The 68,340-nt window shown below is 46.7% G+C and overlaps 10 protein-coding genes across 16 annotated transcripts in view; 5 read left to right on the top strand and 5 right to left on the bottom strand.

The window, feature by feature from the left end:
- Positions 1-3,220: 3,220 nt before the first annotated feature.
- Positions 3,221-7,847, bottom strand: LOC100838949 (aspartyl protease family protein 1). Its single transcript, XM_003578498.4, has 10 exons — positions 7,075-7,847; positions 6,726-6,858; positions 5,935-6,170; positions 5,633-5,857; positions 5,414-5,549; positions 5,258-5,331; positions 5,064-5,166; positions 4,918-4,975; positions 3,896-3,967; positions 3,221-3,798 (listed from the first exon to the last, which is right to left on the bottom strand). Exons 1-10 carry the CDS (start codon positions 7,362-7,364, stop codon positions 3,533-3,535), a joined length of 1,593 nt encoding a protein of 530 aa, XP_003578546.1. The 5' UTR covers positions 7,365-7,847; the 3' UTR covers positions 3,221-3,532.
- Positions 7,848-11,313: 3,466 nt separating this feature from the next.
- On the bottom strand, positions 11,314-14,504 carry LOC100839255. Of its 2 annotated transcripts, XM_014901828.2 has the most exons (5): positions 14,137-14,504; positions 14,050-14,075; positions 13,234-13,336; positions 11,827-11,985; positions 11,314-11,708 (listed from the first exon to the last, which is right to left on the bottom strand). In XM_014901828.2, exons 1-5 carry the CDS (start codon positions 14,401-14,403, stop codon positions 11,547-11,549), a joined length of 717 nt encoding a protein of 238 aa, XP_014757314.1. In that variant the 5' UTR covers positions 14,404-14,504; the 3' UTR covers positions 11,314-11,546. The 2 variants fall into 2 exon arrangements, with proteins under 2 accessions (XP_014757314.1, XP_003578547.1); XM_003578499.4 differs by lacking the exon at positions 14,050-14,075 and having other exon boundaries at positions 14,111-14,503.
- A 1,464-nt stretch (positions 14,505-15,968) lies between these two features.
- On the top strand, positions 15,969-21,148 carry LOC100839561 (putative pentatricopeptide repeat-containing protein At4g17915). 6 transcript variants are annotated; one of them, XM_024455285.1, is made up of 5 exons: positions 15,969-18,056; positions 18,152-18,219; positions 18,961-19,775; positions 20,270-20,330; positions 20,440-21,148. In XM_024455285.1, the coding sequence occupies exon 1, from the start codon at positions 16,197-16,199 to the stop codon at positions 17,577-17,579; it is 1,383 nt and encodes a 460-aa protein (XP_024311053.1). In that variant the 5' UTR covers positions 15,969-16,196; the 3' UTR covers positions 17,580-18,056; positions 18,152-18,219; positions 18,961-19,775; positions 20,270-20,330; positions 20,440-21,148. The 6 variants fall into 6 exon arrangements, with proteins under 6 accessions (XP_024311053.1, XP_024311052.1, XP_014757480.1 ...); XM_024455284.1 differs by having other exon boundaries at positions 20,270-21,148; XM_014901994.2 differs by lacking the exon at positions 18,961-19,775.
- An 8,166-nt stretch (positions 21,149-29,314) lies between these two features.
- LOC100844006 (nitrate regulatory gene2 protein) lies at positions 29,315-33,301 on the top strand. The gene is made up of 4 exons (XM_003576736.4): positions 29,315-30,548; positions 31,233-31,468; positions 31,885-32,108; positions 32,199-33,301. The coding sequence occupies exons 1-4, from the start codon at positions 29,672-29,674 to the stop codon at positions 33,064-33,066; spliced, it is 2,205 nt and encodes a 734-aa protein (XP_003576784.1). The 5' UTR covers positions 29,315-29,671; the 3' UTR covers positions 33,067-33,301.
- Positions 33,302-33,883: 582 nt separating this feature from the next.
- LOC100844304 (NEP1-interacting protein 2) lies at positions 33,884-35,366 on the bottom strand. The gene is made up of 3 exons (XM_003576737.4): positions 34,864-35,366; positions 34,492-34,761; positions 33,884-34,376 (listed from the first exon to the last, which is right to left on the bottom strand). The coding sequence occupies exons 1-3, from the start codon at positions 35,113-35,115 to the stop codon at positions 34,251-34,253; spliced, it is 648 nt and encodes a 215-aa protein (XP_003576785.1). The 5' UTR covers positions 35,116-35,366; the 3' UTR covers positions 33,884-34,250.
- A 1,039-nt stretch (positions 35,367-36,405) lies between these two features.
- On the top strand, positions 36,406-40,193 carry LOC100840165 (tetratricopeptide repeat protein 1). Its single transcript, XM_003578502.4, has 5 exons — positions 36,406-36,700; positions 37,769-37,948; positions 38,483-38,609; positions 38,736-38,849; positions 39,796-40,193. Exons 1-5 carry the CDS (start codon positions 36,548-36,550, stop codon positions 39,909-39,911), a joined length of 690 nt encoding a protein of 229 aa, XP_003578550.1. The 5' UTR covers positions 36,406-36,547; the 3' UTR covers positions 39,912-40,193.
- Positions 40,194-40,546: 353 nt separating this feature from the next.
- Positions 40,547-43,551, bottom strand: LOC100844608 (serine/threonine protein phosphatase 2A 57 kDa regulatory subunit B' alpha isoform). The gene is made up of 2 exons (XM_003576738.4): positions 42,056-43,551; positions 40,547-41,180 (listed from the first exon to the last, which is right to left on the bottom strand). Exons 1-2 carry the CDS (start codon positions 43,175-43,177, stop codon positions 40,854-40,856), a joined length of 1,449 nt encoding a protein of 482 aa, XP_003576786.1. The 5' UTR covers positions 43,178-43,551; the 3' UTR covers positions 40,547-40,853.
- Positions 43,552-53,154: 9,603 nt separating this feature from the next.
- On the bottom strand, positions 53,155-55,045 carry LOC100840473 (pentatricopeptide repeat-containing protein At1g20300, mitochondrial). The gene has a single exon (XM_003578503.4). The coding sequence runs from the start codon at positions 54,955-54,957 to the stop codon at positions 53,353-53,355; it is 1,605 nt and encodes a 534-aa protein (XP_003578551.1). The 5' UTR covers positions 54,958-55,045; the 3' UTR covers positions 53,155-53,352.
- A 9,188-nt stretch (positions 55,046-64,233) lies between these two features.
- LOC100841279 (uncharacterized protein At1g76070) lies at positions 64,234-65,621 on the top strand. The gene has a single exon (XM_003578506.4). The coding sequence runs from the start codon at positions 64,570-64,572 to the stop codon at positions 65,377-65,379; it is 810 nt and encodes a 269-aa protein (XP_003578554.1). The 5' UTR covers positions 64,234-64,569; the 3' UTR covers positions 65,380-65,621.
- Positions 65,622-67,060: 1,439 nt separating this feature from the next.
- Positions 67,061-68,340, top strand: part of LOC100844917 — a 1,933-nt gene continuing 653 nt past the window's right edge. The window contains exon 1 of the mRNA XM_003576739.2: positions 67,061-68,281. Coding sequence (XP_003576787.1) covers positions 67,061-68,281 — 1,221 coding nt within the window. The remainder of the gene's footprint in view (positions 68,282-68,340) is intronic.

Raw genomic sequence — 68,340 nt, forward strand, 5'->3', positions numbered from 1 at the left:
CTTACTAGTCGGGGCTAGTGCTGAACTATGGGTTGTTTTTCCGGAAACAACCGAACCTTTTGACCGTTGGCGGGGGTCCTCCTTTTATAGCCAAGGGGATACCACAGGTGCCACAGTGCATGGTTTACAAGTGGCGAGCAAGGACTTAGGGCAGCTCCTCCTCGGTGTGCTGGCATGCATGCATGAGTGACAACCCCGCGGCTAGGGGTCTAAGCCCTAAAACTAGCCCTGGGCAGCCACTGTTTGCCCGACTAGACGGATAACGTCCCTCCTGTCGGCTCATTAAATGCGCCGTGCGTCTCACTCCTTGTCCTGACGAAACTGCACACCGGGCGCCTGCCGCGCGCCCACGTGGCGCTGCTGCTCTGCTCGCTCGGCCCCGCCCTCACGGTGGAAACCTGCACCCGGGAAAGCCTCCTCCCGGCAATTGCCTTCCCGGGAGGTGCCCAGGCGGAATTATTCCCCGAAGCCCCGCTAGCCCTGCCGGGCTGGTAGCTTGTCGGGCAGCCTGCACGTTGCCGCCCGGGGTGAGACCCTTCCGGGAACCCAGCGATGCGACCCACGCGTCGTGCGGCGATGGCACCCCGGGTGCCACTGGTGCGACAGTGAAATCACCGGAAAACTTCAAAACACCGAGTATTGTTTGGATTCCTCGTGACCGTACGGGACAGAACGAACATCCAACTTGTTCGCATGTTTTCCGCTGGCTCAAGAAAGTTTTCGACGATCCCTTCGGTGGGATTGTGCGGAATTGTGTCTACTGTTACAATATAAAATTTTATTGCGATCCAACGATTGAATCTACAGAAAACTTCAAAATACCGAGTGGTGTTTGGATTTCTCGACAGCACGAACATCCGACTTGTTCGCCTATTTCCTGCTGGTTCAAGAAATGTTTCAACGATCCCTTCGGTGGGATTCGCGGAATGTTTTCTACTATTACCTCGTGAAATTTGGTGACGATCCAACGGTGCAATCTCCGGCAAAATCGAAAACACTGAGTGTTGTTCGGAGTCAGACGGGAATGAGAGAAGGAAATATTGTTTAATGACCATCGTGCCTTTTTTTATGAAGAGGTACGGAGTGATCTGGACCGTCCTTATGTTTTTCGTAAGAAAAGGGGGTGTATTGAATTAGAAGGCTTCAGTATATAGATACATGCAAATTATCAAATCAAATCAAAGTCACTTTCCGGAGGGAGAAAGTAGATCATAGGAGGCATGCAACTATGCAAGATGTGAGTTATGGAGTATCACTCCATGTTGGCAGATTCAATTAGTATTGCGTAATAGGAAACTCTTCACTCCGGTAGTTTGATACGAGAGATTCGTAGTAAGTCTGATCCATGATCAATCCAACGGTACTTGTCTCCTATATAACTCTCTCTTTCCTCCTCCCCATCGATCGCCCTAATTCCATGCACTTCATTGCTCCCCCCAAGTGTCGATCAACATGGCGGTGGCATCGTCGCCCCAGGCATCGTCCCGCCCCTTCACTCACGCTTTGATGGCAGGGCCATGCCTTTGGATCTTCGATGAGTATGGCGACGACAAGATGGCAAGTTCCTTCCATGTCACAGCAACCTCCTGTTAGGTGCTTTCATACTCGTGGAAGACCCTCTGGTTATTTACACCATGCTTCAATTAACAAAGCTCTTCTTTGGTTGAGATAGATGGACACGTCTGAAGGCTGAGTGCAAGAGAGAGTAGCAATACAGACACTTGGGTGCGGGCCGTGCGGGTTCAAGTAAAAAAGAAAAGAAAACAATCTAAGTCACAGAGTATCAACACCAATAGATAGTGGAGTAACTTTCTATTTCTAATAACAAAGCTATAAATCCACATCTGTTGTATGGAATGGCAACAGAGCATTGAAGAAACAAATGGTCAACTTTCATCTAAACACAAAAATACACGCTCCTGTTAGGTCCCTTCCAACCCTTATACCATTAGATTGTCTCTAGTAAGGGTACTATCCTTAACCATCGGTCATATGCCGAGGTTTTTTTTCTAAAATAAATCATAAGAGATACGATCATTGCAACCCGACAATATATAGATAGATATATTAATTTTGGCCAAGTGAGCCATTAGAATGCGATTTTCGGCGGTCAAATGCTAGTGTGCAGCCGGCGTATCTGGCTAGGCTAACCATCCAAGCTGAGTTCAGTTCTCCTTGCTGAGTTATAAGGAACGAATACAAACATTTATGAGAGAAGACTCTCTTAGGTAGTATTTGGTTGAGATCATGAAGTGGAATGTAATGGAATGGTTCCAAAAGCTGAGATGATTTCTGCGTTTAGCTCTTAGAACATAAAAAAGTGGAATGGAACCATATGGTTCTTCGGAAGAGAATATTATTCCCCAGTATGCCTAACCATCCCATTCCTCAAAAATGTAGGTATGAGTTGGTTCTAAGTGGAACCAGTGATTTAAGTGTTTGTTTTTTAAGACATAGAAAAGTAAAACCGTTCCATTAAATTTCATTCCTATAGAAATAGAACCGTTCCATTACTTTTCACCTCGCTCTAAAACCAAACACTACCTAAAATCCAGCTATATCCGTCAGGCTATCATGAAGAGCAACCTGATAACATAACTGAACCATTCGACAAACATTTCTAAGGTTTCACCCATTAAGTGCCTATAGAACTTAAACACCCCCATCCATGTTCCATTACAATAGGAAGCGTAATGAACTTACGGAAAGCAAGATATAATACAATCTAGGAAATCTAAATTGAAAGAAAGTATCACCAATCCACATCTCTTCCGAAAGGCATGTTCTTCTTTTACCATTACTCCTTACCAACTTTCTTACTCCATAGTACAAATCTTATAGAAAATGTCTCTTATTTTCAGAACCCCGACCACAAATGATCAGATAAGGAATAAGTACCTCTAATAGACTGGTTCTTACGGTACTCATTCCTTATCTGATTTTGCCATAGACCATTTACTTAACAAGCACACTACCTTGATATTAATATCCAGATACCTCTTCCATACCTGCATTATACATCCCACCAAGGATCGAACTCTGGTGGGCTACCCGCATACCTCGCTGGCTAACCATCCAAGCTATGCTTGGTTCTCGGGAGTCCTTTCTTTTCTCGGAGAAGTATTTTTAAAGGTCAGAGCTGTATTAATAAAAAAAAATAAAAAAAATGTGTATAATTGGAACAATTCTGCAGCTGAAGGAAACAGTAGACGAGAGCACATACAAAGTATATAGGGCACTATCATTGTTCATTTTATTTATATCCTATGGCTCACTCAACACATCCAAGATTCTCTACATATAGTTTTTTTTAAAAATGTTCTCTACATATACATGCACATCCACCTCGTTACAAACCCCTGGAGGAATGCATTATTACCGGACACATATCAACATGTCAAAAAATCGAGTAAAAATGACCTCCGCTACCCGCTACCTGTCACCTGTGCAACTCATCCTGTGTTCTACCCTGAGTCCTATGGGAACTACAAAAAAGAAATGAAGGGTGTGATTATATATGTAAACTCTTAAATCAATACAATGTAATGTAAATGGCAGGCAGCTGATCAAGGGCCGCCAGGAAGAGCAGGGCAATGGTGGCAGACAAGAAGGTTCCGCTCAAATGCAATCGGGTCTCCGAGCTGGATGAAGAGTGGGGCACGTCAATCTGGGTGATGTTTGGCGAAGCGCCCTTTGCGGCTTCAGGATTAGAGCTGCTTGGTCCGAGGGCAGGCTTTGGAGGATCGGCGGAAGGATTCCGGTTTACTGGAAGCTTGCTTGAGTTGTCAAAGTTGTAGCCTGATGATGATAATTAGCAACAGTTGTGTAAGAGCATTGGTCTGGATGAATAATAATGAATCAAAGATCGAAGACGTTTTGTGGATAAGGTACTCACAGTTGAATGTTTTCCAGCCCAGGACCAGCCTTTCGCGGTCGAAAACAATCTTCAGCCCAGACATGAAATTCTCTGCACCGGAAGTGATCAAGTAGATAGTGTAAGTACAATTAGGCTGGTTATCAACAATGAGGTAATCTAGAGAGCAATTTAGGAGGTCAAGTCAAGGCAGCAACTACAACCTTTTTAGGAAATAATAAAGCTATAAAGAAAGATAGATGATGCTGGGGTTTTCGCGTAATTAAGTACTCAAACCAGTCATAGGGGTCAGCAAGGCAAGTTTGAAAAATGAAACAAGACATCTGAAAATCATCAGTCATTCATTAACCATTGGTTCTCTGCAACTATAATATAAGGAAAATTATATTTTTCGTCTTTCAACTTGTTGAAAAGTACGCAAAAAGTCCCTTAACCCTTTTTCATATACTTTTCATCCTTCAACTGTCGAATCCATGCATGAATGGTCCCTCACCCCGCCTACAGCGGTTTCGGTGCCAACTCCCATGGTTTCAGCCCCTGACTTGCCATGTTGGCATTTGGTTGACTATCCGGTTGAACCCAAACCCTATGCAGCTGACAGAGGGTGCTGATGAGACGTATCACATTTCCTCCCGCCGGCGTGGGTCTACTAGAGTCTTTTTTTGGTTGTTGAGGCGAAAACAAATCGACTCGGGACTAAAAGAAATCTAATGCCAATGTGGCAAGTCAGGGGACAAAACCATGCAATGGCAACCACATTAGACACGCTGAGAGACCATTAGTGTCCAGTTTCGACAGTTGGAGGACAAAAGGTATATGAAAAAAAATTGAGAGATCATTTGCGTACTTTTCAACAATTTGAGGGACAAAAAAAATCTCTATAATATATGATACCAACTCCATTCAAGAACTCAAATTAACAATATAGATCTAGAGGGATATCCCTTTTGCACACTACAAACATCACTAGAGGGAGTAGTCATCTTGCTATATTTTCAGAGCATTATGCATCTTTATAGAGTGTAACAGTTTAGAGAGCTCACCCCCAATTAAGTTAACGCCTTCACTCTTCATAATAGCCAAGCAATAGGCAATCGGGCGCTGTTAAGTTGAAGAGTAGCAAGATTATAAATTGGCAAGCTAACTTATATGGCCTGGAAGAAATTACATGATATCAATTCCATCTTACCGAAGAAGTATCCGTTATGGTAATTATTGGGCCATTAACAGGAAATATGCTCCCACCTTTGGCCGTCAGACTTATGTTTGGGGGATTAACAGCCCCCTGAGCACTGGAAAACGCAGCGGCATCTCAATCAGATACAGACATTCAGTAGTTTCTTAACATCTAATATATTCAGGCCTGTCACCGGATAAACTTACCTTATGCTGTAGCAATATTCAAACGGCATTGAAGCATCAAGATGCTTTCTGCTCTCTTTGACTTGTGCATTGAACTGAATAATAATGAAGACATGTGAGATCGTCGCGAAAATACAAATACGGTAAAATCACTTCTAACACAATAAATCTGCTTACGGTGCTAGTGATTTCGGTATACATTGGATCAGAGAGAGCGGTGAACGAGGTACCAGAGTCCACGACTGCACTGAACTTGGTATCAAAAGATTTACCACCCACCATAGCTCCTGTGATGCTAATGTTGTAATAAGGACTGCAGAAAGCGAGTATGTCAGCCTGAGGTCCAAGCAGAATTATTTATTGTTTCTGAAATATAGTGAAATAAAGCAAACATACTTTTGTTTATAAATGTTCAATGGAGTTTCCAGCTGGTCTGAGCTTCCTGTGTCCCCAAAGTTGATTCTACCATGACCGTCTTCTCCGAAACACATAGAGAAGGAATTGGCAGCAATTCCTTTGCTTGCTAGCAAGCTAGGAACTGATTTACTGTCCATGCCGAGCCCGAGCAGACCGTTTGGAGCAGCGCTGCCTAGAAATGAACCTGACTGGACCTGTCCACAGCTAACAATTCACGAAAAAATCAGCATATCAATGCAAGCGGTATCTTATAAGCTCATGATAGATCATAAAGGACATACCCAAATGTTATGGGTGCTTGAGTAATCTTCGATTGCCCAGACTCAGTAGTCAGGTACAGGACATCCTCAACCAGTACCCCCTTCGACGAAGTGTTCTCCGATAAGTATTGGATGCTGTAGGGGCAGCTGTTACTTGCAGCACTGCAGTCAGCCTGGGGATCACACAAGCTGCTACTGCATGGCACCTTTCGGCTAGTACTTGACTTGCGAGGGCTGTACATGTCAAACTTCAAATCCTGCTCAGATTTGCAGTACACAGAGAAAGAGTTAAGCATTGGAAATTAAGCAAGAACATGATATAATAGCAGGCACGTAGCATTTGCTGTATTAAGGCATTGTGATGCATCAACATTCCATTTCCATGAGCAATCAGCAAGAATTTATTCCAACTGCTAACAAGAACACAGAGAGCCAGAGGGACCAAAAGGCCCTGGTTAGTAGTGTTTCTTAAGCCTGATTAGGTCCCATCTGAAGCTGTCATGCTCCTAGAAAGGTCTCCCAAGGATCAGACGGCACATGCCGTGCTTCCATGTTTTTTTGCCTTTTTCCGAGATATGCTCGGAGCTCCATTCCAGAAGCATGTCGACCACCAACTTTTTAATTGATACAGAAGAACTAACTAATCGTAACAAACAATCGAGTCATTTCTACAACAACCAAGTTGTTATCTGTATATCGGTAATTAACCCCGGAAAAATATCTTGGTGGAGCAACGAACACGAGCTCTAATCGTAACAAACAAAACAAAATGGAGGAGCCCAAGAAGAGTAGTAGGGCCAAATGAGACATACCCCGTAGTCGGGCGAGGCGAGCGGGGCGCACTTGATGCAGTCGCAGGGCACCCAGAAGAGGTCGCTGCCGGTGTCGAGCGCCACCAGGAACGTCACGTTCGGCGTCCCCAGCGCCACCACCGCGTAATGCAAGCTGCAGCACAACCAACAAACGCAACCACCACCACCTTCTTTTTAGCCCACAAAAGCGAGAAGGCGATAACCGGAGGACAGGACACAGCAACTTTCGATGCTTTGCTTTAACCCCTTCTTCTTTCCCAGTCGCCGGATTACGACGCAGAGATGATGGGTTGAGTTGATGATGATGATGGTAATTAAGCGAGGGAGAGAGAAAGCGGGGCGCGCTTACAATCCGAAATCGTTGAGGCGGTAGGTGTCGTTGCCGTCGGCGAAGGCGAGGTTCCCAGCACCTCCTCCTCCGGCAGCGGCGGCGAGCGACCGGCGGCGGAGGTCGTGCCCCGCCAGCGCGGCGTAGTACTCCGCCGTCCCTGCCGGCGGCGGCGCGCGGAGGTGGCCCGCCAATCCCCGCACCGCCGCCGAGTACCGGTGGTGTACGTCCAGGCTCAGCGCCTCCGCCCCCGCCGCCATGGCCGCAACGACGGCCAGGAGCAGAGGCAGAGCCCGCACCGCCGCGCCCATGCCAATTGAGCGAGGCTAGCGGCTAGCCCACCTCCAAAAGCGAAACGAAACGAAAAGCTGCACCTTTACAGAGAGGGAGAGCAGAGGGAAAGGGAAAAAGAAATGCTTGGTTCTTTGGCTGCGGCGTCGCTATATATCTGCCCCTGGATTCGGAAACGAGAAGAATGGGGGGAAGAAGGAAGGATCAGGCTGGCGAGGTGGCCGCTCGGTTTCCGCGGGAAGGGGGTGGGACCCGCAGGGCAGTGACGGAGTGGAGAGGGAGACGTCAGTGAGCTGGAAGCTTCGGCTTCGGCTTGGACCGACGCTTCTTCCGGCTGCTCGCTGCCGTAGTGCCGTGGCTGCCTTTTTTCCCTTTGGGTTTGAGGGAGAGTGACTGGGCTCGGGGACCGCCGGACCGGCGCCGGCAGTGATGTCCAGGTTGAAATGTCTGACGCGGATTCGAGAAAGAAGAGAAGAGGCGAGGAGGATCAGGATGGGACGGTGATTGGGGGCTCCTGATTGGGGTCCTGAGTTCACATGGACCGACTGACTCTGGTTGAATCTCTCATCTTTGTCGTCTCATTGTTTAGACCATGTTTTTACTTCTGGTTCTCCCATCAGATTGTACCACAATTTCGTGGCATAATTAAGCGTGCAATAAACGGTGCAGCCGGGCCAGAAAGAATAAAGGAGATTCTCAATCCTATGCAGCCAGCAGTCCTCCTCCGTTGACAGCGACGAGACGAGGAGCGAAGGCTGCAGGGGCCCGTTTCGAAGCTGGCTTCGACACGTTCGGCGCGATGCACGCAGCCCAGGCGCTTCGCTTTTCACGCACGCCGCTCTGTAGTTCACACCGTGGTACCCTGCCCAATTAAAAGTAGCCTTGGACTTGGACTTGGACTCTGTCATGGCTCGTTGGGTCGGAGTGTACGCGGACGACAGCGTCGGAGACCAAACGTGGACTGGTTAGGAATTTAAGAGTGAACCGCGTATACGGAGTAAAATACAAGGGCAAGTCAAGCGGTCACAGATTTCGTCTCGTGTGGGTGTGGCACGGGTAACAGAGAACATCATGAATGCACCAAGGCATCAGATCAGATCAGATCAGGGCCACATCGAACATCGTCAGGATGACGCACAGGATCAGACGGGAGACTGGCTAGCTACTGGAATTTAACCCACCCGAAGAACGAAGAAAGACCTAATCAACACACCCCCGCGCACACGCAAGGACAGACCCAAGGCAGACACAGCCAGCACCACACGTGAACTGCGCCAAAAACAGATAAAAAAATGAAGAAGAAACTATGGGTAGCTCGCGTGTGAAAATCACTGGTCGCCATCGCCCACACATGTTCTCTTCTTCTAACAGGCGATCCTGTCAATTTGCCTAGAAAAGGTCTTTGGATACGATGGCAAAGCGATGGTTTAGATTCAGCCGAATCAGGCGATCTCCGCTCAGCAGGATTAGTTTGCCGATCGAATCACAGCGAGCCAGATTGAAGAGCAAAGATCCGAAGCAAAGCGGTCTCCAGATCGCGAGCTTGCGTGGCAGGAAAAAATAGCGCAGGGGCTCTGCACCCGACCAGGTTCCGAATCCGGCCGACGGTGATCGTCCACCAAAGCCCAACTCTACCCAGATCGAATCACATGACATTTGTCCGCAGATGGTGGAAAAGACATAACGTTCGACGGGGCATCAGTCAACACAAACGATCTAGCTAGACACCAGTTCACAGATATTTGACAAAACCTCTATCTATATGGCAACGGTTGGTACTGTAATAAATTACACCCATGAAAAGGAAACTAATCTTGACGCTGATCTGTTGGCTAAACTCGGTCCAATAAGGCTCAATTTTTTTTTCTTTCACTTCAACCAACCAAGCACTAGGGATTCCCAAAAGCAAATTGATTTTCATCGCTCAATTGAGCTACCTGATCCATATGCAGTACACATCCTGCGAATCTATAAACTCTATAAAGTTGAAGCCCACTAAATACAGTTAATGTAGCAAACTCTACATGCAGCCTATCCACGTCAGCGTTCATGCATCCATCGACTCGATTTACTCTACAAATCACGGTGATTTCCGTCCGTTGCAATTTTTCGTTGGTAATGATCTAATTCATTGGTCCATCACGTACAGCGAATAGCCCACCACGTGCAGCCCACTATCTTGCGTCCAGCCCACTATCATTGGAACGACCAACCGGGTGCAGCCCGTCTTTCTCATCCGGCCAGTCGCCAGATATCCCTTGCGTCGCCTCGATGGTTGTTCTGCCGCCGCTCCGCCTCCGCCCTCGCCAGTTGCTGCGCAAGTAACCGACGGGCCTTCATTCCCTCTCATTTACAGCAGAAACGCCTGTGCCGCTGCCCGCCGCCTGCCCTCCCAAGTTATGCGTGTCCGTTCCGCCCGTTGGACGCATCGCTACCCCGTGATCTGCGTCGATTCCCTGCCTAGCCTCTTCAAGACGCCGACCGACGGGGAGGTAAACTGGTGGGGAGAACTGACGGGAAGGCAAGAGGTCACCGGCTTCCTATATCATCCCCCGCCCATCACATCCATGCCCAAAATACCTGCACTTCTGCGCTTCCTTCGTCCATCTACTGCGCCACCTGCGCCCTCACGATGCCTCTTCAATCCAGACTATTGCCTCCACGCACTTCCACATCAACTTCTACATGAATCCATCCGACCAAGAAACGAAAGATGAACGTGCATTTGTTGGTTTTTGCTCTGGTACCATACTCTCCAGGTCAATGTATACATGGGTGCAATGAGGTTGTTTTTGACGAAATGTGTTATAAGCTGTAAGGACATATACATCACCAATTGATGGCTAATTATTCCACTATTGCATTGTTTTTGTTTTTGTTACAGCAGTCTCAAACAGATCTGCATGCCCTCAACTAGGAGGTATCAATACCTACAGGTGTTACCTTCTCCGATTCCACAACAGGTCGTCTATTTCACATTCAAATAGTCATTGATCCATGTATTTTGTTTTGTGTCTTATCTGCCAGTGCCCATCTATCTCCAATGTAAGTTGGTTTTCTGATTTTCTTATTTGCTCTTCAGTTTTTTCAATATGCATAATAATATGGATGTTTGGATAGATAGGGAATTATAAAACAAATTGAAATTATACAATTTTTATTGTATTGTATTCTAATGTGAGAGTATATTTGAATGCTACAGAATCAAGCTTCGTAGAGTTGGTAGACTGCCTGCTAGATGCCCAATGAAATGTGTTAGCTATCTGACAATCTAAGAATCGGAAATAAATTTGAGGTAGCAACTACATGCAAAACAGTATTGATGTTGTCCGATATCTATAGTACAGGGGGGATGAATTGCCCTTGGGAATCAATCTATTTCTAATTGTACTAATCAAATTGTTGAATCTTTTGTTGATTAATAGCATTCTCCATTGTCTGGAATATACTATTCTATAGTTAACATCGCATATTTTCCATCGTTTGTTTCAAGTTTAACTATTTGGAACCTGCACAAAAAGTGAAAATGAGCAAGAGATGTGGTTGTTACTTTATTATCTGTTTTACAAGGGAAATTTTCTGTACTTGGGAAGAGATTTTTACCAATTTTTAGTGTTCATCTCTCATCTGATTTTGAATTACTCTGCCTTGGACTTGACTTGATTACAGGTTAGAGAAGCATATGTGCCAACTTCCAATGATAGAGACTCTTCTCCCTATGTTTTTGCCTGAGACTTCCCTTTGTAAACACCATACTAAGTATTTTATGTCACAGTTTACTAACTGACCATACTAATGATAGCGGCATACTCTTTGGGACACACTCATAGGTACAAAATGTTCATCACATCTATTTTGTAAATATATTTTTCATTCCCCTTTTAACTAATTGATTTTGAGATAATATTCCAGAGCAACGCGCGGGGTATCCACTAGTTTTTCTAAACTGTTGAGCAATTCAGACTCCGCTTTGCAGTCACAATGAATCACTTAAAACCCCAACAATCTGATGAATTACAAAACCACAAGCTATACAAGTAAACTGTCTCAGTCTGAATGCCGGGTTTTCATAAAATAAAAAGGCAAGAGAGGCACATACAAGATGAAACAGTATTTATCAGTGCTGAGCTTACACACGTTGGCACTCTGTACAATAGCCAACCATTGACATCCTTCATTCCTTCGTAATAGACTTGAAGTACTTACATAGAAGTGAACATGTCGGTCTTTTCACCGTGTTGCGCGACGATAGGGTCCAGGATGTTGGTCCATGTGGTGTAGTCAATGGGCGATCCGCCTCCAGGCTGAAGGAAGCCATTCACGAAGAAGAATGGCGCACCAGCTACTCCTCTTGTGCATCCATACTAAAGAAGAATTCACATTTTAGAGACATTTTTGTCAATGGCATGAACAAGAAAAAGAAGTTTAGCAATGATGCCTAACACTTATCACAATGCATTTGATGTGATAAGTAAAGCTGACCTTGAAGGAAACCCTCGCTGCCGAGTCAGTCCTCGCATCACTGAAGCCTGACTGGAACTCCGAGACTGAATTACCAACTGCCTGGACTGCCATCTTCGATATCTCGCCAGTTATCGCAGTGCTTGACAGTGATGATAACGCGTGGTTTGAGAATTTTCCCTGCTTGTGTCAAAATATATTAGTGAAACTTGTACGAGCAAGCAATATGAAGATCAATTTTTGTACTCCCTCTGTCCAACAAAGGATGTCTCAACTTTGACTAAATCTGAATGCATCTATACACTAATTCACATCTAGATACATCCAAATTTTGACAAACTTGAGACATCTTTTGTTGGACAGAGGGAGTACAGAAAAAGCTACATGGCTACAACTCATTTGAGCAGCCCCAATGATGATGTGTGAGGGTACTTAAATCCGTGTGAGAGGTTAGTTCAAGGAGTGGTGCCTGAAACTGTTCCTAATTCTTATTGGCCTCCGGCAGAATCGGTCAATTGGTCAAGATAACGCTCAACCATTGTCGTGGTGCATGCTCTAGGGCCGAGGAAGAACCTCGTAGCCTACGCTGTGGACTGCCAAACGCTGCAGCACACACATGCGCAAGAATGCGCCCATGTATGCACTTGAACACCTAGGGACGGAGACAGGAATTCAACATGAGGGGGCGATTTGGGGTTAGGGGGGGCCGAATTAGAGAGTTGATCTATTTTTAAGGGATTTTTAATGGGTTGATTAGTACATATTAAGTAAAATCAAATTTATTAGGGGGGCAACCCCCCAGCGCCCCCCCCCCCCCCCCCTTGTCTCCGTCCCTGTGAACACCTGATGTCCCCCTAGTTTTCTTAAAACTTACTACAGTATATCTTTAACGATTAGATCATTAATACTCGTTATGATTCCTTAATGAAATGCAGTATGGCAAGTTATAAATAAAATAAAATGCTGTTATTGGCCATATTCCAATAAATCCCTAAATCATGATGATGTACTTGATGACACACACCCAGAGCAATATTATCCACTTATAAGAAAATGGAAACCATAGCTTGTATTTTTTTTTCTTTTGAAAAGGAGGGTTTCCCCCGCTGGCCTCTGCAAAACCATAGCTTGTATAAGGCTGAGCTTGCGGTTGCTGTGCTGAACTACACTTAACTGTGGAATTAGTTAGTTGGGGTAATATTTACTAGTCCTAGCAAGAGTTTCTACTATATCAAAAGAAGTGCTTCCACTAACTACTATATATCCCTATATATGAACAAAAAGTGCTTTTGAAAAGACTTCGTAATGCCAAAAAGAGCCTAAATAAATGATAAACCAACAAATGAGTTCTTTTAGATCAACCCAACATATGAGTTGCAGTGACAACGGTGATTTAAAAACTCTGTTAAAATATAAAATGCAACCGACCTGGTTCTTGAAGAATAGCTCCAACAACGGATAGGTTGATGACGAGTTCAACTTGTTAGCTATATGAAGTGCACGGCAGGCATGGAAGGAATAGGTGTGGTAGCTGAAGTATTGCAGTACAGTAAGAAGATGTTAGGATGAGGTGCAGCCGTGTATGCCACCTCCTGATATGACAATCACATCTAGTGCCAAATTTTATGCAATTGAAAATGCAAGGCAGATTCGAAAATATACTATAGAACATTGAAAAAAAGAGAGCAATAACCACATTCCTTTGTTGTGGACTGCTGCCAGCCGATGAAACACCGGGTGTTCAAATTCAGTATAAATCTCATAAGACCCAAACAGGACCAACATCCGAACCAAGTAACACGCATATGAATAAATATAAAGGGAACATACAGGGAATATCCACTCAAATTCTCAAATCTTAAGTGTCAATGCCAGAAATATTGGATTACCAAAAGATCCAGAAAAATCTGGCCATTCGCAATCAATCCAGTGGCATTTTTTTTGCAGGTAATCCAGTGACATTATAGTATTATACCTCGTTGTAATAGCATTACTGTAACTCTAGCCTTTCCCCATAGATCCATTCCAATACCGGAGCACACATCACCTGAGGACCCTCCAGGCCTCCACAAAGTATTATTCCCCCAAAGTTTCCAAGTTAATTAGTGCAATCACCCACTGAGGCTACTGAGACTTGTAAAGACCCAAAGTTTCCAAGTTGAACTACCTATAGCAGAACATGTCAAAATCACACTTGTAAAGACTAGAGGCGTTGGAGTTCTAATACAATCCAGAGACACTTTGGGTAGCGGGAAGGGGTGGACGATGAGACGAAATAAATGTTGCGGTGATGGCGGTGTCTTACGGTAGCGGGAAGGGGTGGACGATGAGCGAGACCCGCGGGGAGTACCGCTCGACGGCGAGCCTGAGCGGGTGCCACGCATCGCGGCTGTCGGGGCAGAGCGGGTCGAGGAAGGCCTCGACGAGGACGGAATCCTTCCAGGCGGCTGCCCTGTAGGCGAAGCCGTCGTAGCGCGGCGGCACGGAGGCCTGCGCCTGGAGGACGAGGAGGTAGTAGGAGCACGAGGCGGCGAGTGCGCTAGCGAGGAGGATCCGCCGGAGCAGCGGCCCGCGCGGCGGCAGCAGAGGTCTCGCCATGGCTGCCTGGTGCAGAAAGTCAATCGCGCTGCGGTGGTGCGAAGGGGGGGCGCGGAAGCCGGAAGGAGGACACGATGCGATCGTCCCCGTCGTGGAATTTAATCCAAGAGTTTTTTCCATAAACTAGCAGAATGCCGGGGCTGCACGGACCAGGCAATTTTTTTTTTTTCTCTTGGGCCACACCCGTTCTCCCTCTTGGGTCAGATTTCCCGAAAGCGTCCAGCCCATGACCGGACGAGCGGCCGTGCCCGTCTTCCTCCTTGTGCCAAAAGCAGCACGCACACGCGCCGGCCGCCGCAATCTTCGCCCTCGACGATGCCTCCTCGGCCTGTGACCCGTCCAGGTGTTCTGAACCGTATCCCATGGCCATTCCCTTCCTTTTTCCCTCCTCAATCATCCCCCATAATCATGGCTGAACCGCCTTAGCGCGATGTCGTAGCGGCTCCTGAGTGATCGCCGACGTGGCGAAGACACGAAGTGTGACATTGAGGAGTTTACCCAGGTTCGGGCCACCCGGAGGTGTAATACCCTACGTCCTGCTTTTGTGCTTGGATTTCATTGATTTTAAGGATGTTTACATGTTGCCGGGGGTGGCTCCCCAGCTAGCTACCTGACCTCCTAAGAGCCTCTCAGCTCTGCCTATCTTAGTGTTACTATGTGAGGGTTTAATCTAGTCAGAGACGAGCTCAGTCCGAAAGAAACTAGTGGGATGCGAACTGAGTCAGAGTTGCTCAGATCAACACGGCGGGGATGAGGGCCGAGAGAACGAGGTTGTTCCTCTGTTTTCTCTAGAATTAAACGGTGTATGACAAGATGGAGCCTGCATGCCAGAGCCACCGGCTCTCAGATGGAAGGGGGCACCGCATGCTGGACCATATGCTGCATCGCAGGATCAATCTGCCGTTGCACCTACAGATAACGAGCATCACCAAAGTAGAAGAGTAAGGTCGAATGTATGAAGAGATATCTTTGGGCTTTTAATTGTGTTTTCTCCGCCGCGTCAGGGGAAGTATTTTTGTTGGATTAGGAATGGTCTCTTATTGGGCTGCGCCAGGTGAGGAGAGCTCGGCCGTCTGGAGCGGACGAAGGAGTGGTTGCGTGCGGGCGGACAAGGTGGGTCTCAGGGGCTTGACGAAAAAAAGGAGGAAAAAAAATGGAACGGTCCGTATTTTTTACATTGGTATAGATATAGATATAAATAGATTCAGTGCAGGTAATAGGCCAGCCGGTTTAGTAGGCCTAATATACATGCAATTCTGGGGGCCCACAAATTTTATGGGATATATATAAATAGATTCGGTGCAGGTGATGGGCCAGCTGTCTAAATAGGCCTAATATACATGCAATCCTGAGGGCTCACAAATTTTATGAGAAGTTTGACAGACGACGGTGAAGGAAACGGTCCGTATTTTTTAGATAGTTATTATATAGATTATAGATTATAGAAAATCGAGTTCGCATATTTTTCGAAGGATTTTCCTACGAGTTAGATGCCTATTAGTCACTGAACAGGTGGGCTATGCAGACCCCACATATCAATGACACGTAAGCCCCCCCCCCCTCCCCTCGTAGTCTCTAGTCTGTCTCTCGGCGCGGTCTGCGAACTACCCCGACCACCGAGTGGCGCCGCCGCCTCTTGCTGTCTTGCAAACCGAGCTCCTCTTTCCCCATGACAAGGCGCCGGCCTTGCCTCTAGCGAGCTTGGCAAGTGGGTTAGGGACAGCCAGCGAACTGTATGGGAGTCGAAGCGAGCCCAGAACCGGAAGAGAGTCTTGTGGCGAGGGGGAGGAGGAATGGCCCGGGCCCGGGCGCAGCTGTCTACGCGGCTGATGAATGTCTGCCTGGCGGCGCTCTGCCGCAGCGGCAGCCTGGAGCGCGCGGAGTCCGTCCTCATCGACGCCATCCTCCTCGGCATGCCCCCCGACGTAGTCACCTACAACACCCTCCTCGCCGCGCACTGCCGCGCCGCGGGCCTCGACGCCGGATTCGCCGTCCTGCGTCGGATGCGGGAGGCAGGTGTGTGGCCCAACGCCGTCACCTACAACTCCCTCATCGTTGCTGCCTCGCGCGTCGGGCTCACGATGCGCGCACTCGACCTGTTCGACGAAATGCTTCGGGCGGGGATCGCCCCCGACGCCTGGAGCTACAACGTGCTAATGCACTGCCTGTTCCGGTCTGGCCACCCGGAGGACGCCTACCGGGTGTTTGCCGATATGGCCGAGAAAGGTGTCACGCCGTGCACCACCACATACAACACACTGCTCGACGGGCTATTCAAGGCCGGTCATGCAACAAATGCCTACAGGATGTTCAGGTACCTGCAGAGGGTGGGGCTCCCGGTGGGCATTGTGACTTACAACACGATGATCAACGGACTGTGCAGGTCTGGCAAGGTTGGTTACGCCCGCATGATCCTCAGGGAGCTTGGGAGGACCGAGCATACCCCGAACGCAGTCACTTACACGACGGTTATGAAGTGCTGCTTTAGGTATGGAAGGTTTGATCAGGGTCTGGAGACCTTTTTGTCGTTGCTGGAGGGAGGGCACATTCCAGACGTCTTCCCGTACTGCACTGTGATCAGTGCATTGGTCAAGAAGGGCCGGGTGGAAGAAGCCAATGCATATAGTGAGCTAATGATACAAAGTGGATCCAGGCTTGACACTGCATGCTACAATACGCTGATTCACCTGCGGTGCCAGGAAGGCAAGCTGGACGACGCGTTCGAACTGCTGAGTATGATGGAAGAAGGAGGCCTAGAGAGTGATGAGTACACGTTCTCAATTTTGGTCAATGGTTTGTGCAAGCTGGGACATATTGAGGCTGCAGAAAAGCAGTTGTGCTACATGGAGATGAGGGACATGGAATCGAATGTAGTAGCATACAATTGCTTGGTCGACGCGCTCTGCAAATCTGACCAGGTGGATGCAGCCATCAGATTACTGCACGACATGAAACTAAAAGATGATTTTACTTACACATCACTGGTCCATGGTCTGTGCAGAGTGGGTAGATACCATATGGCATCCAAATTCTTGCGGATCTGCTTGCGTGAAGGGAACAATGTTCTTGCATCCGCAAAGCGTGCTGTCATTGCGGGCCTTCGTAGCGCAGGGTTTAAAAATGATGTGAGGAAAGTCCGATCAGCATTATATATGGCTAGGCTGTTAAAATCATAATCCAAGGAAAATGGTCATGTAATTTGAGTGGGTAATCCTGCAGCATGTAGAAGATCGATCGAGCAGAAAACTGACTACCAGTGTGGAGATGATCCTGCTCCGAGATGAATGTGAAACATTCGATCAGTGTGTCATACCTTGGAGGAAAGACAGTAGGGTCATGTTATTTCTAGAGAGGTATCGACACTCTTATACACACCACTTCGTCTTGGAGACACCATAGACTGGTGATGTTGCAGTATGCAATCAGCTTTGTCACCCTCAGAGCCAAGGGTTGATTAAATTAAACAGCATGAGCAGATGCAACACATGACCACTAGCTGGCAAATGGTCATGATGCAGGCTCAGTAAGTGCAGGAAGAGATTTCTGCCTGGTTCACACCTCACCTTCGATCATGATGTTTTCAGGGGAATGTAATTTTGGGTTGCTGGAATGAACTCTAAGTGATTATTAGCATTCCAAATTTTCAATGGAAGGTAATTCTGGATTTCATTTTTTTCAATTTAACATAGTGTATACCTTATCGTCCTCAGAGTTCAAATTTTAACATACTAATGTTTCGCTCTTGTAGGTGGTTGGTGTGATTGATCTGATCAGGAGACTGTTGCACCAGACACTATGGGCACACTACAGTATAAGGTCACAAAATGCAAATGTTGCTGCTTAGTACATAACAATCCATTCATCATATTTACTTTGTTCTTTAATTCATGTGAAGCAGAACAAAAGGACACTTCTCTTTGAGTATTACATTATCTAGCAGCATTAACCAGCTTCAAGCAAATTATGTATACCAATTAAAGAGATCTTAATAATATATTTGTGTTTGTGTTATGCTGCCTACTTTGTAGATCTGTTGTTGGCCAGGCTTGCTGCTCCAAATAGGTCTGTGGTTGTGCTGCTGCGTCTAAAACATCACTGAATGATTTTATGTTGCGCCATGTATCATTTGTTTTTTCCCTCGATTGCATATGATCAAAGAGTTCACAGAACTGCAGGAATTTTATGCTGCACCATAAGGCTAACCTTCATGTTATGTTCTTCCGACAGTGAAATCATATAAATATGTCTGTTAACCTAATACTGTATGGCACATTGCTGTTAATTTGGGTGTATTTGCATGGTAATCACAAAGATCCATCTCACAAGAAAAATCTGCAACTAATAGGAACAGATAATCGATGTTGGTTTATGTGATAACTTGGTGATATAAGTACCACCACGAGTGGGGCTTCATTGATGACGATATGATATGCCATGAAGCAAGGATACCTTAGTAGTTAGTATAATGTATACATGGCCCACCTGATCATGAAACTGATATAAGATTTTGAATTTTTTATTAACGAAGAGGTTATTGAGGTTTTGCACTTCTTTCAGAGAAAGGCAGGAGTATACTGGGCCAACTGGCACTTTCTAAGAACCATGCTTTGTAGAGCAATAAACAGAGGCATGAATTGTAGTGGGACCAGTGGCTGCCCTTAAATCGTTTCTTGGTTCCTCACTGATCTCAGTGGATTTAGGAAATATATTGCTAAAAAGCAATTACCTTCTCAATGAAAGATGGTTTAGTCACTACTGTTGTTTGATCAAGCCTAGCATCTTGCTGAAAATAAAACAGATCGGCTTAAATTAAAATCAGCTAAAGGATGGTGCAAACTGCTAAGCAGCTGAAGGAATTTACCAAATTGGTGTGGCAGCGCAGTATTGTCTGAAAAATAAAAGAGGCACTAATGGACAGAAGTGGACATTTGTGAAAGCTATAGCTTTTATCCAGATCAGCTATTTGTATCCACCACACTGTCGTATAAATCATTTATACGAATTAATAATCATGTGAAGGTGGCATTGAGTATCAGGTGTATACACCAAGTCTGAAGTTTGTTCAGAGAAGAATAAGTTGGCTCACTGGTTGAAAAGCTGTTTCCAGCTATTTTTTCCACTGCCCCGAGCAGTAGAGTTCTGGGACAGAGAAAAGAGCTATAGGAGCACTAGCCTGTGAACTCGCTACTGTGCATTTAATTGGATATACATATAACCTACTACTTTGGATGTGGTGGAAATTTACAGACCTTGTGTTCTTTGGGGTACTAGAAGTGGTTTAAAGACAATTAAAGCTGGTGCATTTCAAGATCATATTCTAAATGAGACGAGATGCAAATTTGCAGTTATAGCATATCAAGGATCTTCGCGAGGTTATTATCCTTATTGTTTTTATTAAAACCGAAACACATTTTGTTATGCATTTAGATACCAGTTCAGTATAAGGTGTGGGTTTTATTCATTACTGACTCAATGCATAGTTTTATTTTGCTTGAATCTTACATTGTTCTATGTCAATACATGCCTTATTGCTGTTGTAATCGCTTTTGTATACTCATTACTAATGTAAGGCGCGGGTTCTGTTCATTACTAACTCTAAGGCACCTGCTTCTTGAAAAATTTACCTGATTTTAAATATGAATATTTCTGTCTTTTCTATGTTTTTTTTTGTACATTTCTGTTCATCTTCCATTGGAAATACTTATAGTTGAAGCTGTGCCATTTGTAAAGATGCTTTTCTAGTTAGAGATAATTGATGGAAGACCAGTGATGTCATAATGCCTCAGTTCCCTGTGTACCTTCTTTTTAAATCCAGACTGACCTATAACTATACATTTACTATATCTGAATAATTGTTTCTTTGCAGGTTCAAACCTCAAGAATATCATCATGTGGCTGAAATGGGCAATTTCTGAACACTTTTGATGGTATGGATACTCCTTAAGCTGATAACCCAGAGGTTCCTCTGGATATTGTCAAATATCATATGCATAAGACTTTATTCAACACCGATTCCTTTGCCTCTACATCAAATAGGATACAAGATGTGCAGGTCTGTTAATAAAGTGATTCAGGCTGGAGGGTTATGTTTTGCAATTTCGCAGAATTCTGTGGGTGATCTTGCTACTGATTGGAATGATCTTCTGTCAATATGCAACACCACTGAGTTGAAGAATTTTTTTTTTCTTGTGGCTTGTTTGTGAGGATGCTAGCTAAAGATTATTCCACTGAAAGTGGGATGGTTTGGTGATCCCCACCCCATGAGAGATCTGGAGGAAATGTCACCCAAAAGTTAAAGTTCCTACCAGACCTGTTCTGGACAGTCTTGGACACCAGAAACATTGCTTGCTTTGGAAATATACCACGGAGTGATCCTACTGGGGTTATTCATCAAACTTGTTATTGGCTTGACTTCTGAGGTGCTTTACAGAAACCTGGGGTTCGAAAGGCGCTGCAGCAGCAATGATGGTTGAAGAAGGTGGCGTTACGCAGGGATGTGCTCCTACAGGCAGAAGGATAGCCAGCTGACGAAATCTATCCGGGGGAATCTTCACTTGGCAGCAGATGATCCTAGTCTCTGTTACATTTGGTTGTAACTAGCGGCAGATTGCGCGGCTAGATGGCAGATTGCGAGGCTAGATTGCTATTATGAAAATGAAATTTTTATAGACGTATATTTTTTATTTTCTAGTAGTTTTATTTTGTACGCAATTTAAATGAATTGTATTTAAATTAGTTCGATAAATGTTTTCTGAATGTTCGATTAGTTATCTTTTTTACCTAACCAAAATATAGTGTTTTACTTGTTTCTGTTTATACATATCTTTTGGATGATAAGACCGAATGTTCTGAACGCTTAGATTAATTTAAATTAATAACACATTATATTGTAGATTAGATAGTCATTACATGTTTTAGAATTACGATTTTATTTTATTAACACTGTGTGCATACAAAAGAGTTAAGCTCGTGCAGGTAAGTTCTGTACACAAAACATGTTTTGTTGCATTTCAATATCTATGGAATTATTGTTTTCGTTTGAAAAACTCAGACACAAACGCTTCATAACACGATAGTATATATTGTACATTAGGTAGTCAATACATGTTTTATGAATAGATTAGGCTGCGTACCGGCATTCAATAACTGGCCATGGCTAACATGTATTTTCCTCGTATCCCACGATTTTATTATTTTTTAAAAAGCGAAGCTTTCAATGACCCGCTCCACATAACAGTGAAGTTTTGAGTGACGAACTCCGTGGAGCTGGAGCTATCCCAAGTACATCTTTATATTGCCTATAGGACTCGATAGTTTTAGTTTTCCTCTCTTCATTCTTCACCTAGTGTTGTCGCGCCAGCATCCGCCTCCTGACTCCCACCTTTTTTCATTGTCAGTTGACACCTTTCGTCTATTAGCTGCCGCACGCATGCCGCATTCTAATTTATGTCGCAACCTCTTATTTCAGATAATTTAGGGGAAAAATAGGCATCAATAATAGGCATATAGGTCTCTTGGCTGTTGCTATATCTCAGTTGTCTGATTTCAAGAAAAAAGTTTAAATCTCATTTGACGTATCAGAGTCGAATTATTATCTGAACGTCATCCCACTTTTTTTTCGTAGTTTGTTCCGAATCTTCACTTATTTTTAACTAAAAATCAGGCATGCTTAGATATAACAAAACCGAGGTATTTTAATCTTTAATTATTATTTCATTACGGTAATGCCGTAAGTATTTCTTTATCTAGCCTAACTTATATCTATTAGGCCCATTCTTCTCGTTACTCACCTAGGGCGCCGCCTGCTGGCTTCCCCTTGTTGTCTCCTGTCAGCCTCCGGCTGCCGCTCGCCTCGTCGTCTCCTCTGTTCCTCCACTCGCCGGCCGAGGCGGCCGGCCGACATATCCCTCGCGGCTCCACGCGCTGCATGTTCGGGAGCAGCTTTCGCCCTGCGTCCAAGGAACTAACTCCGAGCATCGCGTCGTGCCATATGACGCGCGGTGATCATTGAGGTTGACCGTGCATACTTTTCGTGTGCGTGTGAACTGGCCACCTGTGTATTGTACCTGGGCTAGCTAGTGCTTGATCGATGCATGCAGCTGTTCTCAAAATTGCACACGGACTCAATACGTCAAAATTGCACACGGACTCAATACGATTCAGATAGGTCTCTCCTTTTGGCTTGCCGATGCATCAATACGAATCCAATTGCTCATGGACTCTTTTACCACACCATGGCCTGTTTTTTTTTATCTCAACGGTGATGATCTAGACCGTCCGATAACTTATGTAAAATCTGGACCTTAGAATTTCTACTAATTTAATTAGATATTAGATATGTTGGGCTGTTTTCTCCTGTCGCTGGGAACCCCAGAATGTTTTTCCTTTTTTTTTTGTCGGTTAAGGCCTGTAAGGACTCTTGAGTATTGTTAATGAAACTGGGGGGAAAGAACTGGAAGAATTTAGGTCGAGTAATTGAGCCAATTCTGTCATCGAGCATCAGTCCGTTATGACCTAACGAAGTATGTGATGAACCATCTAGATAACATTTAACGGAGTACTTTGAATTGGGCTTAGTATTTGCAAAAATGCTGTTCCTGGAAGAAGAAATACTCTATTAGAACATGCATTTGGAAAAGAAAAAAAACATGTCTAACTTTTGAATGGTTCATTGATACAGGTAGTTTGGCCACCACAAGCTTACAGTTCAGTTTTCTGGAAATTGGAGGGATTCATAAGGCTATTCAGGAGCTTTTTTTTTTTTTTTGAGCATAGGCTATTCAGGAGCTTAGAGCCGGAATCCCACTCCTGCAGATAGGCCTGGCAATGGTTTAGGTTTAACCGGTTGGAACAGTTTGGTTACTTTGGTTTTCCATTTGGGCCGACTTGGTTCAGGTGCAAACGGGCTGGGCCACCGATTGGGTTTGGTTTGGTTTGGTTGTGACACAGAAACAGATAGGAACAGTTTGGTTCCAGGTTAAAAACATACCGGTTAAAAACTGGTTTAGCCCGTGGGTATTATCTGGTTCCTGGAAATAGTTTGTACTAGCAGTTCTCAGTTCTCGATGTGGCCGCGAGGAGGGGAGTGGGAAGATGAGGCCGGCGACGCCGCCCGGCGCTTCTCGCGCTCGAGGGCTCGAGGCCAGCGCCCACCACCTCCTCGGAAGTCTGATCTTTCCGCGCTCCGCCGATTTGCTGTCGAGGATTATAGCCCTCTCATGGTCCGTCGGATTGCTGGGCGGAGGCGGCGGCAGGGGTTTCGTCGTCGGCGAGCTGTGAACGCGGGGGCGGCAGTGCGAGGAGAGGAGCGGGTCCTGTCGCGGCCTCGCGGGGGAGATCCAAGCGTGGGACGACCACGAGCTCGTCGCGCGCCTCGTGGCCGCGCTGCGAGGAGACAGGGGCGCCGGGCGCGCATCGAGGAGACGAAGACGCAGGCGTGGCTTGGCTTGGCATTGTGTGACTCTCCTCCGACATGGCGTGTTCGCCGCCGTCAAGGCGCGGCTTCGGGATCCCGGCGGCGTGGGCGACGGCTGCACAAATCTCCGCCGCGTCGTCCGGCAGCGGTGCGACGGCCGGCGGCGATGCCCGCGCTGAACGGGCTGGTGGCGAGAGGAAGATGACCACACAAAGGAGGTCTGCAGTGCAGATCCACGTCTCACGGTTGAGAACTGGTCTCCACCCATAACGAAGAATGGGTTCTAACCGAAGTTCCTGTGCTTAGTTTGGTTCCGTTCAGTTGGAGATAGCTTCTAGTTGGGTTTGGTTCAGTTGGAAGGCTACCGACGGTGGGTTTGGTTGAACTTGGATGGCAAAAAATATCCTGATGGATTTGGTTTGGGTTCAGTTTAGTTATCCAACCATTGCCAGGCCTACCTGCAGACGAAAGGAACTGTTGCTTTGCACAAAGATCTTCCAAAAGAACCAAAAGCTTGGACCTTTGACTGGCAGCAGACATCCATGCTCCATCGAAGCATATCATTTGGCGGATCCAACTTGGCATAATCACCCTACATATAAAGGTTGATGATCTTTTATTCTTTTTGTTGTACATTTTCTTAACTTGATCAGTTTGAATATACAAAAAAGAAAATAATCGTGCTGACGTCATTTTTTTTTGGTCTTTGCTTGCATGCATGCAGCTGTGTGAAAAAAAAACAGAGTCCGATTGGAAGAAATAAAATAAAAGGCAACAACATGCATGTGGCGAGAAAGCATGGAGCTCGCCAGGGGAGTTCTGTACCAAATTCAAGCCTGTTTTGATCAGTCAACAAGCCAAACTCTGTTTAACCCGCCACATCAGCAATCACGGTCTAATCAAACAGGATTCGGCACCGAAAGGTTCAGATTAGACGGTATGAGAAGGTCAAGGTGCTCACTTGGGGTTAAAATGTTAGATTTTTTTTTAGGAAAACACTAAGTCAATGACCTATTGCAAATTTTATATAAATGAAAAGGGTTATGTACAAGTAAAGGCAAAATGAAAATAACATTATCTAAATGCCTCAACCCAAGGCCTCAAGTTAGAGTATTTCTTTCTCTTGACTCTATGGAAGATCAGATTTTGAAGAGCTTTCGGCATCTTTATAATGAAGGGAGTTCCATTGAAAATATAATCATGACAAACTCTCCAAATGCTCCAGCGGACCAAGATTGATATCTCCGTGAAGAAAGGAATCTTCAGATGTTACTCAAGAGAAGCAAAATTCTGATGGACACTGGCTTGAGGAACAAGTTCATAACAAATGAATCTTCAACATGCAAGGGCAAATGGGCATTCGGAAAAAAGCTGATCCCTAGATTTAATACGCAACCCTTCGCACATCATGCAATTGTATCATGGGAGATGAACACTCTTCTTCTGAAGCATGACCCTAGTATTAAGCCTTTCGATAATCAGGAACCAACAAAAAACCTTGTGCTTAAGCCGACAATAGGAATTTTAGGTCCATTTTATGGGTATATCCATGTGAACGTTAAGGGCAAGATATGTCTTTGAGGTGATAAAACCCTTTTGTGACTAAGCATAGGACGAAACATCCAAATTGTCAGTAAAGACTAACTGATCCATCATTGTCATGAATTCCTGGAATTGATCATGAGCTTGAATGGCAAGTGGCAACTGAAAAAGGGTAGTTCGATCATGACATTGATGAACCTCAGCCATTGTCCTCTCTTTGTTGATAACAAATGTGAAGAGACGAGGCCAAAATGACGTGAGTGGTTGCTCCATCCATTTATCAGACCAAAAGAGCATAGTACCATGTTGCTTAAACAAGTCAAGCAATTTAAATAAATCCTTCTACCAAAATGAAGAGTTGGCAGATGTTTAGGTGAATGCCATGGGCCTAGACCAATTTGACCCATGGAAGATCAACTTGATTGAAAAACTTGTGCATATTCTTTAAGAAGTAGTAGCGTTCTATTTTGAATAGTTAGACCAAGTGCTCTTTTCGGTTTTAGGTCTACACGCCATCTTCCATGCAACGTGAGTTGGATTCTTCTCGGTAATGTTATGTCCTCTCCAAAGTAGGGGCGGATTCGGTAGGGGTGCCATGTGTGCCGTTTCACTTTGGGGAAATGCATTTTTTTAACCTTGTAGCGATTAGTCTAATTCTATGTACATTACATGTGGTGTTAAAAATACATGTGCATGAGACTAAACTATTGACATTGAGTTTGGCACCCCGTGTGGTGTAATCTAAATCCGCTTATGCTCCAAAGACAGTGTTTTTTTTTATGTTTATCAATCTATGAGATCACCCAAGTTTGGGAGCAAGAAAGTACTCATGTGAATGTGGGAAGAGTAGCGAGAACAGAATAGTGGTAAGTTGATAAACTCCAATTGATCAACATGTTTTTTTTATCAACATGTTAGAATTCGTCTAGAAGGTCAAGGTGCTCACTTCAGGGGTTAAAATGTTCCTAGGGTTCATCCAGACTCTGTACAAATTCAATTCAATCCATTTTAAATGGACTTGGATGACCAGAGGAAACCACACCCATGGGGGGTCCACGGCGTGAGGCGGGGCAGCGGTCACGCTCGCATGCAACCGCGCTAGCACTAGCACGGCACTGGCACGCTGTTTGTTGCGTGCGTGCAGAAGCGCAGCGGCGGCGTGGCTCGAAACTTCGGTTTCCTCGCGGAGCTAGCAGCTGCACGGCTGCAGCCTTTTCCCATCCGATCCCCCCATCCCTATCTTCCTTCTCTCTCGCTTCTCCGTGAGCTCCGAGCAAACAGGGTACAGGTACAGCTCTACTCTATCTTAGTGTCGAGGTAAGTAGTACTCACATGTTTTTAATGAACTGGAAATGTACCGGAGTAAGCAAAGTTTTTAGTGCTTCAATAAAAGTCACGAGATTTTTCTCCGGGATCGATCCAACGGGAGAAAGGCAGCAGGAAGGAGGAGGGAGGTGCAGTACAGTACAACCAAACAACCAATGCAGTGCTCTCTTTTTTCTTTACTGCCCCCAGTCCGGGCGGGCGTGGCCACCGGTTCCAGTCAGCAGTGCCGTCAGATCATGTGTGGAGGCATAAAGACAGGTTCAGTACACGTACGTACGAGACGACGGGAGATAATTCATGCCAAACAGAGATAACACTTGTTCATGTCAAAGAAGTACTGGAGTACTACTACGCCCAAGTACTGGGCGACTTTTCTTCCGTTACCGGTTGAGGAGGGAGACAGAGATGGAGTGACATTTTCTCCCCCAGCGGATTCCAAAAAAGCCGGACCTGAGTTCCGGCAGTGTCGCCGGCCGTTCCTGATCCACCACCACCCGGGGTCTCGCGCGCGGCTCACTCACATGGATAAACAACAAACAAAATGCTCGTTTCCCTTGTAACTTGGGGCTCCTCGGATTAATATACTGCTAGCAGCCATTGCTAGCACGGCAGCCTACAATGTCGTCCAGTTGTTTAGGCGGCAGACCCAGCAATGGGGCATCATCAGTGCATTACACGATGAGAAAACAAACTACGTACTGGCCCACGGGGATAACACAGAACAGTACGATAATATTATTACACACAGGAGATTTGCCGTTGCTGTTGCTGCCTGCCTGCTCCTGAATCCTGATATGGCTGATGGGTTCATTTCATCCCTCTTGGTTGCAGTCTCAGTCTGGCGGGAATGGCTTTCTAGGGCGAGAGAGATTCGGATAGCTCGGGATGATCTTTAACCAATATTTGCTTCCGTTTCGGCCGGACAGAGGGAGATCATGCATGATGGCGGTGGCGTGTTTCCTGTCAGTCAACGTCGACTGCAGGTCACTGGTGTCTCCGGCTGGTTGCAGGTTTAGCCTCCTGCTCCGCGTCATCATTTCAACCGCGAATCACCAGAATCTCCTTTTCGTGTGGTGCTCCTGCTATCTTCGATCGACTCCGAGGGTTTAGATGAATAATCTGTTTGCGGTGCTATAATGGCATTTGCTTGCTACTACCTGGAATCTGGTTGCCTTAGGTTGGCGTCGTGCATTTACTGACACGATCCAGCTACTCGATTTGTGGAATTTTTGTTTAGACCCGATTTGTAGAATTTTGTAGAACCATGACTCAGTGGCGTATCTAGCCAAATGGAACAGGGGTTCAGCAGTATTACTGCTCATTCTGTAATCCTTTTGCTACAGAGGATTATAAAGTATAGAGAAATTTCAGGTTGATCTATCCACCCTTCAGATACCGACCATAAGCCATCAGAAAAGTGTTTATCACCCACTGCTTCCTTGCCAGAAAGGTCAATGATGCACGTCTGAAGCAGGAGTACAAGTACAACTACGACGTGCGTGTATAGACAAAATAACCCTTTTCTAAACGGTTTGGGAAAAAATAATCCTAGCAAAATTTTAAACCAAATTTGACCTCATACAGCTTGGGGTGTTAAAAAGAGACAACAATTTCACGAGCAATCAATGTTTTGAAAGGTTGTATTCATGGTCCTTAGTGATGAGATGATGATCCCAAAACATCGACTGCTAAGTTTTTTCAGCGATATGGAACTTGGCGTGAGCAAAACGGTTCGGATTGGTTAAAATTTTAAATCAGGATTATTTTAAATTGGATTTTAGAAAAAGTTTCTTTTTATCAAATTAAGCCTATAATGTGGCTGAAGAAGAAGATCCGGCGATTTGCTAAGTGGGAAAAAAATGCACCAAAAACGGTATGTCTCTCTACCAATATACTACTCCCTCCGATCCATAACAAGTGTCGGCTGTACTAAATTCCCGACACTTATTATGGATCGGAGGGAGTAAAGATTGCTACAAATTAAATTTTTGCAAAAATACAACTTAGGAGTATTTTAATGAAGAATAAAGTAGAAGATATGAAAATTGTTAGGGATATTTTAATGGCAATAAAAAGTAGCAGAAGATATGAAAATTGTGTCTTAATTACTCAGTGATAGGCTAATAACCATGTATTAATTATCCAGCTAATATTTCCAAACTACAAAAAATTATTAATCCACTATTTAAGATGTGGCAAAGTCATAAAGAAATAGAGAAAAGAAATATAAAACGTACTCCCTCCGTTTCACAATTCTTGTCTCAAGTTTGTCGCAAAATGGATGTATCTATTTCTAAAAAGTGTCTAGATACATGTAAGATTTCGACAAGAATTATGAAACGGAGGGAGTAGTTTATACGACAAAACTTCCACCAATTTTCTTAAAACAACCCCATAGGATGCCGTTATATCTAAGATCACGCTCCTCCTAACAATAGCTTACCTGCTAATTTGACGGGAGTATCCAGCAAGTGCTGGGGTGTTTCTTAACTTCTAAAACTTTTAAAGCTTCTGAATTGTGAACCATTTTATTTGTTCCAGTCATATGATCGAAAACACATAATCCCTGCGAAATGGTCACCCCTCCCAAAGTCCGGAGTCCCCCACCCAAACCCTCACAGAACCCAAATCTCCAGCCCCACGTAAACAAATCACACCAAGATTCCCTGCCATCGTCATCAGAATTTACGAGGGCCTCTCCAGTCTCCCCACCCATCCACAGGGCACAACCTGACAACAACTAACACCAGGCACCAGCACCCCTCTCTCTCTTCTCCTCTCTGCTTTCTTTTCCCACCCCCTCTCTCTCCCTCACACACTGCATTGTGCACAGCCAGCCAGCCTCTCCCACTCTCCCACTTTGACTTTGACCCCCTCTCTCTCCCCGTCTCCTCGCGCACCCCACCAAAGCCTGTCCTCTACGCTAAACCCTGCTCTAATAAACCCTGACTAGGGCAGTAAGGTAGGGTAGGGCATCCTCCTCCGATGGGGAACTGCGCCGCCTCCCGGCTCGCCGGCGGCGGCGGCGGCGGTGGCGGCGCGGGAGCCGCTGGGGACCCCGTGGCGGTGTGCCGCGACCGGAAGCGCCTCATCAAGGCGGCGGCGGACCGGAGGTTCGCGCTCGCCGGGGCGCACGCCGGGTACGCGGCGGCGCTGCGCGCCGTCTCCGACGCCCTGGACGTGTTCGTCGCGCGCCACACCGCGCCGGCGCCGATTCTCATCACGCTCCCCACCCCCACCGCCTCGCCTCCCGGGTCCCCCAAGCCGGCCCAGCCGCCGCCGACTCTGCTGCCCCCCACCACGCCCTCGCCGCCGCCGCCGCAGCAGCAGCGGCGGACGGAGGTCCCAGCGGAGGACGACAACTGCGTCTCGCAGACGCCGGAGATGGGGTCCCCGAGCCCGTACGACTACTACACGCCCACGCCGGCGACCCCGCCGCCGCCGCCTGCGGCGTCGGCGGTCGGCGGGTGGGATTTCTTCAACCCGTTCTACGGAGCAGAGGAGGTGGCCGCGGCCGTGGCCATTACCGACGAGGAGATGCGCGCCGTGAGGGAGCGGGAGGGGATCCCGGAGCTAGAGGAGGCGGAAGAAGAAGACGAGGAGGAGGAGGACAAGGTGGTGGAGGGAAATACAAATACCCCCAAAGAAGAGGCTTCACTTGGAGTAGCCAAGCAGGAAGAGTCTAAAGAGATGGGCGATGCGGGGAACAATGGCGGAGGACTGGAGGTGGCCGTGGCGCAGCCTGGGCGTGAGCTCCTCGCGGCGCTGAAAGAGGTGGAGGAGCTCTTCGCCCGCGCTGCCGAGGCCGGAAAAGAGGTCTCCGGCATGCTCGAGGCCGCCGCCCGTGTCCCCGAGCTCAAAGGTATGGCCTTTATCACCCCTCCTTTAATTCTTCTTGCCTCGATTTCTCTCTCTTTCCCACTGCAACCTGCTCGATCTTTGCCACAAATGTGGTGCGTGGATGGTCGAATCCCTTTTGCTGTTTGTGGAAAAAAAATGTGAGATCTGTGTGTAAAGTTGCGAGCCTGGAGCCCTGTTGTGGTTTGGATAAATCTTTGTCAACGAAAGGTCTTCTGTTATTAGCTGGATTTGGCTACTTTTTTTATGCTCAGGGTGGTATGGAATTTAGACGGCACTGTTCTTTGTTTAGGACCGGTTGTGCCTCTGGAGATTAGACAGAGCACATCTCTTAAAAAAAGTGCCTTTAAATATTCCCGGCTGATGTAATATCCGCACACGGTCAATTTGCTATCACCTTTTCTACTTTGCAGTCCTATCATCGTCCATTTTGTTAGCCCTTTTGATGCTACTATGTGTGGTTCTTGATTGTAAAGTGGTCCTTTTGTGCTGCAAATGGATAAAGGCGACTGCTTGATGATTAGCACCATGAATCTGCACTTTTAGTTCAGTTAGAACTACACTGAAAAGACTGGTTTTGTTTGGTATTTCAAACACTAGAGATTATGTGTTGTTACCAGTAGTTGCTTGTATATTTGTTGTGTCTTTGATTGATGCTATTAACGCCAATATTTCTCTCTCGGTACAGAGAACTCGTCAAAAATAATTCATGCTATCGCATGGCATCGGTCTCCATCGTCTGTTTCATCATCATCATATAGGAGCGAGCTGGGAGCAAGCTCGAATAGTTTGTCATGGACAGATAAGAGTGAAACTAATAAGAGCGACATATTTGATGACTACAGTGGGATGAAGTCAGGAAGTCACTCCCAGACATTAGGGAGATTGTATGCTTGGGAGAAGAAACTTTATGAAGAAGTTAAGGTGGGTTGTTTGGTCTGTGTTTTAAAACCCTATATATCTGCTGCAGTCATTTAATGTTTCTGTGGATGCATAAATATAGAGAACACTGCATATCATTAAATGCGAAAGCAACAATTATCTTCAGCAAAGATTTCACCTTGGAATGAAATTGCATGTATCTTTTGTACTCAGATGTCTTTATAGTGAATGGGGCTAAATTTGCAAATCTCCCTTTGGAAGCTCTAGACATGGTGGTCTTATTGATATTGCTATCGATGATTTTTAAAACGGAAAGCAATGTGCTAATTTTTAATGCACCATGGTCAATTTATGTAGCTTATTTTGCCTATCCTATGGGGTTTGTGTATTTCTTGGCTCTTGATATGGTCAATTATATTGCATATTACTGCATCTAAAAATGATTAGGTTTGGTGCAGGCTATAGATCAAATCCGACAAACATATGAGAAGAAATGTGTGCAGCTGAGGAACCAAGATGCCAAAGGTTCAGAGCTGCGTGGTGCTGATAAAACTAGGACAACTGTTAGAGACTTGTACACAAGGATCTGGGTTTCTCTACGAGCGGCAGAATCGATATCCGATAGAATACAAAAATTGCGGGATGAGGAACTGCAACCACAACTTGTTGAGCTGTTGCATGGGTAAGCTGACCTTGTGTTTATGTGTAGGATTGTGTGATTGATGTAGTCCCATTGAATCAATACTGATGCTTTCCCTGTTCCATGACACAGCTTTACGAGAACTTGGAAACTAATGGTGGACTCTCATGAAACTCAGAGACAGATAATGTTTGAGGTTAACTCCTTTACCTGTCCTGCTTATGGGAAATTCTGCAATGATGCCCAGCGCCATGCTACTCTTAAGTTGGAGGTTGAACTTAGGAATTGGAGGTCTTGCTTCGTGAGTTACGTCAGTGCTCAGAAAGCCTATATTGAGGCTCTTGATGGCTGGCTGTCCAAGTTTATCATAACAGATACCATCCGTTACTCTCGAGGGATATCTTCAATTGCACCCAGCAGGGCAGGTGCGCCGCCTCTAGTTCTGATCTGCCATGATTGGTACACTACGCTGTCAAAGTTCCCATACAAGCGGGTGTCTTTCACCATGAGAAATTTCAACAGAAGCGTGAGGGTGCTATGGCTCAAGCAAGGGGAAGAGCAGCAGCAGAAAAGAAAGGTGGACAGCCTTGCGAAAGAGCTGGACAAGAAAATCACGGCCTACAAGCGGGCAGAGAACAAGGTCATCGAGACCAAGCTTCTGGAGCACAGGCCAGAGCAAGACGCCAAGCAGCGCATGGAGCAGCTGTCGGAGAAGAAAGAGACGCTGAACGCCCTACGGAGAAGGGTTGAGGCGGAGAAGGCGAAGCACCACCACTGCATGCGTGACACCCACGACGTCACCCTCAACGGCTTCAAGATCGGCCTCGCCAGCATCTTCGAATCGCTGACCGAGTTCTCGAAGGACTCCGTCAAGCTCTACGAGGACCTCCTAGCGCTTGCCGGCCCGAAGGACCCAGAGAAGCACACCGACCAGCAGCAGCGGCCCTGTGTCGAGGCAGGGCCGCACTCTTACCCGCACCCGGCAGTCGATGCTACATGACTGTTGAGCGAGCAATGCTCTGTTCTCGGACCTTTGTTGCATACTTTGCATTGCACTGCGTCGCCCCAGTTTTTTGGACCCCTAGAATCTTTTTCTCTAATGTTAGCTTGTAGAGTAGCAAAGCACCATGTACGCTGGTTGTTGTTGTTCTTGGGGAGGGTCATCATTCTTGTGGGCATCTGCTGCTTGTAATTATTCTTTTAGCGTGATATCATGTGAGGATTCGCTCTGCTGCCGTCTGCGACTGTCTGTGTTGCCGTTCCCTTGCCATGATTTTACTGGGCAGCAGCGCATCTGTTGCTGCTGCATATACAACAGCAGCAATGGTGCCGGCTAAAGCGGCAGCTCCGGTCACAGTATCACGAGCAGCAGCTGGTAAACAGCGCTGGGGATCAGTGATTCCCCTGACGGCCTGACCCTGAATAGCAATGGCACAGGCAGCTCGTACCTGAACTGAACAGAAGTTGAACCGGAACTGGGGAGCCGGCGTGCGTGATCGGTCGCGTTGCCGCGCTCAGCGCAGCCGGAAGCACACGGCGCTGCGTTGCTCCTGTCGCTGTGAATATGTGACACATCATTTGTCCCTATAAAAATGTCGATTGGTGTAGACTTGAGAGGCATCGTTTGATTAGTTGAGTGGACGCGTCAGGTGTGGTTGTTCGAAATAGGCACTTCCGGACCGCGCCCTGGTCATGATGTAACCTCGAGCAGCTGATACGATGTAACTTAAGCGCCCTGGTAGTAATAGCTAAGTTAGGTTCTTTATTAATGTGATGCTGTTCGCCTCTCGCGATCTCAATTCTCAGAGACAGAGAGATGGTTGCAGGATCGAACCTCCTGTATTAACTCTTAAACATCTGACATCTCTATCTAGAAAAACAGACAGATAGCCTGGGACATCACAAGTAATCACGTATGGACCGGCAGAGCTTAGCTTCTGCGGTTCCGCCTCTTTGAAAATGAGAACATGTACATTTCTTTTGTCAGATAGAGAACTCCTTGGGTCGCCGGTCGGCCTCTGCTTCGTTAGGTGAGATGGATGCAGACCGGCAGACGTGGGTGGGATGGGCCTCTAGCTGCAACGCGACCGGAGGGCGAGCTAAGCTACCCTCTCTGGTTTGCTCACGTTTCCGCCGTTATCTTCTCCGGCGACACCGATCCAAGACGTGCGTGTCGTTAATAAGCTAGTAGACGCCTTGGCGGCACATCGGGCACTGGGGCTTCCCGAGCAGCCAGCCATCGATGCACGCCAGATGGAACACGTGGCCGCACGCCGGCAGCTTCCTCGCGCTCTCGCCGGCCTGGAACTCCTGGCCGGCGAACAAGAAACACAGACACCACTCTCTTGTCAGGGAATCCATCGCACTGCACATCAATTGATCGAAGAAGCTTAATTAAGCATAGTGTAAGCGAGTGCTGACTGACATGGAGGCAGATGGGGCAGGTGGCGTGCTGCGCGGCGGTTTCCTTGGTGAGCGTCGTGGAAGGGAGGCCCTCGACGGCGGCCCTCCTTGCGGCCATGACCGAGGAGGAGCTCGGCTCGAGCTCGAAGATGTCTCCACTACGGCCGGCGCCGCCGTAGTGGTGGTGATGGAGCTGCAGCGCGTCCATCTGCCCGTCCAGCGCGCTGCTCATGGAGGGGAACGCCGACCCGCGCAGCACGCGGCCCAGCCCGATGTTCCGGAGCACCAGCCGCTGCAACAACGCAGAAAAAGAACTCGATCAGTTCGTGCTTCTCCTTATTGACGCGCAGAATCGATCAGAGTTTTTTTAGTATTGTTACTCATTTTTACGTACCGTGCGTTTGATCCTTGCGTCCATGGAGCAGTCGTCGCAGCACCAAATCCGGACGAGAGAGTCGGCGACCTCCACGGAGACGATGGCCCCGATGATGGCTCCCACGAACGTCCCCTGCAGCAGCCCCTCCTCGTTGACGAAGCCGCACAGGAGGCCCACCGCGGCGCCGACCACCGTCCCGGCTGCCCCGCAGACGGCGGCGAGGAGGGAGCGAGCCAGCCCGCCGGCGGCTCTGCTGGCCGTCGAGAGCATCTCAGGCGGGGGCTGGAGTAGGGGGGTTAAGGGATGCGAGACAGGAATCAGGAGCTCGATCGGCCTTTACGCCTAAAAAATGTGCAGAGATGCCTGCGCTAATTAGCTCGATCAATCAGCGCAGAGGGGGACGGGAATAAAGGGAGACGCGTCGACACGCAAGAGCGGACGGTGTCACGCGATCGAGGTATAGTGTATTACGTAGCTGGAAACTGATGATATAGACATCCATCAAACGGAGGAAGAATATCTTGTGTTTATATAGTACTCCGTCCGATATATGGACGTGTGCTGCGCTATCAAGCCGGGCCGGTTGGATTGATTAATCATTATAACTCAGTCGGAAGCAAAACGTCGTTAACCCGGGCGCTCCCCGTCGACGTCCGGAATGGATGGAAGAGGACATTTCATTCGCATCGTTCGTGATTCAAGCGCGCGGCCGGCGGCACAGAGGGGCCAGGGGCCTGAGCTCTCTCGCTGACCCCAACGCGCGGCGCCATGCATGGATCGAACGAAAGCAGCGACACGGCACCAACTGCAGAGTGAGTGATGGGTGGGTCGCTCGTCGATCAGAAGCTGCTAGAAGAACGATGGGCGTGATGAGTCGGAGTAGTACGTGCTTGGTTAGGTGGCGCGTGCTAATCCCAAGCGGAGGATGACGCGTGCACATCGAGCCACGTGCGGCTCGGAATATTCGTGCTGGGGAGCTGCAGAAAGAAAGATCGCAGACACCGCTCCATTTTACTCCCTCGCGCTTTTTAAAACGTAGATACATGTTGTTGCTGTAAGAAAAAAACATAGATGCATGTTTAAAAAACGTGAGGGATACATTCATGTTGGATAAATTTGGGTCATGAAGGCAGTTTCCGAGAGAGATCCTGTATACTCCCGCCTGCCTTTAGCGGGGGAATAGGAACGCGTATGCGACGCCTACTTCGAACGACCCTGAAAACGAAATGTGCCCACCTCAGCTGTTTCTCACGGTATTTGCTGACGAATGAGTGAATGACGACAACACGAGCGCATGATCAATCATCAAATCAGCCGGTAGAGTTGTACGCGTTTGTCCCCTGTATGGAAAAAAAAAATGAAGAAATGGAGGGAGTATAACGTTGCAACCTCTCTTCACGATATAAATACAAACATAAACCGACCCGAGAGCTGGACATTGATTTAATTGAAAATTTATTTTTTTACAGTTCTTCAAATTTTCGATTTTTTTAAAGAGAAACACGAGCTGATCCTCTGCTCTCTCGCCGCCCTGGGCTTTTCCCCTCCCCGCCTCCCCATCTTTAACGGGCCGAAAGCGCCTGCCCGGTACCCATCTACACTCTCCCGTGGGCTGTCTTGGTGTGGCGACTGGACTGGACGCGAACCCTCGGTGAGACGGTGACGGACGGCGGCCGGCGGCCACCGAAGACGAGAGAGAGAGATGGTGGTGATCGAGCCGGAACCGGAGCCAGAGTGCGAGGAGGCTGCGCGTCCCTCGTCCCCGCAAGCGTCCGTGGGCGGCGGGGATCCGGCGGGGGCGGAGGAAGACGAGGAGGCCTTCGAGGACGCGCTCACCGACGAGCAGTTGCGGGAGGTAGCGCCTCTCTCGAGCTTCCCATCCATCCAGTTGCTTGATTTTTTTAAGTTACCTTTGCGAATTGCTGTGCTAAGCATGAGATTCCGTTGCTACGAGCTTTTGATTAAGGCATGCTGGTAGTTAGCGTGGCGTGGTGATACTGGCGTCTCTGAGGGACGTGTGCGAGTCGATTTCTTCATTGAGGAGTTGAGGTGGAGCGACGGCGATGAATCCACTGATAGAATTCAGGCTAGTTCCGGCTGCAGAGATAGTCATGAACCAGAACCTTCAGTTTGCCCCTTCAGTCATGATCCAGAACCTTCAGATAGTCATGATAACTAAAGGATGAGGCGAGGATTAATAATCAATGCATCTTAATTGATGACATAATGTGTTCAACTGACACTTATTATCTAATAATAAATTGGTGGATCCTTATGATTTCCATGAAAAATACTCCACGGGCCCTAATGGTGTTCTACTTACGCAGCTGATGAATTTAGATTATCTAATTTGGTGTATTAATTCTTAGCATGCATATGGCACCATAGGTCAGTTTCACGATTTGGTGTTCTCGCTCAGCAGCTATGCAAAGTTGGAGTGTGGGAGGTTTAATTGAAACAAATACATGCTTGTGTCTACTAACTGACGAAGTATATATATGTGATACATACAAAACCGGCATTTACAGATTGCTGGCTCAAGTGGTAGACTGATAGGTGCTAGGCAGAACTTCTTCCTTCTATTTTACTTTAAGTGCTTACTTTCATACCCTGTTTCCTTTTGCATGATAGTATGACCTGTTGTGATCTGTAACAAATGCAAAGCCCGTTCGCAATGGTTAGCTAAATTTGTTGCTTTGATAGATTATCGGACTGATACTAACTGCCTCTACATAGTAAACCCTGATAGACTATGACTGTCTAACAACTGCTAAACCACAATGGGATTTACCAGCTTTGAGAAGCCTTGTGGAAGCTGTTCAAACTTATCTTACCATGCTGTTTTTCTTTTAGTTTTGGATTTGGTACTCTCGAGCATCATGTTGAAGAGATTTACTTCAGATTTCCTTTCTACTTGCTCTAGAAAGCTAGAAGCCAAGCAAATGACGCAAAAGCAGAAGGAAACAGACATTTTGGTGCTGGAGAATATGAGGATGCATTATCACAATATGAAATTGCATTGCAAATTTCTGCCGAGTTGGAATCTGGTGAAGACATACGCTCTGCATGCCATTCAAATCGTTCCATATGTTTCTTGAAATTGGTAAGTTATTTTTCGGATTGGTCAAAGACTTTGGAGGACATAGAATATTACCAGAGTTTGCTTGCCATTATTGCTCATTTTCACTGATGTAACCATGCAATAATTCTATAATAGTATATTGTTATACGAAGATGGTACCCGTAGCTTATAATTATCCATCTTTTTGTAGGGAAGTGGCAGGAGCTCTGCTATAATAGTGTCTCTTAAATCTACATTCTTAATGTACTGTGTTCATGCCCTTACTTTCTTCACTTCTTGTTAATCTTTGCTAGAAAGCACCATTAAGAACTGTGCCGCATAACTTGCTATAGTAAACCATATTAATCGGGTACTTGTAGTTGAAATCGTTTATTTATTTGTAGATTTCTGAAAATGTCCTGCTTGACTAGTCTGATTCCCATTCCTAGAGGAAAAAAAACAGTCTAATTTCTAATGTTTTTATATGCTTGGACCTGCGCTTTCTGTAAACAAGTTATTTAATTTTGGTAATATCTTACTACATGCAAATTCCAGTGCTAACTTCGTGTAATCTAGGGGAAATATGATGAAGCAATTAAGGAGTGCACCAAAGCACTTGAGCTGAATCCTTCATATTTGAAAGCTCTGGTTCGGAGGGGAGAAGCACATGAAAAGCTCGAACACTATGATGAGGCTATTGCTGGTTAGATTTTATCCTCGTTGTGTGCATGTATATTTTCAATTTCAGATCATCACATTCACATCACATCTGATGCCATTTTTGAAGTTCCACCAGTGCTGAGTTTTGTCCATTTGTTCCTCTTCACAGACATGAAAAAAATTCTTGAGCTAGATCCTTCAAATGTACAAGCTAAGAGATCATTGTTCCGACTTGAGCCACTGGCAGCAGAGAAAAGGGAAAAGATGAAGGAAGAAATGCTTGGTAATATTCTTCGCAAACGTTTAGACTAAAGTGGCAATCATGTCAGGTTTTGTCAGGTGGACCATTACAAAAACCATACCCATACCCACGAGTATATCCATCACCCACGCGCGACCTTACTGATGGGTCTATGATTGTACCCATGTCTAGGTTACCCATTGGGTCGCCAGGTCCATCAGTTACACATTGGTCTAATATAGTTGAAGTGACTGCATTAATATGAGATCATAATACACATGAAAGAATTGATATTATGTATGCGTTATTATGATTTGGCAGATTAGAGTGATTATGTATCAATAGAAGGGCATAATTTACATGTCAAATGATAATGCATTTCTTAATTATAGTTTGACATATAAACATTATTAAAATATTAATTGGGCGACCCATAGGCAACCCACGGGCATGAACTTGTACCCATACAATACCATGACTAATCGGGTTACCCATGGGCCATGGGTAACAGCCATGGGCGAAAACGGCAGCCCATACCCTACCCATTCAGGTCGGGTACTATCCATGGGCGTACTTACTTACAGGTAAGATTTGCCAACCTTTAGTTTAGACTTCAGACTTTAGAACAGCATTATCTGCATTTATGTTTCCACTGTAGTTTATAGCTCAAGCCATCTTATATGTGTTGTGGTGCTCCCATTGATGCAAACATGTCTTATCTACTTACTGGCACACCTTTTAGTGATCGTGAGTCGATCAAATATGTATGGTGAATGTACCGATGTTTTAACTTTTAACATTGCTCATAGGCTCTAACAGCTTTTCTAAACAAATCGGAATTATTTAGATATCCTGGTTTTGTATTAAGAATCCCGTTTTATTTTGATTATGTCATGTGGATTTCTGCACCCATAGCTCGTGGTATTTGATTTCAGTTTAGCTCATCTTTTCCCTATCTAAATTTATGTGCCTGAATTATCTGTTGCAGCAAAGCTGAAAGATTTGGGCAACTCGGTGTTGGGGCGCTTTGGAATGAGTGTGGACAACTTCAAAGCTGTTAAAGATCCAAACACGGGCTCATACTCCCTTTCTTTCCAGCAATAACACAGTTTAATGAAATATACATATGAACATGGCTAGATGCATCACTGGTCTCCTTGTAATCTTGGTTGCAATTGTGCGCGATAAGTTTGTAGGTTTATGGTCAGAATGTTGAGCCTAAGATGAGACCAATCCTGGATTATGACTCCCTCTCTTTTTGTCTACTCCTTCCATGCGAGAGATGATTTTCCAAGTTTAAGCTTGTATGATATGCATATACATTTGCTGCCTGAGTCCAAAGTTGTTCTTGTTCTTCTGAAATGGGAATGCTTACCTGCCATGGAACTGCTTCCCTGTTCTTTTGTGAGGATACGAAACCATCTGTGTTTTGTAGATTTGCACTTGCAGATCCTGAGCTTATTCCTGTTCAGTTTCTGTGTGACTGTTGGTAATCTCTGGTGTCACCGTTTGTGAAATCGTTCTCTTTGTTTGTAGACCAGCACAATGTTTATGTTCATCTCTTTAGAAATGCATCACAGTTTGCTCTTGAACGTGGAACTCGTATAGCATTTGCGGTTCCAGCCGAAATCAACCGCTTCTTCTGGAACTGATGATGTACCAGGCATTCAGGTTGCAATGGCTATGGCATGGCTCTATAAGGCAGTGACATCTCAAGAAAAAATGTATGTGACCAGCGCTGAGAGTCTAAGATCCCATGTGTTCTCATTTCCTTTTTCAATGTCGTTCTGTGCAATTAAACTGCAGACAAAATGCGACAACTTTTCTTCTTGTACCAAAGAATCCAGTTACACTTATCCGGTACGGCACCCATGTGCCTCGAGAATGAACACACACACGGTCCTACAGATCTACACAACACTACCACTGCGGACGCGCCGAAACCAAAGATGGCACCCTTTGCCGTGCCATCACTCGCCCACGCCAACATGGGCGCACGTACACAAACCCAACACCAAAACACAACCAAAACGGTGCAGCGCGCGGCTACGTCGCGGCGTTCGCGGCTGCGGCTGCCTCGATCCTCCGCCACCGGTCGGCCCTGGCGTCGGCGTCGGCGTCAGCCTCGGCGCGGCTGGCGGCGAGGCCCGCGGCGCAGCGGGCGTACATCTCGGGCGCCATCTGCTGGAGCAGGGCCTTGACGCTCCCCGTGACGTCCCGCACGCACTTGCTCCAGTGCCGCTCCAGGTTGTCCTCGATGCTCGCCACGAACGCCGGCAGGATCCTCTCCATCGTCGCGCCCCCGTCGGAGCTGGAGCACGCAAGCTCCAGGAACCTCTCGTTGTTCCACACGTACAGCGCCCTCTCTGCCACCTGCAAACGGAATGAACAACGTCATCCTATTGGGTAAGTTTGATGATGAAAGAGATCGCATAGCTCCTGCAGCATTATGATGATTGATTACTACTACTACTAAGCTCACGGGAATTATCTTAGACTGGATTGCACGCCACGACGACAAAAGTGTTATTACTAGTATTTTAATGGCTCAAATTTGGGGATATTCCGTGTCAGGGTAATACGATGCATTAGCTTCACGGGATTCAGATTCTCAGGGCGCACTTTTGCATCGCCATGTGACAACCATGTTTTGGCAAATGCATTCCCGAATGGGTTGTTGCTTTGGAAATGGAAAGATGATCAGGGACGGTGAAAGTCGAAAGCGGCGTTTTGAGGCTGACTTGCACGAACCATTTAGATTGTACGTGCATGCACGACAAACCAAAGTGACATCACTTTATAAAGCTGCTTTATCATCGGAACTTTTGATCAGCTACTGTTCACTCACCACCAGCAGCAAACTTTCCCCCCCCCCCCCCCCACATGTACCCAACCCAACCATTGCCAAACCCCTAGCTCGGTACGGTGCTGAAGTTGATGAGTGAATCTCTCCAACAGACAACACCACAACGGTTAAGTAAAGTAAAGCAGTGGATTTTAACAGTATATTCTAGCTCATTCCGTAATCACACATATCTGAAACTGGCTAATGATTGTTAAAGAAAAGTGGCCATTGCTTAACTTTAGAAATGCAGCATAATTCATTCTGAAATGAACTTTACCCTAAAAAAAAAGAAATGAACTTGATAAACTATTTGACTAAATTCTCGAATTTCCGATCGTTCACGTAGTTGGTGCAACCAAATGCTCATGCGAAATTACGGCAAGATCGATCGACAAGCACGAACCTGAGAGCTGCAGCTAGTGGCGCAGCGCGCGATCCGGGAGCAGATGGGCACGGCGAGCGCGTCGAACTGGTCCTGCTGGAGCACCTCGACGATCTCCTCCAGCTCGTCGATGAGCAGCACTTCCTTCTGGCAGTTGGTGACCGGCCAGCGGCGGAGGATCCCCTGGACGACCGCACCAACGAGCGCCGGCTCCTTGTGCACGAACTGCAGAACGCAGTAGACGAGCTGGCGGTGGTACGCGTGGAGCCACCGCGTCCGGTGCAGCGGCATGAGCACCCGGAGCAGGAACCCCCGGTGCTCCTCCTTGAGCGGCACGGCGAAGCCGTTGATGATGCTGCCGCAGATCTCGAGCAGCTCCCCGACGCCCGCCGGGGATGATGAGGAGGAGTCGTGGTGGGCGAAGCGGAGGAGGGCGGCGGCCATGGAGCGGCGCATGAAGGCGCGGTCCGGAGTGAGCTTGGAGTAGAGCATGTGGTAGGCCGTCTTGAGGCGGTCACGCTCGCGGGGGTCGTCGGAGGCGAAGAGGGAGACGAGGCTGGCGAGGAAGCGGCGGTCGAGGTGGTGGCGGAGGGATTTGGTGGCGTCGTCGTCCCCGGCGCCGGCGACCATGGCGAGGAGGATGTCGTAGACGGCCTGCAGGTGCGGCCACGACGGGAGGAGGGAGACCGCGGGCGACTCCTCGTCGATGGCGGCGGGCGCGTCGGCGAGCGGGCAGGACGCGGACGGCGGCGGGGGCGGCATTTCGCGGAACAGGTTTGCCGCGAGCATCTTGACGAGCGCCGCCATGACCCGATGGTCCAGCCCCGGCGCTGGCTGTTGCTTATTCTTCGTGTCGATGCTGGTTGACGAGGAGCGGACGGCGTCGAGCACCTCCGAGAGGCGCTCACGCTTGGCGTCGCGCTCGGAGGCGGGCTCGCCGGCGTCGGAGAAGGCGAAGACGCGGCAGCAGGAGCCGATCTTGTCGATGAGCGTCTCGGCCTCGGGCTCCGGCGACGGCGGCGGCAGCGTGAACACGAACACGCCGTCGGGGTTCTCGAGCTGCAGCAGGTGCAGCAGCGTCGTCGACCTCCTCTTGGCGGCCGCCAGCGGCGCCGCCCTCGCCACCTCCGTAGCCGCGCCCATCGATGGAGTGGAGACCTTCCCACAGGGGCTGGCTGCAGCACTGCACTACGCAGAGAGGGGTCACGAGAAGCAGGGCCGGGGTAACAAACAAGGCGGGGGGGGCGAGACGGGGCTTAAAAGAGGAGGCAAGGGTCGATCGTGGAAGAAAGCGAGGAAGCGGCCAAGCGGCGGCGATGATTTCCCTGCGCGCGCGCTCGGAAACGACGAGCCGTGGGGCGTTGGAGCTGACGCTACGTGCTCGCTCACGCTCACGCTGCTCCTGCCTCGGCCTCGGTCGCACTCGCATGCAGCCGCAGCCGCAGCCGCAGGAAAATCTGATCCAAAGCTTCCGCGCGCGTCTGCCTCGTCTCTTGTCGTCGTCCTGGGCCGGGCTGGTCAAGGCCGGCGGGCTCTTATAGGCGTGGGGGGCGAAACCGAGGCGCGCGGCGTGGCTGGACCCGCTGGCCGTCACGTCCACGTCCAGCAGCAGCACCAACCAAAAGGGATTGATTTGTTTGTGCGGGTTGCTGAGTAGTACTAGTAAGAGATCCAGTGCGTTGGATTTAGCTGGACCGACCGAGACGCTACTGTTGCTCCCGTGCATGTGAGGCCGTGGTCCGGCCTCTCTTTTGGTTCGTTCGTTCGTTCTCACGCAAGTAAATGAGACTGAGGCAGAGAGAGTATGCAGCATGAAAATAGTAGAAGGCTGACCGTGTTGAGCGAATGAGCGGCCGCGGTGCAAAATTGCATAACCTAGTGACCCAGGGTAGCTCCTATGCTATCATTAGGTGACCTAGGGTAGCTAAGGTGGCTGTCCATCAAACGGCAGATTTGAGATGGTGGCCAACATAGCAGTAGATGATTGTGTCAAGCTAGCTACGGCGGCTAGCCTACTACGAGGTCCTCTGATTTAATTGAGACAAGTGATTCTCAATCATGCAATGATGGATGAGATCCAAGGCTCAGGAGGAGCAAGCAACCGTCTCCTGGACGCATCGTCGTCACACGGTCTCGCCACGGTTCAACGTACTATACTACGTGTGTTGATTGGTTGCTTCAAATCCATGCTGCCGGTAGATTGCGACAGAGGTACTAGTAGTACTGCCCACAGTTTTCTCCCGGTGTCCGGTCGCGTCTCACTCACGCCTGGCCGCATGGCATCCACGGGCCACGGGCGGGCGCGCCGTGCGCCTACGGCCAAAAAGATGCCGCGCGGCGCCATGTGCGCTGCATGCCAACGAAACCTAGCTAGCCCACGGACGGACGTATTGGCGAAACGAAACCGGATCCAATCAGAGCACGCGGTGGCCGGCCGGCCGGCACCGGAAGTCCGGAAGAACGAAACAAGATGCCCCGGCCATGCATTCGCTGGTTGGTTCCATTGGTTGCTGGTTCAGAAGAGTTCAGAAAGTTAACGGGGACTCCGGCGAGGCGGCGAGCTAGCGGATCAGTTTACTATACATATAACATGCTGAGTAGATATATGCCTATGATCGGTTCGTGACTGACAGGGGTGTTGGATTCTGTGAGCCCAATTGCCCTGCCCAACATGTCGTCAACGTCGAGCCTGAAGGGACATGAAAACGGACACGAAACATGTTGCGCCTAGTTAATCTTGCGAGCTGTGTCGTGTCCCCCAGAAAAGCTGATGCAGGTGTTGGCTATATTACAAGGACAAACATGCAAGTGGCGATGGAGCATATATACACTGCACCGGGCACTGGCGGGGGAGGCTAATTCACTCATCCGTGAGTCCAGAGATCACAAACTTTGATCTCAAGCTGAGCTGGTGGTACGTACCGCGCGAGAGGAAATGCACGAGCAGATTGTGATTGAGAAATTAGTTTGCTCCTACGGAGATCGTAATGACATGGTTGGTCCGTTGGTGATGACGGTGATGCTCCCATGAAATTGAATTGGGCATTTGTTGGGTCTAAAAGCGGTTGATATTGTGTGAACCAAGGACTGCCGTTGTCTGCATTGTAGTACATTATGGCAAGCCTGTTTTAGTTCATGAATATCAAGCCGTGAATCATCAAAATACTAACAACCGCGAAAGGTTAATACATCCCATACTGACTACAAGGTATACTAATTTGCTGTACCAAATCAGTGCAGTACAACTGTCGCAATATTATCCAAGGAAGAATAATCGGTTGATAAGATGTCATGAGGTGATTGTCAAATGATGAACTTTTCAAAATTTGCAGCGTGAAGATTCAGAACTGCAGACGCTTGATCTTGTTCAACGATTTTACTGAGGAAATATTATTTCTCGGTGAGATAGAATAAAGTACTCCTTCCGATCCATAACAAACGTCGGGGACCAACTTTGTACTAAATCCCCGTGCTTATTATGGAGGGAGTACATCTTTAGCAGATTCCACATCATTAACAATCTAACGGATAGTACGTTCATGAATTCAATCTACCTAATGTATGTTTGATAGAAACAATACCAGAATCTGCTTGTTCCTCGTGTCCTTGTATCTTCCCGTGTTTTTTCATGAACACATGAAAAACTACCACGTGTCATAGAGAACGAAAAACCATTCAGAATTATTTCTTGTCATAAAGAACGGTTACGGTAATCACATCCACCTATCCCTACTAAACTTTATCTACTGCACATTGTCTTTTTTATAAAGAAGAAGGGGCTGAAAGGAAAAGTGTCAAGAGGTGGGGGGATAAGGGAAATGGTTCACCATATATGAGTTTCGGTTCTCGAACTAACCATTTCCTTCTATACAGGGTGCCCATAGTCTTTTGTCATGAATTCCTAGCCTATATAAAACATCTTAGGTCATGTAACCATTCATTTTGTACTTACCGTAAATTTGCTAAGCATAATTGTACATTTATGTAATTATTTGTGCATTATGAATTTAGCTAAAAAGAAAACTTTTTATATAACGGCTTCTCCTAAAACCTTAAAGAACCTATAAATAAAAATCTTCAATATTATATTCAAGATTCATTATTCGTTAATTTGTACTGTATAAATAAGCACTGCAAAATATTATATTTAGTACTCAAAAAAATATTTATGTCCCAAAACATGAATTTATATGGTACATCTTTGAAGCAAAAAATATCAACACATTTAAATTTGCGACATCTTAATTATCCTAAAAATAACAATGCTTACGAAATCTATGATAATGCACTTTATCACCACTAATAAGCGAGCACGTGCACGCACGTCAAATATAAAATATGTCTTTTGAATCTCATGTTTCTTAAACTACTTTGTTTTAATTGATTTTTATTAATGTTTTTTACATTGAGCCACTTAAATAGGTGTAATGGTTCAACGATGCCAGCGGGCGCGTGTAGTTATTGTTTGGGTCATAGCATGACAGTGTGTGGAAAGCTGCCTTGTTGTTGGAGTTTCTTCGAGGCATTTGAGTTATAGTAAAGTCTTTTAAATCTCCAGTCATAAAACAGAATTAAGCAAACAGATGTGCAAGCACTGCACTGAAACAATTCTAATCACTCTGAGCATATTGGAGTTTCTTCGAGACATTTGAGTTATAGTAAAGTCTTTTAAATCTCCAGTCATAAAACAGAATTAAGTAAACAAATGTGCAAGCGCTGCACTAAAACAATTCTAATCACTCTGAGCATACCATGAAAGCATAAATTCACAATTACCGTATATAGAAAATAAACTCAATCACCTTGGGCAAATAAAACGGCTCCTCAATTTCAATGCTGCACAAAAAATTCAGTTCTGCACCTAAATTTGCTTCTCTGCAGATGGAAGTAATTCCGTCTTATGGCTTTGGTAAGGATAATACCAAACCAAGAAATTAAAAACAGTGGATTTCTTGAAACAAACCTACTTCCCATCACATGTAAAAGTGAAGCTCAAATATTTTTTTTTTGTATGTAACTTCGACTGGCTCTCACTGGCATCAGTGCTTCATGGAGAAAATTATGTAACTGATGTGCCTATGCATGCACATTTCAGGAAGACATACAGAATAACACTCAAATTTCGAGTGAACTGCACTCGTTAGAGGGAAAGCATGAAAAAACAACTAGAAGCTGATGACAAAACATCAAGTGTTCACCTAAACTGTTGATAATTGCTAATGGTATGGAAAATATTAGATCAAACTGCTATAACCAAAATTGAAGATGATGTCTTAAATATCTAAATACTAAACAAGTGCATAAGGTACCAGGGTTCTGCTCCTTCCTTGCCTTGCATTATATGTGAGTAATTAAAAAAAAACTAACTACTGTAATATAGGGAACAAATTAAATTCCCATAAATAAATTATGAGTATAAATAGTTAAATCTAGGATACATTATATGTGAGCAATCACAATTTGAATTGTCATATTACAACCTAAGTATGCCATGGTCTTTCCCCCTTCTCTTTACATTTTGTGTCAACTGTAACTCTGCTTTCAACATAAATCTTACTACACAGGAACTGACATTTGGGCTCAGATCGAGGAAGTCCTCGGCTCTCTTTGCATGCATGCAATCTGCAGGAAGACGCCATAATAAATCAACAACAGTACATGTAGAAACGCAACCTTATTTCGTGTGAAAGAGGAAGTTTGGGGAGGCATATTCCATGAGATAGAGGCACTGAGAGGCGTAATGGAACGTGCTGTGTGGGTGTGCGTTTGGGACTGAAAGATGGGTTGAAGCACTGGATAATTTGCATCTGCTCTGAGATTTTTGGACTAACTTGCTACACATAATTCGAATAATAAATCATTGGATAATTTCTTGGCAATCAAAGTAACTCATGAAGCTGTTGGCAAGCAAAGCAATTCATCGAGCAGTTTGCATGCCAAGAAATGATGATGCTCACTGCTCTGCACGAAGGGATGGGACGCTCGAGGCAGTAGTCGTTCACTGGGGGAGTTGAAGGTAGCTATCCGGCATGACCGGGCGCGACGTCGGCTGCGGCTCTTCTGATGCGCGGTGGCGGCAATGGCAATGGCCTTCCAGGCGGCGGTTCCCCAAGCCTAAGGCAGGAGGTGGGCATCCCTAGTGACATCAGGATCGGGCCTTGGCTTCCAGGCGTGTGGAGGGAGTTGGACGGGGGAGTGACATGAGGGCATGGGACGGGCGGCGCCAGAGCAGGAGATGAGGTGGTGCGAGGCACCGAGGCCCGCGTGCGGCGGCGCAGGAGGGACGGTGTGGCGGCAGTGGCGACACGGAAGGGCAAGAAGGCGGCAGCGCGGGAGCAGGACGGCGGCAACGGCTGCGCGGAAGGGGCAGGACGACGGTGTCGACGATGCGAGGCCCGGCCTAGTGGTGTTGATGAGGGAGGCGGCGGGTGGCGCGTGAGGGCGGCGGCAGCGGCGTCGTGCAGTTGGGCTCGATTGCTATGTACGTGCGGAGGAAGAATCAGATCGGGAGTCGGAGGCAGAGCAGTCGGACGCAAATTAAACGCTAAATGTACATGGATAAAATCTTAGAAGACTAATGTTAGTTTTTAGAGCTGGTTTAGTGGGCCTAATTGTTTTGTGTATGTTTTGTGGGGAGATTTAGAAAAGAAAATGTTGGTGACTTTATAAGTAGTAGAGATGAATATTGTGGATTTCTTAAAATATGTAGTCACTACTAACACCAAAATCGAGCGGCAAAGCTCCGGACCGAGCGGCTGCCACGAAACGCTATCATCGCGTGCCTCCCCGTGGAGATGTTGGACAAGCGGCGAATGCCCGCGGCTATGTCCTCCAAAGTTAAGAAGACTACTCGCATAGTGTAAGTGTCTCCTCCGTTTATCTATCTATTTATTTATTTATTTATTTTTACTTTTCATCTAACCGTGGGCGGATTAGGCCAACCAGTAGAATTAGTAAGTTAGGTTAAGCCTATCGTAAATATGCAAACAAGCAATAGAGCCAGGCATTGCCAGATCAATTTTTAGGTGAAAATTTTGCCCAACTGATTATTACTAAGACTTCGACAGATTTGATCAAGGATTAATGTGGATGAATTCGCTTTCGTTTATTCAAACATGCATGAAACATGTGGAGAATAAAACAAAAATTCAGAAAAATGATCAAGTGGATGGTTGGAAGGATGGCCGTTTTCTAAAGTATTATTCAGATTCTCTATTGGCGTATATCCAACATTCACCATCTACCAAAGCTTGATAGATAATGAAGCAGGGAGAATACATGGTCACGGCTAACCAGGCGTTAGAGTATCTTAATCTTAACTCTTATAAAAAAGCCACGTGGTGGTGATGGTACGTCGCCACTCACCACACCGTCACCACCCTTCCAAACCGCCGAATTAGCTGAACTGCTTTCTCCATTAAAAAAAAATAAAACAATACACACCCGCCGTCCAACTGCCTCCTCTCCCCCTTTGACGAGCGAGTAGATCCAGGCGTCCATTTAGCGGCTCTAGTGGAGAGGGTCAGTGACGGAGGAGGCGGCGGAGTGGCGGGCGTTGCCTCCTCTTCCCTTGCGTGGCGGGCGATAGATCCCGACGATACAAGGAACGAATTGGACGGAAAGATTAGGATTATCGGGGTGCTGCCGGGAGAAGAGATGGTGGCAGGGGGCCGCCCCTGACCCGGTAGGAGCGGCGGTGGCTGGATCGTGAGAGTGTGGAGGAGAAGGGGCGGACATGAGGGAGGGAGGGATGAGAACGGGAGAGGGTGGCATGGCCGGCGCCGGATTCGGCCGAATCAACAGTACAAGCGAGTGTGGTGCCCGATTCAAGAGAGAGAGGGCAGAGAGATTGAGTGGAGAAGAGGCGGCGGAAGGGGAACGAGGGAGGAGGAGCGTGGGATCACCACCACAATCTCCTCTGACTTCTTCATCCCCATACATGGTCAGGTATGGGCCACTAGGTCGCCGCAAGCTCCTCAACAACTGTTGTCTCTGATTTCTTGTTTGGCGTCAACCTCTAGCATCTTCTCGACTCTTCCCAATTCCCTTTCTCTGGAAAGGTAAAGGCTGATACATGGGCGTGTTGTTGAGCAGCAGGAACTAGATGATGCAGCACGCCGGCAAATCGCGGCTGAGGTGCTGCCGTACTAGAAGCGGATTTAGAAGGCTCATGTTCATGCTAAGCCTGCTATGCAAGTGCAATACCCTGTTGGCTATTCATGGCTCCTGCCAATGGGAAATACACTCGCCTAATTAATTCACAAGAGGATTTAGAAGGCTCTTGTTCATCCTCAATAATTAAATGGATTTTCTAATACTATTTGGAACAAGAAACCTGAGAATCAACTTATCCGAACTTGCATGGGAAATATTTTAACAAGCTTTAAGTTATATCTCAACTGACATTATCACGCTTCGGGCTCCTTGCTAGTTACCACAGAAAATATCATTTGCGTAAGCTTTTTTCTCCTTACATTTGCTTCCACATCTGATCAATTTGATGCTTTCATGTTCCTGACGGACTGGTCACCTAAAAAAATTCCATTTTTAAACATAGTACGAGCATGTGCATGCCAATATAAGCATGTTAGTCAGATTATCAAGGGAAAAGGCTACTATATCCATATGAACTTTGAAGCAAGAAATATCAAAACCAGTTGTCGATGATGTTTTTTGTTTGCAGAGATCTTCCTTTCTGCCGATGTTTCTGTTAAAAATTACATTGTCACTGCTTGTGCTATCATTGGGCTGATTCTTTTGGTAAGGTCGACTTCTTTTACTGTTTTCCCCTCCTATATTCTCTTTGTTCGTACCTCCATAGCACAACTAGATTCATTTATGTTTGCAGTTTGCACATACAATTTTATTTTCACTGTTTAGGAATTCGAACATACGTAGAAAATATCATGACATTCATCATGGTATATCTCTGTAGTAGTTATATTATAATTTCATTATCTTGTTTAACTCTAATAGACGACATCATTTAAAAGTTGTTTAAGTTGAACATTCAACGTATATATGGGCAGCAGTTTATCTTGAATATGGGTAGCAGAATATAGCCACGCTTTCCCATTGGTTGCATAATATAATGTTGTTTGCACAGCCAGATATGAGTATATTTAGACTTCAAACCAACACAGGTATTGGCCTATCTTTTCGTGCTACATCGTATTTTTTGTGTATGTGACATGTCGATCTCGCACATCGAGACAAAAATAAATATTTGTTATACAAAACAGTACAACATTCTTTTTAAGCATGCATTTTTTGGGTCCATAGCAACACATGGATATTGTTCTAGTTAGATTAACTAATGATTGTTCTGTTTCAGGTGGTCTTAGGCATGTTTACCTTCCCAACACAATTTTATTTGTCGGTAATGCCATGGATATGGAGAATTGCTATGCTTGTGATGGTTCTGTGAAGCATCTCGAAGGAAACACCTACTAGGCAGGTCATATGGCACATTATGCTTACTGAGCATGTGATGTATCTGAGCAGTAAACAATGTTTCCGCTGATGTGTTTCCATGGTTATTTGTGTCTGATGTATCATTTTAACATGTCTTCTGAATTTAAGGACTGCATCATATATAAAGCAGTATAAACTTCCGCTTAAGTAAAGGGGATTTTATTTTATTTTTGTACTAAAATTTTGTAATAGACAATGTAGACAGAGTCGGTATTTGGTTTTAGAGATAATTCCATATTTGCCACTGAGAATTTGCTCATATGTCCAAATGCCACTGAGAATTTACCTGTTCCAAATATGCCACTCAAATTTTACATAGGGTACAAATATGTCACTGCCGTTAGTTGACCGCCAGTTGACCGTTAAGTCAATTTCATATTGACCGAAATACCCCTGGTCCATAGGGCAGAAAAAAAAGAAACAAAAAAACTAAAATACCCTCTTGGTCTCTCTCTCCCTCTCCACAAATTATGATGAGTTTTAGTCTATTAATTTGCTGAATCTATTATGACTTTTGTGATCTTAATTAAAATTGAAGTGCTGCTGAATTTTTTTTCAATTTTTCATGCTAAAATCATTATTGCTGAAACTTACTCTGAAATGGTATTACGGGCATCTTAAAAACCTTGAAAAACTAAGTTTTCTAAAATGAGTAATTTGTTGTAAATTGAACATCAACATACTACATAGGGACTTGTCTTTCCATCTTCTACTTAACGGTCAACTAGCGGTCAACTAACGGTAATGGCATATTTGTATCCCGTGCAAAATTTTGGTGGCATATTTAGAACAGGAAAATTCTCAGTGTCATTTGAGCATACCGGCAAATTGTCGATGAGAAATATGAAATTCTCTCTTGGTTTTAGGAGACACTTTTCAAGGTAGTTTTTGTAGCTACAGAGGAGATAGCGGCGGCCGGCGCATGGCCATCTTCTCCACAGGGAGAAGAAGATGGCCGTAGCCCCTCCACGGCAGTCGCTCGGTCCGGCGCTTTGCCGTGGTCCCTCCATGCGGCGGCCCTCACCGTCGCAGTCGCCATGGATGACCGCACCATCACAGATAAATCTCGGACGCCTGATCGGGTCGATGGGGCCTGCTTGGCTTTGGTCATACGGAGTATTTATTGGTGAGTTCCGGCTTTCAGGCCTACCCAGCTAGATTCGTCGTTTTCTTTTCAGACCACACCGAGAGGGATTGTCCATCCGAAGATCACAAGCATCATAGCTCCATTAACCATGATTACCACTAAGATATAATGCATAAAAGAAGATATCATGTGATGGAATGCGGTAATTTCTCCTGCGTAAAAACTAGCAGCATGTCCGCGCAACACTTTGCTAGTTAAAAGGGCAACATGTGGCTCAAAATTCGTATTCACATGGGTGGTGAGGGCGATGCCTTGTAATGGGCATTGAATTTAAAGCGGTTCAAAATGTGGCGAACCAAGGATTATAGTTTTCTGCATTGTACGTTTTGGCACGTCTGTTTAACTGATGAATGCCAAACCGTGAATCATCAAAATACTAACAACAGGAAGATTAATGCATCCCATCCTGACCTAAAATCTCAATAAACGTCAAACAGTTTTGATGGTACAAGACTACAAGGTACTGCTTGCTTCACCAAATCAGGGCAGTGCAACTTTATAGGTTAATAAGTTGCTATTGAGTATCGAACAGAAATTTTTCAAAATTTGCAGTGCGAGAATTCAGAATTACAGACTCTTGGTGTTGTTTATCAATTTTACGGAGGAACTATTATTTCTCGATGAAATAGAATACAATACAACAGAGAAAAAAAATACTTATCAGATTGCACACCAATAACAATCTAACACATAAACATCAAGAAGCAGATATTGCCCTCCACAAGGCATCATCTGATGGGCGCTTGATAAAGCCCCGATCAGCCATCAACTCCACAAGCTCTTCATGCTTCCTGAGCTGACCGGCCTTCCTCAACAGCACCAATACCATATCATACACCGGTTTTTTGGGTTTAAGGGACTTTACCTCGAGCATTTCTCTCAGTGTTGCATACGCACGTTTCCAGTTTCCTCTTCCACAGAATGTCTCGATTAGAGCTCCGTAGGTGTTCACATTTGGCTCCACCCCTTGTGCATCCATGTCCTTCTTTATCCTCAGCACCATGTCCATCGACTTATCCTTACCGAACAACTTCATAAGCAAATTATAGGTAATGACATTCGGCTTGCACTGCAGCTCTTGCATTCGTTCATACAGCTTGTGTGCGGCGTCTACATTGCCGAGCACGACCACCAGCTTCAGCATGGGGTTGAACGTGTGGCAGTCAGGAGTACACCCCTTTGCAATCATCTTCAAGAGCAATTTCATCGCGGCATCCAGGTTGCTCTGCCCCTTCCCGCAGTGTGTTTCCATCAAGAAATTGTATGTGATAATGTCTGGATCGCACCCAAGCTGCCGCATCTGATTGTGCACCTGCAGGACCTGCTCAGAACGCCCGGCCTTGACATGAGCACGCATGATGGCATTGAAGGTCGCCGTGTTAGGCGGACACCCAGAATCAATCATCTGGCACAAAAGCTCCTGCGCACGGGGCACCTGACCAGCACGGTACATTGCATCAATCACGGCAGTGTATGTATACACGTTTGGCATGATTCCTGCCTGCTGCATCTCCGCGAACACCTGCTCTGCCTTATCGAGACAACCCGAGCGACACCAAGCGTGCACCAGAGTCGTGTAGAGCACAACATCAGGTGTAAAGACAGACTTGTAGCTGTCAAACAACGCCTGGGCTTCACTGGCAAGCCTCTTCTTGGACAGTGCGCCAAGCAGAGAAGCGAGTACTGCGGGATCGGGCACCCCGCCGCCGTACTCCTCCATGCTGCGGAACAGGTCGGAAGCCTCCGACGACATCCCCGCCCGGACGTAACGGCGGATCAAAGCAAGGATGACCTGCGACGAGATAGGGATGGACCGCTTGCGCATTTCGTCGAGCAGGTGTCGGGCGAGCGGGAAGTGGTGGTGCTTGGCAAGCAGGTCCATCATAGAGGCGTACAGTTCGGGGAGTGAGTCCGTGGGAAGCGACGGGAGGACGTGGTTGAAGAAGGCGAGGGCCTCGGGGAATGGGATGCCGCGGCGGAGGGCGAGGAGGCGGCCAAAGACATGGAACGTGAGATGCGGAGAAGGCGTGGAAGGGAGGAGGCCTGTGAGGGTGGTAGAGAGTGACGGCAGGGGATCGAAGGGCGGGGACGCGGGGAGCGGGGTCGCCGGGTGGGCGCGGCGGTGGTCGAGGAGGGCCGCTTGGAGGGAGTCCACGAGCTTGGTTTCCTCGTGCGTCAGGGGCGGAGGGGAGGCGGGCGCCGGCTCGGTGATTGGCTCAGTGAATGGCTCGGTGGTGCATAGGCGGCGGAGGAAGAGGGAGGCGGAGGAGAGGTGGTGCTTGGGCTTGAGAAGGAGAGCCATGGCGGGCTGGAGGTGGAGGCGGCGGCGGTAGCTGTTTGCCCGCGGTTGCCGGCAACGTGGGAGTGGTAGGGTTCTGGGTTTTGTGTTTCGACTACATGGAGCACATTCTGTTTCGGTAACAGTAACTTCGGCCCGCGTGACCCGTGCTGTATTTCATTGGGCTTGCAGATTTGGCCCATAGACCAGCTGTTTATGGATAGGAGTCGTAGAGGCCAGCAGCCCAGCGTTGGGTTGGGCTGCATCCGTGATACTGAGATGGACCCGCGCTGCTCGACGCTTTTTGTGGTGTGAACGGAGTCAACGGACACGGCCGATGTCGGTCGCCATCTCTGGCCCACGCTCCGCCGGATATTGCTAGCTTGTAGACCGATAGACATTCTTGGTGATCAAGAAAGTGTTCCAGACTTCCAGTATTCGCTCAAAAAAAAAAAAAAGTGTTCCAGTTTTGACTAAAAAAGCTGACGTGGATGGAGTTACCATGAAATGGCATGGATTTGCATGAAGATTGTTCGAAGTAGTTTGTAAACAAGACAAGAAATGGAACTGTATTTTTCTTTGATGATTGTTGTACAAATATATACAGATCAAATATGACAGTTGCCGGAGAAAATGTTTCCAAGAAACAAAACTTCCGGCAGTCATGGAGAGATCGTGGGAAGCCACGGTTTAAGGAATGGTTTCCTTAATAATATCTGCTAAATATTCTTAACACTCCCCTAATCACTACTTGACTCCATAGAGTGATCCATCATCATTGGTTAAGTCTCCTCCAAAAACCCTGTGGGAAAAATATGAGGAGTGGTGTAGGATATGCTATTAAAACTCCTTTAAAACTCGGTGGGAAAAATAAGGAGAAAATGATGCAGCATATTATGGTTATTGCCTCTGTTAACTCGATATGAATAGGATCCATAGAATATTGAGGACAATAATTATGCCGTGTATACTTTCCCTAAAAAACCCGGTGGGGAAAACAGAAAGTATGGCATAAACTCTCATGTTGATATTACCTCGTTAAAAACCTTAATGAGAACCTGTAAAGTAAACTCATAAAGGGAAAAAGAGTGTGATATGATGCTCTGAACCGGAATAATTCAGGAAGACACTTCCCCTGATTCTTGCATATCACGCAGTCGTCGCATACCAATTCCATGCATGTATTTCTAGAATGTTGCAGTTGGTAGAGACTTTGTGAATAGGTCGGCAAGATTATCGCATGATTTGACTTGCAAGATGTTAATTTCCCCACTCTTTTGAAGTTCACGGGATAAAACAATTTAGGGGCAATATGCTTAGTGATATTGCTTTTGATGTATCCGGTTTGCATCTGTGCAACACAAGCTGCATTATCTTCATAGATAATGGTAGGTGATTCAATAGAACCAATTCCACATGACATCTGTATGTGTTTTATCATTATGTGAAGCCACACACATTCACGTGACGCCTCATACAATGCGATTATTTCAGAATGATTGGTAGAAGTTGCAACCAGAGTCTGTTTTGAAGACTTCCATGAAATTGCAATTCCACCATGTAGGAACACAAACCGGTCTGCGATTTGGCATTATGGGGATCAGATAAATATCCAACATCTGTGTATCCAATCATATTAGAGTCCATATTTCTCTGGGATTGAAAATATAGGCCAAGATCCTTCGTGCCTTGGAGATATCGAAAGACATTCTTTACTCCCGCCCAATGGCGTTTGGAGATTTACTGCAAATGCGAGGTCAGGTCTCGTGCAATTTGCAAGGTACATGAGCGCTACAATGGCACTGAGATATGGAACTTCGGATCCCAACATCTCTTCTCCATCATTCCTTGGCCTGAACGGATCTTTCTCTGCGTCTAGAGAACGAACCACCATGGGAGTTTTAGATGGGTAGGATTTGTCCATATTGAATTTCTCCAATATTTTCTGGATATAGGCAGCTTGGTGTACCATTATTCCTGAGGAAAGGTGTTCGAGTTGGAGACCCAAACAAAATTTGGTTTTACCCAAATCCTTCGTCTCAAATTATGTCTTTAGATGATTGCGTGCTTCATCAATATCTTTTGCGTTGCCAATGACATTTAGATCATCAACATACACTGAAATGATGCAAAATCCTGAAGAGGACTTCTTGATGAAGACACACGGGCAGTCATCATTGTTGGAGTATCCCTTCTGAAGAAGGAACTCACTTAGTCGGTTGTACCAAATTCGTCCCGACTGTTTCAAGTCGTACAAAGACTTGTTCAGTTTAACACAATACATGTTACATTTTGCGCTTGCATTCGAGACAGAGATTCCATCGGGAACCTTCATGTAAATGTCCGAATCTAGTGACCCGTAAAGATATGCGGCCACGACATCCATCAACTGCATAGATAGATGATTTTGCACTGCCAAAGATATAAGGTACCGGAAAGTGATACCACTCATTACTGGAGAATATTGCTTCCTTCCATTGAGGCCAGTCGAAGCATTTTTCACACTAACGATAGTCCTTGGATCATGATCATTGAGAAGGGTATCAGCAATTGTAGCAGAAAAATATATGTCGACAATCGTAGACTTACGGTTAAATGATTCTCCAGAATCGATATAGTTGGTGGATATCTCCTGCACCCTTGGTGACTCTTCATGATTTCCCAATACGCGTGAGTCTGGGTGTTCCGATGTCCCAACCAGTGTGTGCAAATTGTAGTTGGGTTGTGGAGGTTGCCCTTCCACCGGGTGTATACTACCCGTTAGGTGTGTGTCAATGCTAGATTGACTTGCATTTACTGATTTTGAGAATTTTCTCCTCTCTTTCCTTTGTTGCCTGCGAGAAGCAGGTTCCTGGTCAGAGGCCGTACTACTCCCCCTCTTTTTAGTGACGGGAAGTTGAGTGGTTTTAGCTGGTACCTCCACTCGTTCGGGCGCATTTCTGGCCGGATTCAAGGATTTCGTAACACCTTTTAAATCAGTAAAGAATCTGGCAGATTATTTGCAAGATGTTGCAAATTAATTATTTTCTGAACTTGGAGTTCAGTCTCTTGGGTACGTGGATCAGAGGATGAAATGGCAATTGCATTCCAATCAATTTCCGGGCATTCTTTCTGGTACTTGAAATGTCCCCCTAATGCCGGGAAATGTTCCTCATTAAAGATACAATCAGCGTGACTGTAACATCCCAAAATTTCAAATTCTTACATATGCATTGCATTCATGACCATCATGCCACAATTGCATATTTGAATTCAAATTTGAATCTCAAAAGGCTTTGGAAAGATTTTATTTCAATTTAAACCCTGGGGTTTACACCCCTTTGAGCTATGGATCTTCAAACCAATAGGATTTATTTATAAAAGGGGTTTATTGCATAAATGTGCTATCCCATAATTTGTGGATAATTATTTGGAGTTGAAAAACTATTTTATTTAATTACTTATATAGCCCTAAAGGCATTTATAGGGAAAATGTATTTTTAGATATTTTATTTTGAGGGGAAATTACTCCCAAAAGTTGAATCATGATAAAACATGATTTTACAAATTTTCTGGAATTTATTTGGACCAATTTGGAGTTCAAAATCAAAAGATATCAAAGAAATGAGAAAAAGGGAAAAAGAAAAGGCTAAGGAAAAAAAAGGAAGAAAACCGGATCGTCCCGGCCAAATGGGCCGAACCGGCCCAGTCCCGCCCGAGCCGCCCGAACCGAGCCGGCCCAGGTGCGCGCGCGCCGCGTGAGCCACCGACAGGTGGGCCCCACCTGTCGGGGTCATCTTCCCCGCGGGGAAAGCCCCGCGCATCACGCCGCCCGACCCACGCGCGCCGTCGCTGCCGCCATCGCCGCTCCCCGCCGATTTCGGCCTTCCCGAAACACGCCGCCCGCGTCCTTATAAAGCCCTTGCTCCCCTCTCTTCTTCCCCTCTGCTCGCCCGCTCTCGCACGCGCCCACGCCGCCGGAATCTCTCGCCGAAGCTCGCCGACTGCACGGTACGGCATGGACGACCTAGCCACACCTCTCTCTTTCCTGTCTTCCTTGCGCATCTTTTGACACGCGCCGTCTCTGTTTTCGTGGACCGCAGACGTCGCCCGAAGCTTGCCGGAGTTCCGCCGCCGCCCGCCGCCTTGTCTTCGTCCTAGGTAGCGCCGTCCACCCCGAGCCGCGCCGAGCCCATCCCCGACTCCGCCTCGACGCGCCGCACCTCCTGCGCGCTTCTCCGAGCCGCCCGCGTTGCCGGAACCGCCGACGCCGCCGCCTCCTGTGCTGTGCCGCCGTCTTCCCCGTCTCCGACGAGCGCCGCCGCCGCCAGGTAAACCCTAGCGCATCCTGACTGTCCATCCTTGATCAACGGCTCAGATTAGATCGGATTAATTCTTTTAAACGAACCGGTACGCACCAATAAGATCGCGCCACGTGGCACCTTAATAGAAAATAAAAATGTAATTTTAATTCCCCGGTTTAGAATAAATGGCACTTTTGCAGAAAAGCCCCTGTAACTTCAAATGATCATAACTTTTAAACCTTTTGGCCAAATTTGACAAACTTTACCTTTTTGGAAAGCTCTCAACCGGTAGAATCTTTTAGCACTATTTAAATTTAAATTTAATATTTTAATTATAGTCAATTTACAGAATAGGGTTTAATGCCATTTAATTCATAACTAGTTATTTAAAAATCCTTTTTAAATGAAACCAGTGCCCAAAAATTTCTTTTATTATCCTCTGTCCATTGGGACAGAGACATAAATATTTTGAATTAAATTAATTGGCTGATGCGAATAAAACCTTATTTTAGGGTTTAAACCCTAACTTTTGCGTTTTGTTTTTAAACCCTAATACATTTGTTTTATTTACTTATGCTTAGGATCAGTTGAGCACCCAAATAAAATAATCCCAATCATGTCACATGTTTGCATTGCATCATAACATACATTCCTTATTCGTGATGTGAATTGTGTGTTTATGGATGTGTATGTTTGTTTGATCGTATAGTTTTCTCGGAGAGCGAACCTTGCGATTGTGACTAGTGTTTGAACTCTAACTGCTACCAAGGCAAGTTCACTTTGATCATATCCTATTATTGTTGTTTTAAAAATACTTATGCATTAGAGTTTTGTTTAGAAATGCATTGATAGGACTATTACCCGTACTTATGCTAGCTATGACTTGACCTATTAGTGATAGGTTTTCCTTTGCCATTAGCCTTCCACCAATCGCCATCGTAAGTAATTGATTTGCTATGCTATGATAATATACGAGGGTGGTATTATTACAATGTGATACTTTTGAATTACAATATGGTTTTCCTAGTGTACGGCAAAACAAGTAATTTAATAAACCGTCCTAGGCGGGCTGCTTTGAGGAATTGGAGATGTATGCGACGTCAGGTCCATTTCTATGGGTCCATTTCTATGAGTCGTCTCGTCATTTCTATGGGAGCGCCTGTGTTGCAACTGAGAAATGCCACCCGGGGTAACCAGAGAGTGGACTAGTTTCCTATTTAGTAGCTTCTAGTACAACCACATGGTATTATGGGCTCTGCCAGGATGGATGTAAGAAATATGAACCCGGATCCAAGGTGACATCGGTATGTAGCAGCATAGGTGGGGGTGCGTCCCTCAAGTGGTCTGGGGATTATGTTCTGAAAATTCCTGTAGTCGATGCCGTTGCTACTCTACCCTGAGGACAACAAGGGATTAACACGTCGATTTCTTGTGGGGAATGTGTACAACCTCTCGAGAGTGTCAAACTAAGTACTTAGCCGTGTCCCCGGTTACGGATAATTATGAGCAACTAGATATGGGGGCTGTAAGGAAGGTCTCACTCATTCAAATTTCTTGAATAAAATGAATGGTTTGAACAGGGTAGGGGACTTGATGTATCTACTCAATGTGCTCTAGGTTAATAGGAGCATGGGTATTTCTCCCGTGTCCATTAGTTAACAATATTGTAACAATCAATTGTAGTAGGATAAACTATGTTTATGCTACCACGCCATAAAGCCTAAACCCCACTATACATCAATTGCATATACTTGGTAGGATCTGTTATAACTTCGAGGTGAACTTGCCAATACATTCAATGTATTGACCACGTAGTGGCTGCAATCAATAATGCAGGTGAATCTGACGAAGAGTGAGGTTCGTCGATTTTCTTTGGGTCATGTGCTTACATTCCAACATGCTCTCTCCTTTGGGAGTAGATGTGGCCCATTTGCTCCACCTTTTTCTGCTGTCGTCTGTGAAACAATATTTTGATATTTTGGAACTCTATTTGTTATGCTGACCCAAGGGGTTATGCAAGCTTGTAAGTACAATAAAGTTCTGGATGATACGATGTACTCCCTCCATTTCACAAAGAATGGCACGCACGCATTTCAAAATTTTGCTTTGACCAACAATTAGACTAATGGTTTGAGGCTTATGAGTTACAAAAATTATATCATTAGATTCGTATTTAAAAAACCTTTCCAACGATATAAAATTTGTAACATATAATCTACATACAATTGGTCTAATTGTTGGTCAAAGTTCGACCTCGAAAGCGTGGGCGCCATTCTTTGTGAAATGGAGGGAGTAATAAAGTAGTTTCGACCTTTGTATCTTGGTATTACATCTTGAAACTGTGTGTGCTAGTGAGTCGATCCAGGTACTAGCACAAATAAGCACAGAGATCGAACCTTGTACGGGGGGATCGCTTCAGTGAAGGGCTATGAATAGATCCCCTGTAAGGGATTCCAGGTACTTGATAATCGACGGCGATTTGTACCCCACATAGATTCCCACTTTCCTATGTGGTCCCATGGATGTACGCTGGGGTGGTGAGATCGGGATGTACGTCGCACATCCGAATTTACGCAGATAGAAAATGCTTGGAGGATTCCCACGTACCAATTGCAGAGGGGAAGTACTGTGATATGCAGTAGGTCGCAATTGTATTAAGTCAGCAGCGTGTAAAACTGCATGACCCCAACAAGAGGCTGGCAGGCTACAATTCATTAACAAAGGTCTTGCGATGAGCTTGATCCTTTTAATTAGGGATTCAGCCAAACCATTTTGAGTATGGACATATGGCACAGAGTGCTGAACTTCAATCCCCAAAGCAATACAATAATCATTGAAAGCATGGGAAGAGAATTCTGCAGCATTGTCCATGCGAATTGATTTGATTCGACTTTCTGGATAACGGGCCTGTAATTTAATTACTTCCCTCATTATCTTGGCAAATGCATGATTTCGTGTGGACAAAAGGCACACGTGTGACCATCGTGTAGATGCGTCTATCAAAACCATGAAATACCTAAATGGTCCAGACAATGGTTGGACGGGACCACAAATGTCACCTTGAATGCGTTCAAGAAACTGAAGTGGTTCAGCTTGTATTTTGAGGTGCAAAGGCCTCAAAATTAGCTTCCTTGTGGCGCATGATGTGCACACGAAGTCTGATGACTGTGGAAATTTGATTCACTCAAAGCATGACCAATGGAATTGTTTGTAATTTTCCTCATCATCCCGATACCAGGATGGCCTAGGCGATCATGCCAAGTTTGGAATGCATCAGCATTCTGGAAAATTACCTTGTAAGTAACATGTTCTTCGGGCTTGATGTACGTATAGTACAATCCAGACGACAGAGAAGGAATTTTCTCAAGTATTTGTTTGTCATATCCGTAATCTTTTGTGAAGAGTAGAAATTCTTCTTTGTTGTCTTCATGGGTTTCAATGTGAAAACCATTCTTACGGATATCTCGATAACTGATTAGGGTACGTGAAGAATCAGGATACAACAAGGCATCCTCGATAGTCACTTGTGTACCATTTGGGAAGGTAAATATGGCACGTCCAGTGCCAACTATTACCGTATCGCATCCAACGATTGTTAAAATATCTCCATTCATTTTTTTGAGTCTGGAAATATTTCAATTCCCTTAGTATCGAGTTTGTGGTAGCACTGTCCATCAGGCATAATTTCTCTTCCATCGGATCGTCCCCATAGAAATCTTTTTTGCCTTCTTCCTCTCGTCAGTTATCTCGAAGGGGCTCCGAGAGCGTGCTGATAACGTGTTCGAAGTAGTTTGTAAACAAGACAAGAAATGGAACCGTATTCTTCATTGATGATTGTTGTACAAATATATACAGGATCAAATATGACAGTTGCCGGAGAAAATATTTCCAAGAAACAAAACTTCCGGCAGTTATGGAGAGATCGTGGGAAGCCACGGTTTAAGGAGTGATTTCCTTAATAATATCTGCTAAATATTCTTAACAAAGATGAATCCATCTCCAGATGAGCGGTGGAGGAGACGTGGCAGAGTTTAAATCTTATGTCCATTCTCTAATTTCATTCCATTTTCCTTCTGTTTTAGGCTTAGTGTTGGAGTACTAGGTGTACTAGTTGTGTTAGCCACTAATTAGCCTTGTGATCTAGACAAAAAAAGAAAGAGATGTTCATAGTGTGGCCACGAGAAGATGGGAAGAACACATGGCGGGCTCCATCTCCATCTAACTGTATTTATCTAAGATGGTTAAAGACTTGACGCTATCGAGCACCCGCATTTTGTCAGCAATCAGTTGTGTGCGTGACTTTTCAGGCGTACACCCGCTATACTTTCAAACTGGCCAGGGGAGAATAATAACATGCGTAAGATAAGAACGCTTCTTCCATGCAGCGTCGGCAAGGTACGATAGATTCCTGGCGAATATATTGGTGATTGTTAATTAAGGCATGTTTGGTGGACGTACTAGCCTAAACACCCGGGGTATTACCACCAACCAAGTGTGTACAGCAAGGCGAAACACAAAAACTATTGTAAGAAGGAACGTTTTCATTGCTCCCAAACGAGACAAAACGACGAGCCCCCACACAGTTTGCATAGAAAAAGGTAGAATAGTTCATGATAGCCCCCACACGTCAAACCCGACATTCATTGCTCGAGAAAACTTCTTCCCCCCGCCGGTGCCACTTTTTTCTTCCGTGGCGTAAATAATACGTGATCGAACAGCAACGGCTAGCAAAAACACAGCAAACGAATTGAATTCCACAGCGACGGGGAGGAAAGGACCCAAGGAGCTCGTCCATCCTCGCGTACACACGAGCGTGTGCCGCACCGCACGACGCCAGCATGCCGTCTTCGGCCACGGGCACCAACACGCCAGCGCGCACGCACAGGGCAACCAGTCCAGCCCGTGCGATTGGATCCAGTCTCGGGCATGGCACGCCGGGTCAGTTCTGGCCGCGGATGTCCGGGCAGAAAAACCATTAAAAATCCCCGTTCAACGTAGGCACCTCGAGACTCCCCGACCCCGTCGCCCGGCGCCCATTGGCTGGCTGGAGCGCGGTTTTGCCGCGGGGATTAATCCTAGCAGCGGCCGCAGCGAAGCTAGCAACTCCCGCCCGTTTTCCCGGCCATTGACCACGCCACCACGCGATTTTAGTAGCAGCAGCTGCGCCGTCCCATCGCGATTTTTTACAATAGTCACCAACCCAAGGTTGTTCCCGCTCCCGGCGAACGTGGATTGTATATAAGCCGAGCAAGACGGGACAAACCCGAAAAGGCGAATCGATCCATCAGCCCATCACGTCCAGCAGTCCAGCTGATCAAGCAAGAAGTCGATAGTTTGCCAATCAAGCAAAGCAATGGAGAGGAAGCCGAAGCACGCGAGGACGAGGAGCGCGGGCGGCGCCGCCGGGGTCTTCGCGTCCTTCCTCAGGTCCACGGCGGCGTCCTTCTCCTCCTCCTCGACGAACTTCGCCGCGCCCCGCACCGGCACCGGCGGAGGCAAGTCGTCGTTCAACCACCGCAACGCCTTCTCGGGCCCGATGGTCTCCATCGTCCCGCCGGAGGCCCGCGGCGGCGGGAGGAGGGGGAGCAATAAGAAGAACAGCGGGTACAGGACGCCGGAGCCGTCGTCGCCCAAGGTGTCCTGCATCGGCCAGATCAAGAGGAGCAAGTCCAAGTCACAGAAGACGGCCAAGAAGGCGGCGGCTGCGTGCTGCGGGAAGGACGGCGGCGCCTGCCCGCTGCCGCCGAGGCCGCCGACGGGGGCGTCCGGAGCCAGGCCGAAGAGCTCGCTCGTGAAGAGGATGTCCTTCTTCCGCCGGAGCAGGTCGCGCTCGTCTTCCAGCAAGCCGAGCGGGAGGGGGAGCACCGCGGTGCACGCCGCGGCTCCGGCCCCGGCCCCGGCGCCGGCGCCGGGGGCAGGGCTGGGGCACATGAAGCGGTTCACGAGCGGGCGCGCGGCGTTCCAGGACTTCGACTGGAAGGAGGCGGAGAGGAGGGGTTCTGATGACGAAGACGAAGAGTACTCGTTCGTGGACGACGGGTTCGTGGCGCATTCGGCGCCGCTGGTGCTCGGCGGCGGCGTGGTGGCGTCGGAGCCCAGGAAGGAGGTGAACCTGTGGCGCCGCCGCCCCATGTCTCCTCCCACGCCGCTGCAGCTTCCTTGAAACCTTCATGAATCGTACGTGTCAATGGCTCAATGCCTACGCCTCTGCGCCAAATGTGTGTCCGTTCTTTAGTCTGTACAGTCGTTTACTTCTCTGTGATGCTTATAGAAAGCGTCGTTCATTGATTTTGTTCTGTAAATGTGGTGCTCGTCTTAGAGGAACTAAAGATGTACAGAGAGTCAGAGAGCCAAGGAAAACGATCCCATTTTGATCTGTAAAATCATGCCTGTTCTTCATGTGTCCACATTGCGTTGCTCCTTTTTTTTTCTCCAGGGCCGCCAAGATAGACTTCGATTGACTACGATTAACTTTTAATCAAAATTTCCGAGCAAGAATAAGAAAAACGATAGTATCACGAAAGAACTTTTGAAGATATATATACTCCATCTAATAAAGAAAAATTCCGGTGTCCCGTATAATGGTGGCCAAGGTCGGCATACTGTGTTTTTTGGGGACTCAGAGAAGAGTACTATATTCTCCGCAAAAGAAAAAAAAAGAGAGAGAGAAGAGTACAATAGAAACCATCATACACACACGCCTGCCAATCCAATAAGGAATAAATCACCGGGTAGAAGCTGCGGGGTAGGAACAAATTCGGTAGGATGTCGCTGAAGCACAAAAAAGAACAACCATGCATGGTCACATGGATATCCTTCTAGATGACCTCGTCCCTAGCTAGTCATACTTCTTTCGCGCGATAAGAAAATCATACTATATCGCCATCTATTTTGAGATGAATTTTTTTTACTTTGGACTTGCTCTGTTCAGGACTGTCATCATGCATGGCCAGAATAGTCAATCGAGATGATGGCGTCCCTGCTCGCTATTTCTACCATGGCACGTACGCTCCCTCAATCTCCTCGCAGTTTAGCCTTTCACCGCGGAGGATTGATCCACATGCATGCACGTATTCGTCACACCTTGCACGTGCATGGTTCACCGTGCAAAACACACCCACCGGCCACCGCAGACCGCAGTGGTCGTGTAGTGTAGTTTTTTGCACAAGGTATGCATGAGTCAGGGATTTCCTTTACTCTATGCTCATCCATGCAGTGCCGCCTTTTTAGAAGATAAAAAAACGATGCATGGATAGGTTTTGTCTTTCTTTGCGTTCTTTGTTTTTCTGTGGAATAGATGCAGATTGGCTCAAATGATGGGGCCATCATCCGTACATGTAAGTCGTGGTAAGAAACGAGGTGTTTTGCTGCTGCGTGCTTGCTGAGGAGATTTGCTAGTGGAGTATTAATGTGAGGGTGGGGACCAATCCAAAAAGTTGTGCTAGCTAAACATCAGAATACAAATCAAAGGCAGCAACCTGGATCAAGAGGCCATCCGACCGTGCATGCATCGCTGGTAGGTGACGGAGGCGCTGAGGAAGACTTTTGCATCTCGTCAATGCTCGGCACACGCCGGCCTGACCATCATACGACGAGGCCAGCCCATATCTTACGGGAGCTTCAGGCCCAGTCGTGCAAGACGAGCGAAACCCTAACCGCCGGATAAAAATCATGTTTCCATCTTCATGGACTATGTGGCAATCTCAATGCATGAATGAACGGTGGAATTGGCGCCGATACGTCACGGAACCGCTAGAATCGTCGCTTAGAGAGGAGAGCTTTTACTTCCCTTCCTTTCGCAAACCAAAATGCGCCGCCGTAGTTCGGGCTCGAACTCGACCGACATGGCCTCCCAGCTAGGGCCCCCACAGTCGCCGCCGCCGGCGAAATACCCTCCACCGGATGCCACCACGATTACTGCTATTGGCGACGACCTCCTCCTCGAGATCTTCCTCCGCCTCCCCTCCCTCCCGAGCCTCGTCCGCACGGCGTTCGCCTGCCGCACCTTCCTCGACGCTGTCCGTTCATCCCGTACCTTCCGCCGCCAATTCTGCACGTTCCACCCGCCCCAACTCCTTGGTTTCTTCATCAACCACTGCCGCTCAGGCTCGGCCATCCCTCCCTTTGTCCCCCTCCGCAGCCGATCCGACCCGGACCTCGCTGCCGTCGTCCGTGGTTCCGATTTCTTCCTCACGCGCCTCCCAGTAGACAGCAAAGATTCCTCTCCCGGGTGGTACTTCGAAGGCTGCAACGATGGCTACCTCGTCCTCGCCAACCAGAGCACCAAACAGATCGCGGTCTACAACCCCCTCGCACAGGCATTGAATCTCTTGCCCCAGGCGCCCGATGAGATCTTCCATAACTACGCTGATTTCCACATCGTCTTCCCCAACGAGGACCAGAGGTCTTTCCGTATGATCTGTGTCCAACAGCAGCTGCAGGCGCAGGTGTGCGCCACTGTCTTCTCACCGGACACCAGGGAGTGGCAGTGTTTTCCGTGGGTGGGGACCCCCACGCCGCTTCCTGGGTATGATGGAGACAACTGCCTCAATTTTTACCCTGGTACTGTGGTGAATGGATTCGTTTATTGGAAACATACTAGTCAAGCCTATGTACTCGTGCTCAACACTGTGACGCTGCAATTCTCTCGAATGGATTTGCCGCCACACTTAAAAGAGATAGACTATGCACTATTTAGTCTTGGTCAGAACAAGGATGGAGAACTCTGCATGGTTTGTGCAGACTATGATGCCAAGCAAGGAGCACTTATTGTTTGGTTTTGGAGAGCTGATGATGATGGTGTTGAGAAATGGATTCTGAATGAGGTCTGTCCACTGGATACATTTATTGATGGCTCTATGTGTTTAACAAAGGCTCATGTCACGGTGCAGCTTGTGGCGATTATCGATGGCTTTGTCTACCTATCTACTCGGTATTCGCATACTGAGTGCCTCCTATGCTTCTGCCTGGAAACAACAGAGTGGAAGAAGCTCGTTGACGATACATATGCCCGTCATATCCATCCCTACATCATGGCGTGGCCTCCTTCTTTGGTATCCAACAAGGTGAGCCCGTTGTTGAAAATCCTAGTAAAGTTTCTTCAGATATTTGGACCCTTAGTTAT

The sequence above is a fragment of the Brachypodium distachyon genome, chromosome 4 (genome assembly GCF_000005505.3).
Source record: "Brachypodium distachyon strain Bd21 chromosome 4, Brachypodium_distachyon_v3.0, whole genome shotgun sequence".
Taxonomy (NCBI): Eukaryota; Viridiplantae; Streptophyta; class Magnoliopsida; order Poales; family Poaceae; genus Brachypodium; species Brachypodium distachyon.

Excerpts from the sequence above, each read along its gene's own strand:
- LOC100839255 (XM_014901828.2), bottom strand. The coding sequence starts at position 14,403 with ATGGCGAGACCTCTGCTGCCGCCGCGCGGGCCGCTGCTCCGGCGGATC. Across the intron at positions 14,076-14,136 it reads GGTACTCCCCGCGGGTCTCG|CTCATCGTCCACCCCTTCCC; the intron begins CTCATCGTCCAC and ends CATTTATTTCGT. Across the intron at positions 11,709-11,826 it reads CAGCGAGGGTTTCCTTCAAG|TATGGATGCACAAGAGGAGT; the intron begins GTCAGCTTTACT and ends ATTCTTCTTTAG.
- LOC100841279 (XM_003578506.4), top strand. The coding sequence starts at position 64,570 with ATGGAGAGGAAGCCGAAGCACGCGAGGACGAGGAGCGCGGGCGGCGCC.
- LOC100844006 (XM_003576736.4), top strand. The coding sequence starts at position 29,672 with ATGGGGAACTGCGCCGCCTCCCGGCTCGCCGGCGGCGGCGGCGGCGGT. Across the intron at positions 30,549-31,232 it reads CCGTGTCCCCGAGCTCAAAG|AGAACTCGTCAAAAATAATT; the intron begins GTATGGCCTTTA and ends CTCTCGGTACAG. Across the intron at positions 31,469-31,884 it reads AACTTTATGAAGAAGTTAAG|GCTATAGATCAAATCCGACA; the intron begins GTGGGTTGTTTG and ends GGTTTGGTGCAG.
- LOC100840473 (XM_003578503.4), bottom strand. The coding sequence starts at position 54,957 with ATGGCTCTCCTTCTCAAGCCCAAGCACCACCTCTCCTCCGCCTCCCTC.
- LOC100838949 (XM_003578498.4), bottom strand. The coding sequence starts at position 7,364 with ATGGGCGCGGCGGTGCGGGCTCTGCCTCTGCTCCTGGCCGTCGTTGCG. Across the intron at positions 4,976-5,063 it reads CCATAACGGATACTTCTTCG|CGCCCGATTGCCTATTGCTT; the intron begins GTAAGATGGAAT and ends TCAACTTAACAG. Across the intron at positions 3,968-4,917 it reads AGGCGTTAACTTAATTGGGG|AGAATTTCATGTCTGGGCTG; the intron begins GTGAGCTCTCTA and ends CTTCCGGTGCAG.
- LOC100844304 (XM_003576737.4), bottom strand. The coding sequence starts at position 35,115 with ATGCTCTCGACGGCCAGCAGAGCCGCCGGCGGGCTGGCTCGCTCCCTC. Across the intron at positions 34,762-34,863 it reads ACGCAAGGATCAAACGCACG|CGGCTGGTGCTCCGGAACAT; the intron begins GTACGTAAAAAT and ends GCGTTGTTGCAG. Across the intron at positions 34,377-34,491 it reads CCTGCCCCATCTGCCTCCAT|GAGTTCCAGGCCGGCGAGAG; the intron begins GTCAGTCAGCAC and ends TTCGCCGGCCAG.
- LOC100840165 (XM_003578502.4), top strand. The coding sequence starts at position 36,548 with ATGGTGGTGATCGAGCCGGAACCGGAGCCAGAGTGCGAGGAGGCTGCG. Across the intron at positions 36,701-37,768 it reads CCGACGAGCAGTTGCGGGAG|AAAGCTAGAAGCCAAGCAAA; the intron begins GTAGCGCCTCTC and ends TACTTGCTCTAG. Across the intron at positions 38,610-38,735 it reads CTATGATGAGGCTATTGCTG|ACATGAAAAAAATTCTTGAG; the intron begins GTTAGATTTTAT and ends TCCTCTTCACAG.
- LOC100844608 (XM_003576738.4), bottom strand. The coding sequence starts at position 43,177 with ATGGGCGCGGCTACGGAGGTGGCGAGGGCGGCGCCGCTGGCGGCCGCC. Across the intron at positions 41,181-42,055 it reads CCACTAGCTGCAGCTCTCAG|GTGGCAGAGAGGGCGCTGTA; the intron begins GTTCGTGCTTGT and ends TTCCGTTTGCAG.
- LOC100839561 (XM_024455284.1), top strand. The coding sequence starts at position 16,197 with ATGGCCCGGGCCCGGGCGCAGCTGTCTACGCGGCTGATGAATGTCTGC.